This window comes from Malania oleifera, chromosome 6 (assembly GCF_029873635.1).
Source record: "Malania oleifera isolate guangnan ecotype guangnan chromosome 6, ASM2987363v1, whole genome shotgun sequence".
Taxonomy (NCBI): domain Eukaryota; kingdom Viridiplantae; phylum Streptophyta; class Magnoliopsida; order Santalales; family Ximeniaceae; genus Malania; species Malania oleifera.
In genome coordinates this window covers 111,418,937-111,491,025 of record NC_080422.1, presented here as the reverse complement: position 1 = coordinate 111,491,025, position 72,089 = coordinate 111,418,937, and the positions used below count along the sequence as shown (strand labels likewise).

General features: G+C 36.5%; 3 protein-coding genes across 4 annotated transcripts; 1 reads left to right on the top strand and 2 right to left on the bottom strand.

The window, feature by feature from the left end:
* Nucleotides 1-697: 697 nt before the first annotated feature.
* LOC131158886 (probable WRKY transcription factor 32) lies at nt 698-16,109 on the bottom strand. Of its 2 annotated transcripts, XM_058113816.1 has the most exons (6): nt 15,662-16,042; nt 15,525-15,574; nt 5,442-5,925; nt 5,231-5,351; nt 4,952-5,110; nt 698-1,311 (listed from the first exon to the last, which is right to left on the bottom strand). In XM_058113816.1, the coding sequence occupies exons 1-6, from the start codon at nt 15,951-15,953 to the stop codon at nt 954-956; spliced, it is 1,464 nt and encodes a 487-aa protein (XP_057969799.1). In that variant the 5' UTR covers nt 15,954-16,042; the 3' UTR covers nt 698-953. The 2 variants fall into 2 exon arrangements, with proteins under 2 accessions (XP_057969799.1, XP_057969798.1); XM_058113815.1 differs by having other exon boundaries at nt 5,231-5,925; nt 15,662-16,109.
* A 17,300-nt stretch (nt 16,110-33,409) lies between these two features.
* Nucleotides 33,410-44,857, top strand: LOC131158885 (eukaryotic translation initiation factor 5A-like). The gene is made up of 5 exons (XM_058113814.1): nt 33,410-33,706; nt 42,747-42,869; nt 43,019-43,075; nt 44,336-44,410; nt 44,553-44,857. Exons 1-5 carry the CDS (start codon nt 33,584-33,586, stop codon nt 44,655-44,657), a joined length of 483 nt encoding a protein of 160 aa, XP_057969797.1. The 5' UTR covers nt 33,410-33,583; the 3' UTR covers nt 44,658-44,857.
* A 5,131-nt stretch (nt 44,858-49,988) lies between these two features.
* LOC131158884 (probable purine permease 5) lies at nt 49,989-53,934 on the bottom strand. Its single transcript, XM_058113813.1, has 3 exons — nt 53,647-53,934; nt 50,684-51,756; nt 49,989-50,458 (listed from the first exon to the last, which is right to left on the bottom strand). The coding sequence occupies exons 1-2, from the start codon at nt 53,666-53,668 to the stop codon at nt 50,708-50,710; spliced, it is 1,071 nt and encodes a 356-aa protein (XP_057969796.1). The 5' UTR covers nt 53,669-53,934; the 3' UTR covers nt 49,989-50,458; nt 50,684-50,707.
* Nucleotides 53,935-72,089: the final 18,155 nt, after the last annotated feature.

Below are 72,089 nucleotides of genomic sequence, written 5' to 3'. Positions count from 1 at the left end.
CAGATCCATGCTTCCTTCTTCAATCCCGGGAAACACAAACATTGTTCAGCCTTAAGCTTTACAAGCTGGGCCCATGTTTTGGATGTGGCCTGCAGTTTGTAAGCCCATGGAGGCTAATGGTTAAGTTTTTGTTATAATTTAAAATTTTAAAAATCAAAATTTAATCGAGCTGTACTGAAAAATCGAAGGTTTGGTTTTCTATTAACCGATGGTTTATGATTTCATATTGATTTGTGAAATTTTAAAACCAAAATTTTCGGTTCAATACTCAGTTTTGTTAATAATCAAACCAAATAAAATCGATTACAGCCCTAGTTGGCAACATTAAAATAATCATTGTTGCCCAAGATAACCACATCAATCTTTGGTCATTCTTGCAATGAAGATCGATGGACAGAACAAGCAATAAACCAGTGTAGTTCCTCTTTGTGGGATGCATGAATGCATACATGCACGTGTATGGAGCAGCTGCTTTTCCCTTCTTGTGGGAATATTTCTTTTCCTTCAAAAGACACTTTCCTGTTACATGCGCATCAAATGGAAACCAGAATGATGCGGTTGAATAGACCGTCTTCCCTCAACCAAAATGTTGATTTTATGGTAACTGCACCGACAAGCTTGAACCAAAAACCCGTTGCAGTTGCTTCTCTCTATATGTTTCACCGGATACCATCATACTCTAATGGGATGCAACAAATTCATTCTAAGCATGCCGCTACTACTAAACAGTTTGTAACAAGTGCACCACGCCAATTATATATACAAACTGCTCACTGAAAAACCAAGGCAAAGAAAAGAAAATTAAAGGCAAACAATGAATAATTTCATAAAACCTATAAAATTTAATAACTTATGTGGAGGCAGCTCTGTGATTTTAGCGTTTTAGCTGAAGAAGAAGATTCTCCACAATCAGGAAAGGCCTAATAATCTTTCCTTTGGTGAGCCATACTTTCTCAGCAGGGCTTGATTTCAAATCCAATGCTCAATAGAGTTCGAGCTGATTCGATCGCCTTCTCACCCCCAAGGTCCAAGGCTTCACCAGTCAGTTCACCTTCTGTGTCCACAGACCATTGGGTTGAAGTCATATCGTTTTGGAGTGCCTCTGTTTTCTTAAATTGTAAATTGTTCATGGATGCAGGAGCAGCTGCAGCAACAAGCGGAGCACTTGGCGGGCCATGTCGCTTCTTTGGTACGGGCATGTCATGGTCATGTATTCCCTTGTATGTAATTATGACAGCATTCGTGTTGTCTACAGCATTCTCGATGTGCTTACGGACAGGGCATCCAGCAGATGTGCATCTGTAGTAGTTCCTGCAATGTATTCAAGCAGAGGATAAAAAATAAACGAAAGAGGAAGCTCACATTTTGAATCAATAATGCCAACTGTCTAATGAGATCAAAGAACAGATTCATAATCGTAATATATTGCAAAGCTGCTTCCTCAGATCGGTAAGACTCAGACTCCAGCAGGTCCAACATGGCTTTTCCTCTATAGAGCTCATGTAGGGAGCGGGGGAGCCAGCAATATTTGTCAAACAATTGCTCAAATTTCTTGCGAAAGAAATAGGCGAACCTCCTTTCTTGGTTGCCCCCTTTTCTCTTTTCTTTGTTTCTTCTGAGAATCAAACAAACCAAAGGGGACAAAAAAAGCAGAGGAGAAAAATGGGAGTGTATGGGTATCAGTATTAGATTGGTACCGTATCTTATGCAATTTCAGCAATTCAGTTTTGATGCAACTGAATTTTGAAAAGAAGAGGGAGAATGGATCAAGATAGATTCACGAGGATTTATTCAGTATTTATTTATTTATTTTTCATGATTCCACTTAAAAATAAAATTTCACCCCTATAATAGTGGGAAGATCTATGTCCAAGTTGGTTAACCTTGGGGGCAACAAGCCGACAAGAAAAATCATCTAAGAGCTGAAAGCGTGAAACTAGAAAATGTTTCCTTCAATCTTCATAATGTCCACAGATATACAGGACCACTATTACCATCTCTGAGCCAATCCATAGAACTTGCCATCCACCCTACAAATGGTCCCAACCACAAACCTGGGACTATACTTTAAGGGCCATCCATAGCTAAAAGCAGCCTAATCATGAGTCATCCTAATTTCAACCATGGTTAAAAACCTAGACTCGACTATCTCCTCCCAAGTTATTTTAGATTTACCCCTACCCCTTCTACTGCCCCCCCACAATAACTAAGTCACTCTTCCTCACAGGTGTACTATAAGGCCTACGTTGCAAGTGTCCATACCATCTGAGTCGTCTCTCCCTTATCTTATCTTCTATAGGAGTTACACCTAACTTACCACGAATATGTTCATTTCTTAATTTATCTTTCAATGTTATACCACTCATCCACCTAGGCATCCTCATCTCAGCAAATTTTACTTTTTGGATATTATGTTTCTTTATCGCCCAACATTCCGATCCATATAGCATAGCTGGTCTTATAACTGTCCTATAAAACTTCCCTTTCATTTTAAGAGTATTCTACGATCACATAGTACACTTGAAGCACTTCTCCATTTTACCCAACCCGCTTTAACTCTATGCATTACATCATTTTCAATTTCTCCTTCAGTTTGCATAATAGATCCAAGATATCGAAATCTACAAGTGCTATTTATTTCTTCATCATCAAGTTTATCTTTGTTTCCAATATTCCTCCTATTATTACTAAAATTACATTTCATATATTCAGTTTTATTTCTACTTATCCTAAAGTCTCTAGATTCCAAAACTTCTCTCCATAATTCTAACTCAGCCTCTACTCCATCTCTAGTTTCGTCAATTAATACAATATCATCTGCAAACAATATATACCATGGAACCTCCTTTTGAATACTCTTAGTCAATTGGTCCATCACTAAAGCAAAAAGATAAGGACTCAAAGCAGATCCTTGATGTACACCTATGGTAATTAGAAATTCTCTAGTTTCTCCATCTATAGTCCTTACACTATTCATTACTCCATCGTACATATCCTTAATGACATCGGTATACCTACAACATATACCCTTTTTTGCTAAAACCTACCATAGAACTTCCCTAGGTATCCTATCATATGCTTTCTCAAGGTCAATAAATATCATATGCAAGTCCCTCTTCTTTTCCCTAAACTTTTCCATTAATCTTCTTAAAAGATAAATAGCTTTTGTGGTAGATCTCCCAGACATAAAACCAAATTGATTTTTTGAGATCTTCGTTTCTAACCTTAATCTTTGTTCAACTAATCTTTCCCATAGTAGAAGGGAAGAATTTACAAGAAAAAGAATCACTACGATCAATAGCTACAATAAATGAAGAAAAAGGTTGAAGAGTACGAAAATAAGTGTCATTACAATGTCAAAGACAAGAGAAAGTATCAAAACATTAGTCATAGCTCCCAAAATTCGAATTCCATGCAAAATGGCTAATAGAATCTGCACTTACAGCAAGCAAAATAGCATGTGGAGAATCAGCAAGCCAATAATGGCAATAGAATCTGAAAGGAGTTCTGCATTTTGACTATAACTCAAACCAAGGAATACCCAGTAATGGATATGGCCTGACAATAAGGCAGCAAAAAAGTTCATGAGATTATCTAGAAGGCCACTAACAAAAGCTTATGTTCAGATTCAGAGGAATGGATCTGGATTTGAGTCCCTAAATTCAAATCCATAGTTTGGGTTGGGTTTTTGTTTTGTTTTGTTCTGCTTTTCTATCATATATATATATATATATTTGTATGTATACACGTATGTATGTATGTTGGTGGGGATGGGAGGCAGGCCTTTTATAAATAAAGGTATGGATTCCAAGTCAGTCTTGGGAATAACATTTAAACCCCACTCAGTAGGAATAAAATGAAGTACAGGTGAAGTCTAGTCAGAAAATCACATCCCCTGGCATTCAAATCCCAAACCCTAACCCAGAATACAACACAAAGCTAGGGTCTCAAGGAAATCCCGATTGCCATTTTATCAGTTAGAAACTGTCCAAACCATCGCATTACAATGCCAACTCTGTAATTGATTTGGTCTCATAGACATTTTTAGAAAGGCTATTAGAATAGGGAAATTTCAGATAAAAACCAATTCTATTGAAACTGCCAGACAAATCAAAAAATAATTCAGGGTTCTAAGACACTGCATAACTTGAAAAAATGTGGCATAAGGCGGCAAAATCTTGCAGTGCACTGAAAGAAAATGCATTATAGGAGTCTATGAACCATGGCATATCAGCAAATTCAACTACATCTTGACAAATTGAGAAGCTATAGCCTCAATATGGCATTAAAATAAGAATGATAAGTACGGGTTCATTTGGAACTTGATGCCATAGCCTCAAAATGTTAACAAAGTAAAAAGGGTAATTGAGGGTGCATTTAGAAATACCACACGTTTTCTGTTTCATAAATATAAGCAACTTGTTTTTGTTGTCTCTATTTAAATAAAGCATGAAACAGAATCGCATCATTGGTTCCAAAAATAGTTGCAAGCAACATTTTCGTGTTTTCAATATCAGCCCATTTAACAGCATGTTTGTTCCAAAAAAAACTAAAATAATATAGTTTTAACATAAATGTTTTCACAAAAAAACTGAAATTGATGGCAAAAAAAAAATTACAAAAAAATGGAAACAAAAAACTTTCCCCATGCATCTCAGGACACTTAAATACCAAGCCATCACATTTTACAGTAGTGCTACAAACCATAGGATATTAAGTCCCACGTAGCAGCAAGGGGAATTAAGTCCCACGTAGCATTTTAGAATACAGACTTGTGGTGCGAGGCCTACAGATATTCAGACAATAGATCAAAGGTACTAAATATATTAAATACAACAACAGCAGCAGCAGCAGCAACAATAACAAGCCTTTAAGTCGCACTAATGGGGTCAGCAAATAAGGTACTAAATTGATTAACTAAATACTGAAAAAAAAAAAAAAAGGCATGCACCTGGGGTGCGGATTTCCCTTCACCATTTTTTGCCCATACTTGCGCCATCTGTAGCCATCTCCCGAGATCCCCACATCACCAGCTGCATGCACAACAAATTTAGGTTTCTTGCCAGGTTTAAGCGGAGAACCTGAATATTCCAAGCTGCTTTTCTTTGCCCTGGTTATTAGACAAATAAGTAACCAAGAGGGGACCACATTATGACCAAATTCCATTTCCCTAATAATAAAAAAAGTAACATTACACAAGGAACAAAAGGAAACCAAATTCACAGCCAACCTTCGTTTTGGCTCTGGTTCATTGACATGCTCCTCCTCAACCTTAATGTCAACACTGCCATCAGAGCCATTTGAGTTCTCTCGTTTTCTTTCACGTAATGGGGGAGTTTCCTGCGTAGATTCTTTTGAAGATGTAGATGGATCAGAATCATTAACTGAATTAACTGCAGTACTATTCTCTACAATAACCCTAGCATACGACACGAGCCTACTTTCTCTCACACTGTTTATCATCCGAGGTGGTTCATGATTATGCTGGCCTCTATAAATCACCTCTATTACACCACCAGAGTCATCACAACATTCAATCTTTTTAACAGAACAGTCTGAATATGTGCACTTGTAATAGCTTCGAGAACCTTTAGGGCTTTTCACTTGCTTTTGACCATACTTTCTCCAGTTGTAACCATCAGCTGAAGGCATCTTCACATGAGTAGTTGATATTGTTTTCTCCAAAGAATTTTGCCGGTCCATTTCTGGGGTACATCCACCATTAATGTGGAGTGCCAATGACAGTTGTTGTTCTGGTACTGTTGGACTTTGAGCAGGTGAAATAGGCTCTGTAACTGAAGCAGGTGAAAATTCTGATTGAGTCGTTGGACACCCAGATTGCTGAAGTTGATTTTGTGTCTGGGCCTGAACAGTTAAGGCAGTTTCACTTGCCAGAACTTCCTGATGGGACACTCCAACTTGCTCCTAATGGAAAAAGAACCCCAAAAAATAGGTGAAAAACAAAAAAAAATTATTACAAACTATCCTATACATAAGAGAAACCAAATATCAGCTTGTGAACATTTCGACACAACACTTAACACTCATAAATAGTTGCACAATATTGTGTCAAATGTATCTAGGTAAGTATTTAGAAAGGCATGCAAGGGGCTGGTCCACATATAGTTGAATGTGGGCTATAGGGCCGCACTCAAATAACCAAAAAGTCCTCTGTGTGTGTGTGTGTGTGAGAGAGAGAGAGAGAGAGAGATTTTTTCTAGCATTGCACGCACTCAAGTTATTTGATGGGGTCTAAATCTAACTTTATTTTTATTTTTTTTTTTTAAAAAAAACCTATTTTGGTTAATTGGTATTAAGACAAATAAAGGAATTTATCTAAAGAGCATCAGCACTAATAGGAAAAGATGCAGATCAAGCCCTACAAACTTGCAGGTGATGACCCCACCCTCCAATGGCTTTGCCTAACTAAATTATGCATTACACATTAGAGGCCCCACTAACATGAGGTCCTCCCTCCACCACTGCATACAAGGGTTGCTGCACTTTCCACAAATTGAGTCTCATGCCTTGAAGATGGAGGTCAAAATCTCATGACAAAGATCAAATTTACATAAGAAGCACAAGCCTCATACACTCGGTTAAAACCGGATCTTTTCATTTTTCCACTTCCAGTTTTCCCCTTACATTTAAAAGCTTCAAAATTTAACACATGCATTTTAAACTTTCAGAATAATATTCAAAACTCTGTTTCACCTGCAAATTGCCTGACAAAATTTAAATATTTTCTTAACAAATGTAGGTGAAATGGAATTATACTATACTTCCAGCATTCCTTGTCTCCCTTTTAAGTGTGGGTTGAAAAGTTGAATTGTGTGCACCACTTGTTTACACTACTTTCAGCACCACATTTTCCTCACTTATGTTCTACAAGTGCAACTCCTAACTCAGTGCAGATACATTCCTTCCTTTATTTATATTTTAGAACTCCTAACTTAGCATGCATGTGTCCATTCCTCTTCATATTTTAGAACTCCTAATTAAGTACAGGTGTATTCACTCCTTATTTATATTTTAGATTTATACCAATCATCCATCTTAACATTCTCATTTCAGCTACTCTGTGTGTGTACTGTGTAGCCTAAGTAAAATGCTCTGCTAACTCCAAAATCACATGCCATCGATCCAGCAAACCACACATAGCACAAGGGAAATGCTGATTACCCCAAATAAATTCTCAAATTCACATGCCAATTCACATCCTGCAAACATGGCCCAATCAAGGGAAGAATTGTTAAAAATTCAAAGGTGGTGTTTGGTGATCCGAGGGAGATCCCTGCGTGATCACCAGGGATCCTCACTGTGGGGGTGATCTGATCCTAGTAATTTAAGATCACCACACTTGGTGTGCTACAGTCTAATCATGGAAAATTTTCAAATATCCACGATTAATCTATTTGGTGTATCATGGGAATACATGTGTGTAATACCAAAATTGCACCAAAGATTTTGCAATAGATTAGGTGATGTAGTTAGATTATTTCATTTATAATTGATAATATACTATCATACTATTGGTTATAATAATATATATTAATATTGATATAAATTTATAATATATATTATTTAAATTATAAATTTTGTATCATATGCACAAGTAAGTCTATAAAAGTATGTTGTAATATGTGGCTCATATCGAGTGGAACACGTGTACAAAGAAAGTAGGATGGGGAAAACAAGGAAGTTGGTCTGAAGAATAACCGTCGACGGTTTGCAGAGTACATCGACGGTTTCTTCTAGAAGCAAATTAGGAAGAAAACCGTCGACGGTTTGATGTAGATACATCAACGGTTTCTTTCAGTGAAGGAAAACTGTCGACAGTTTTTTTTGGCGTTGTTTTTGAAATTTAAACTGGGAAAATCTATAGGTTGGGGATACGGAGGCAAATCCTCCACGGATTGATACAGGGGTATTTGAGGGATCCTCTAATACCTCTGTACATCTAGGGGTTAGTATAAATACAACATTGTAACCCTGGTTTTGATTAATAGTGAATTTCAGCCGCTGCTTGCTCCCGTGGACATAGGCATTCTGCCGAACCACATTAAATCCTTGTGTTGATCATTGCTTTCATTATCTGTGTGTTTGTGTTTCCACATTGTTCATTGTAATTGCTGCACCAATCATTCCGCACGTGTCCGCATTGCACAAGAAATTGGTATCAAAGTCATAGGTTACAACGCTAGGATTTCTTCTGCAAAGTTCGACATGGTCAAGTTCAACGGAACTGGAAATTTTGGATTGTGGCATAGGAGGGTCAAGGATTTGTCAGTGCAGTAGGGCATGATGAAGGCGTTATATGGAAGGCAGCCGGAAGGTATAGACGACATGAGTTGAAGGAACTGGAAGTAAAGGCTGTGGCAACTATCAGACTTTGTCTAGTTGATGACGTGATGTATCACGTCACGGATGAGGAATCGTCGGCAGTAGTTTGGCTGAAACTGCAAAATCGATATATGTCCAAGTCATTGAAGAACAAGTTTTATCTTAAGCAAAAACGGTATGGTCTTAAGATGTCAGAGGGTTTGGAACCAGCACATCAATGTGTTCAATCAAATCATCAGTGATTTGAAGCGAATCGATGTGAAGTTTGAAGACAAAAACAAGGCGTTGATGTTATTGAATTCCCTACCTACCTCTCCTACATATGAAAATTTGGTTACAACTCTAATGTGGGGAAAAGAAACTCTCAAATTGGAGGAGATCACAAGTGCTCTTTTAGGTTTTCATCGGAGGAAGAAAGTCAGCGATGAGAATTTACAAGCTGAAGGGTAACCAAAAATGCAGGAGAAGCAGGTTCCAGAGCGAACCGAGTAACAATAAATCTCGGTCCAATCCTAGGAAGAGAAAGGACATACGGTGTTTTAAGTGCAGGTAAAAAGGACACATAAAAAAAGATTGTTAAGAGAAAAATAAAAGGAATGCATAAAATAAAGAGGGTCCATCAAAATCGGTGAATGTAGTGGAAGAAGTAGACTCAGAGAGTGGTGACGGGGATATGCTTTCTATTTCATTCAGGTTAGATCATTTCGCAGATTCTTGGATTCTAGATTCGACATGCTCCTATCACATGACACCCGATAAAAGTTTGGTTTAATACTAACATGTTAGTAAATTTTGATTCTGTTTTGATAGGTAATGATGCAACATGCAAAATTGTTGGAATAGGGTATATCAGAATTAAAATGTTTGATGGTGTTGTTAGAACGTTGTGTGATGTTAGGCATATACCGGATTTAAGGAAGAATCTGATTTCATTGGACACTTTAGATTGTAATGGGTTTAATTACAAGTTTGCAAGTGGAGTAATGAAAGTGAGTAAAGGTGTCTTCATAGTGAGGAAAGGGTAGAAATTAGCAGGAAATATCTATACACTGCTAAGTACCACAGTTGTAAGTGGAGCTGCGGCTGCAGAGTCTAAGTCAGATAGTACAGTCTTGTGGCATATGCGGTTAGGGCATATGAGTGATCGAGGGATCAGCAAGCTGAATTTCTGCAGGTATTGTGTTCTTAGAAAACAGAATAGGGTGTAGTTCAAGACAACCACACACAAGACAAAGGGAATTTTTGACTATGTTTATACAGATGTTTGGGGGCCAGTAAGGGTAGCATCACGAGAAGGACATATATACTTCGTGAGTTTTATCAATGAATACTCATGAAAGGTCTAGGTGTACTTCATGCAGCACAAGTAAAAAACGTTTGCCAAGTTCAAGTTGTGGAAAGCTGAAGTGGAAAACCCAATAGGGAAGAAAATCAAATGTCTCAGGTCCAACAATGATACTGAGTACACAGATTTAAAGTTCACAGAGTTGTGTGAGAAGCATGGCATTAGGAGACACTTCATAGTACGCAAGACATCACAACAGAATGATGTGACGGAAAGGATGAACAGAGCAGTAGTTGAAAGAGCTCGGTGTCTTAGATTAAATGTTGGGCTTGGAAAGAACTCCTAGGCAGAAGTAGTGAGTATGACATATTTCTTGATTAACAGGACACCAAGGGCATCACTAGATGAGAAAGTAGCAAAGGAGGTGTGGAAAGGCAGCGCGGTAGACTACTTTGGTTTGAGTGTTTGGATGTCTAGCTTACGTGCATGTTTCTAGTGAAGAGGTATCGAAACTTAATGCGAAGTCTAGACAATGTATCTTTTTGGGGTATCAGAAAGGGGTGAAAGGTTTAAAGCTTTGGGATTCGAAGACAAACAAGGTGGTGATCAGTAGAGATGTGGCCTTTGATGAGAAAGTCATGTTGCAATGTACTCAGGAATAAGAGAAACAGGTGCCAGAAAACTGTAGCAGAAATGAGCATGTGGTGCAAGCGGAGCTAAAGACTCAAGATAGAGATGACAGTATTCGGAATGCAGGGAGTTCTAACTCAGGAGATTAGCAGCATCACAGTATAGCTATAGACAAGCCCAAACACACTATCAGGCCACCCCCAGGTATGGTTTTGATGATCTGATTTCTTATGCACTCATTACTAGTAACGGGGATCCTACTACTTTTTAAGAGGCAATGCACAACGAAGAGAAGAATAGATGGATAGGTGTTATGGTAGAGGAGATAGAGTATTTGCATAAGAACCAAACATGAGAGTTGGTAGAGCTTCCATAGGGGAAGAGAGCGATAAGATGCAAATGGTACTATAAGAAGAAAGAAGCGGTGTCAGAAAAAAAAAAAAAAAGGAGAAAAATTCAAGGCTCGTCTAGTAGCAAAGGGTTACTCACAGAGGAAAGGGGTTGATTATGATGAGATCTTCTCTCCTGTGGTCAGACACACTTCCATCAAGGCAGTGTTGAGTTTGGTAGCATATTTTGATATACATTTGGAGCAGATAGATGTAAAGACAACTTTTTTCCATGGTGATTTGGAGGAGCTGATTTACATGGTACAACCAGATGGGTTTAGTCAGTCGGGACAAAAACACTTGGTCTGTAAATTGAGTAAATCACTTATTAGGCTGAAGTAGTCTCCAAGGCAGTGGTACAAGCAATTTGACTCCTACATGATCTGGATTGACTATAGGAAATGTGAGTATGATAGTTGTGTTTATGTGAAGAGCCTTGATGATGATTCATTTATTTTTCTATCGCTTTATGAGGATGACATGTTGATTGCTGTGAAGAGTATGACTGAGGTTAACAAGTTGAAAACCTTGTTGAGCAAAGAATTTGACATGAAGGATTTGAATGCAGCCAAGAAGATTCTGGGGAGAGAGATTCGCAGGGACAGAGCTTTGAGGAGATTGTGGCTATCTCGATGTAGTTATGTTGAGAGGGTGTTGGAGAGGTTCAGCATGAATAATGCAAAATTGGTGAGTAAACATTTGGCGAATCATTTTAAATTGTCTACTGCCCAGTGCCTAAAGGCAGATGATGAAGTTCATGACATGTTAAAGGTCTCATATGCCAGTGCAGTTGGGTACTTGATGTATGTTATGGCTTGTACAAGACCGGATTTGACACAAGCTATCAGTGTGGTAAGCAAGTTTCTATCAAATCTGCAACGGCAACATTGGGATGCAATCAAGTGGATTTTCAGATACTTGAGGGGTACTACAGACTATAGTATCATGTTTGGCAGACAACAGGGTAATCCTTCAGTTGTGGGATATGTGGATGCAAACTATGCAGGGGACTTAGATGATAGGAAGTATACCACGGGGTATGTATTCACACTCGTTTGGGGGGGGGGGGGGGGGCGCTATTGGAGGTCCATGGTTCAGTCTCTAGTTGCACTATCTATTATTAAGTTAGAATATATGACAGTGGCTAAGCCTGCCAAAGAAGCTTAGTGGCTTATAGGATTGGTCAAAAAGCTGGGTATTCAGAAAGGTGGAGTTCAGCTACATTGTGATAGTCAGTGTCATTTATTTGGCAAAGAACCATGTGTATCATGTGAGGACCAAACACATAGATGTGAGGTTTCATAGGATCAAGGAATTGGTTTCTTTTGGTGAACTATTGCTTGAGAAAGTTTACACTTCTAAGAATGCAACATACATGTTGACAAAGTTTGTTACCACAGACAAGTTCAAGCACTGCTTGGACTTGATTAACATCTCCAGATGCTAGATGTGAGTCGTCCCAACCTATTGTCCCAAGTGGAGTTGCGGGTTATGTTTTCATTTTCTTATAAGTGGTGAATATTTGGCAAGGTGGAGATTTTTGTAGTATGTGACTCATATTGAGTGGAACACATGTAGAGAGAAAGCAGGCTGGGGAAAACAAGGAAGCTGATCTAAAGAAAAATTGTCGACGGTTTGCAGAGTTCATCAACGGTTACATCAACGGTTTCTTCCAAAAGCAAATTAGGAAGAAAACCGTCGACGGTTTGATGTAGGTGCATCGATAGTTTATTCCAATGAAGGAAAACTGTCGACAGATTGATGAAACCGTCAACAGTTTTGTTCGACGTTATTTTTGAAATTTAAACTGGGATATCTATAGGTTGGGATACGAAGGCAAATCCTCCGCGGATTAATACAGTGGTATTTGAGGGATTCTCTAATAGCTTTGTACGTCTAGGGGTTAATATAAATACAATATTGTAACTCTAGTTTTGATTGATAGTGAATTTCAGCTACCGCTTGCTCTTGTGGACGTAGGCATTCTACCGAACTACATTAAATCCTTGTATTGATTATTGCTTTTATTATCTGTGTGATTGTGTTTCCATATTGTTCATCGTAATTGTTGCACCGATCATTCCGCACGTTTCTGCATTGCACAATGAAGTAGGTATAATTGACCTATATGCATTGACAGCATTTTTATCCATAAGGTGTTTGAGCAAGGATAAATCAGTTTCATGGCCTTGAGGTGATCTCGGATCACTCTCATCAAGGACGGGATGAAGAAAACCAAGTTGGCAGTGATCACATCAACAATAGTAACAAATCATCAGACACTAGGTAAAATTACCAGGAAGCAACCAAATGCAATGATCCTATCACTCTCACAAATATTAACCTCCATCTAGGGGTCATCACACTATACCAAATCCCTCTAAACACCTTTAAAATACTAGTTTTCAACAATAACTTGGGGAAAAGGCTAAATATTTTAGGCTCCTAATATAACTTTTGACTGGATAAAAAAAATTTAAGGACTTTAACTTATTATCCCATCACCAAAAACTCCACGGTTGATGCAGCAACAATGTCCAAGCACAAACTAGCCATTTTATTTTTCTTTAAAAAAGTCACTTTTTATGTTTGCACGAAAGAGCAATACATTCAAGCCTCTAAGTTGTAAATTCTATAGTGTTCCTTATTACCCACGATCCCTTCTCCCCTCAATACCCTCACTCACTTTCATAAACTTCAACAAAAAGCTTTCAAGGTGATCATATATGTATACGCCTTGAAATGGTGAAATATCTTATATTTGATCATCACCATCATTGCCACCATTGACAACACACAATCTGCATGTTCTAAGGGATGCAGGGTTGTGCTGACAAGGGCAGGAAAATGAATTTACCTGCATTAGAAGAATACATATAGATTGAAAAATTCCCTAATTATTTCTGGGCTTCCTTCAATGAAGTTGTCAAAAAGGCAAAACGTAATCTCATAAAAAAAATAAAAAATAAAAAAGGCAACCTGGTGTACAAAGCTCCCGCGTATGCGAGGTCCAGGGAAGGGGCGGACCACAATGGGTCTAGTACGCAACCTTACCTTACATTTTTGCAAGAGGCTATTTCCATGCCTCGAAACTTAATCTCATGAGTTTTGAAAATAAATAAGCATCCAATAGCCATATAGATGTGACTAAGCATGTATGATGGATTGATAAATAGGGTGGTAAAAATATGGCAAATGGACAAATTTCTCACCTATAATAATAGCACACATCAAGGGTTGCTCTTAAGGCTTCATCTCTTTGCAATAGTTAAGAACAAATCATCAAGCATATTCACAAAGAAGGTTGCTTGCATGTGAGACGGTAGTAGTAGACAAGATTTGAGTATAGATGGACTCTTAAAGAAAAATTATGGAGAGACACTCTGCAGTTTAAAGATTCTAAGACATGTACAGCTAAATCAGAGTATATGAAATGTATATATTCCGTACCAGAAGTGGAGGATAAATGAACTAATCAAAGTTCATGGTCAAAATGTACTAAAAAAGGACATCATTTGCACTTAAATTATCTATTAGAATTGAAATATTTTGGTGAAATTACACCAAGGAAATGGGTCTTTAAGAAAATTTGGTCAAAAATAGAATGCGACAGAAAGAAGATATTATGATAGTTGGATAGTGATATTACAAAAGACAGAAAAAACTCTTAAGAAATAATTGCATATCTGAGATTAGGAATAATAAGAAATGATCCTATACAGAAGGGTTAGGATAGCAACAACAGAAGATAAGCTAAAATTGGTTAAATTGATTCAGACCTCTACAAAGGAATACTAATGCATGCATTAGTACAGAAGACTGATTTGATAAAGATGAAAAAAAAAAAAAAAAAGGCTACTTTGACAAGTGTTGTTTGTGGTGTGGCTCTTATACTTTGGATTTCATAAACAAAGAAGAAAGAAAAACATGAAGGGGCAACACAACAGGGGCTCGTCAACAAGTACCCTGTGATCGTTGACGAGGAGACAGCAAAGACTCGTTGACGAGTATCCTATGCTCGTCGACGAGAAGATCCCAAGAGGCCCAAAAGTTCAAGGTTTCTAAGATACCGAGAACAGAAAAATAGGATCGTTGACGAGTGGAATGATTCGTCGACAAGTGTTCTTCTTGGTCTCGTCAACGAATCCCCTGTTCTTGTTGAGGAGAAGTTTTGGACTACGAGCAGTTTTTTGAATTTTGAATTTGATTGTTGGGGTGGTTGGGAGGGAAACCTCCGAGAGAGTGTTATATATGTCATTCTGGGCATGTATTGAGAAGGTGTGTAATCATTTGATAAGTGTATTGTGTATTTTGTAATTTTCATAGTGAAATTTGTGTGTCATTGCTTCCGTGGATGTAGGGTTTGTCGAATCACGTAAATCTTGTTATTGTTCTTGTTCTGGTTGTGTTGCAAGTACTTGTTATTTTTATTCCGCTTTGCATCTTAAGCATTCGATCCATATCTCAACAACAAGGGAAAAAGAAGAATAGGTTCTCAAGGAGAGCTGTCCCACAGCAACCCCCCCCCACCCCCAACCCCACCCCCACCCCACTCCAAGAAGACTAAATAAAATCTATATTCTAATTTAACAAATGAGACAGCCGAGAATCAAGCAAGGTCTAGGACAAGGACATACAGCCAATACGGAAGAGTTGAGATAAAGGTTTCTTTCTTATTGTGGATGTACATAAAAACACAGAACAATAGGTTCAGTATCTGAAGCCGACGGATCAAAAATATAGACAACCACCAACACGGCAGCACACAGAAGCAAGGATTTTACGGAACAGCAGCAAACATACGAATCATCAAATTAAATCACGCGAATGAAAAACTCAAAATGAATTATGACTGATTTGATGAGAGAGCTCCTAACCTTGAATTGAGCAGACTCGGTCGATTCCGCAGCACAATTCACCGGCAACTCTGTAAGGTTAAGAGCACACAGTCACCTTCACGTCAAATTAACCAAAAAAAAAGTAACTGTAGAAAGAGAGGCACGCACAAGCGTACCTGACAATAGCTGCGAGGAAGACACGAGACCGGATTGAACATCGTTCGCCGACTGCGGGGGCGAGGAAGGCTCCGCTAAGGATTGTAATTGAGAGTCTCTGAACTCCCCTTCCACTCTCTGCACCTCATGGACTTGCCTCTGTTCGTCCTCAGATTCTGCTCCATCCTCCTCTTCCTCTTCTTCATCATCGTCGCCTTCTTCTTCTTCTTCTCCTTCTTCTTCTTGTTCTTCTTCTTCGTTTGGCTTTAGCTTCTCCACCCGTAGAGCTTCGAAGCTCTGGCTCTCAGCCATGACCGATTCGCGCAGGGAGAGAGAGAGAGAGAGAGAGAGAGAGTAAAGGTTTGGAACGGTGAGGTTCCGATTTGAAGTGTCCGAATCCGAAACTTTTCGGTTCTTTGTTCGGGAACCGGTTTCGGATCTTACTCAAAACGGACAAAGCTAAAGAGTAGGTTGGTGTGGTGCTGTGTGGTTGACTTATTTTGACCAGTTATTCTCAAGGGCTAACCACCACCGTTGATTTCTGCGTTCCTTCAGGTGCGGAGATCACCGTTCTTTTTGTTGACCTCTTCGCCTTCGCCATCCCCGTTTGTTAGTTGTGACTCGGAATTCCTGTGTTTGTATTTTAATTAATTAATTATAATTTTTTATTTAAAAATTATATACATGATAAAATGATATTGATTTGGTATACCAATCAATATTTTAGGTAGTACATTTATTTTATATTTAGAAACGAATTTAAATTTAAATTTATATTAATTTAAACAAAATATAATATAAAATTATATTAAATTTTGTCTAAAACCATCCAAAATCAAATCCAAAATTTAAAATTCTACTCTCAAACGCGTTCTAAGTGTACTTACTTATTCTCGAACCCTCTTAAAACTTTGAACTTATCAACTATAATATTATATTAATATTTAGACTCACTAAAATAATGTCCGATCTATATTATTAGAGCCCCACTGAATTACATCGCTGATTTATATGCATACAAATTTTAACATGGCATCTTACAATTGGTGAATTACAAATCTTATGTGAAGAGACAGTCTATTACAAGTATTTCTCAAAAAATAATAATAATAATAATGTGTGTGCTTGTCCAATAGAAAGATCCTGTATAAGTTTATCGAGGATTCTAACGCTTGCATGACATTGCTTTTTTGGATCTCGGAGCATGAAAGTATTTCTCCAATTGACATAGACCCTTGGGTTTTTGTTTGTTTTTATTTATTTTTCTTATTAAAGAGAAAATTATGATTTTGAAAAAGAACGTTTAGTATCATAAATTGCTATTAAAATAATACTAAATATTTATAAACATGTTTAATAGTATCATAAATTGAGATTAAAGTAGTACTAAGTATTTATGAATCATGTTTAAAGTAATTGTTTCTTTACTCATATGCATTAGTCAGACAAGCATTGTAGATTTTGATATTGTGACTTTTTAATTGCTATTGTTCATTGTTATATTTGTTTTATTGTAATTAATAATTACAGTTTGACCATAATATAAGCATATGTTAGAAAATTGTTGTTTTCTACGAATGTCTATTGTGTCTTTTTTGTGAATTTACTTTTTGACCATTCTTCTAAGTTACATGTCAAATTTGGTGAACTAGTAGGAGTTTAAATGTGAATGAAATGCTTGTGTAAGTTTTTGTGTGAACTTGATTTCAACTTTAATTTGAAGGTTGGTTTTGAAATTATACTAATTTTAATTGGGTAAATTGTACTATTAGTCCTCAAATCATGGTCTTTATTTTATATTGAAATTCAAATGTTTAATTCGTCTCGTGTTAGTACCAAAACTTTTAAAATGATTTCATTTTTGTCTTCTTGTTAATTTTAATTAGAAAATTTTGTCAAACCCACTATAGCTTCCAACAAAATAAATAGAAAATCTTGGAGAGCCAATAGTTTGGTTCTACAGTTGTTCCGTTGTTCAACGCAAGGATTTAGTATTATAAATTTAGAGAATAATGAGATAATCCCCTATTCAATTATATATTCTCAACTAATTCCTCATTTTATTCTTTCCACCTGGCTAATAATTCATGGAAAATTAATGTACCTTTAAGGTAGGTATTTACAAACATTATGATGACATGCCTTAACTTATATAAGGCAGATGTAAATATATACATGGACCACGTGGTTTAATTCATATAGGGTATGTACACATAATTGTATCTTACTAGCATCCCCCTTCAAACTTAAGGAGGTAAAAAGACCAGCTTGAGTTAGGAAACTAAATGCTAAAAACGACTGAGATAGGGTGCTTTGGTGAATATATCATTTAGTTAGTCAAAAGATAGATGAAATGTTAACTAAACAATATCAAAATGAGTTTGCTATTGAATGAAATGATGATTTGTCTCGATATTCTTGCTGCTTTCATAGAAGACTTCATTTGTGTGTTTTTAATTGCACTATGATTATTAGGATGCATAATAGTAATAGTGGAGAACGGAATACCTATGTTAGTAAGTAACCAATGCAGTCGCAGTAATTTAGAAGTTGTATTTGCCAGAGCATGACATTCAGCCTCAATACTCAATGGCATAGATCGCACACTCAAATCCTACTTCTTGCTTCACCATGATATTAGGGAGTTTCCAAGAAAGAAGCAGAAACTAGTGGTGGAACAAATATCAATCAGATTCCTGGCCCTATTAGTATCAGAATAAGTGTGAAGATTAGGAGAGGAATTATGAGAAACACATTTTTCTTCACATAATGAAAAATTTGATGGCAGTTATAAGATGTACCAACTTGGGAGCAATCATGAATTGACTCAATAAGTGTATTGCATATGCAATATATGGATGAGTAACTAGGAGATAGATTAAGTTGACAAGAAGTGTAAGATTAGAAAGTGGCGAACCATTCATCATATTGAGCTTGGCATTGGGTTCTAGAGGACTTGAAACAATTTTGTGATCTATAAGCCTAGAAAAAAGAGGAGATTAGTTGAATATTTGGCTTGAGTGAAATGATGACCATCATCAAAAAGAAGAAACTTCAAGTCTTAAAAAGTAGTGAAGCAGACCAAAACCCTTCATATCAAATTTAAAATGAAGAAAGCTTTATAATGCAAGGATATCCTTAATATTGTTTTATATAATGATCACGCCATCAACATATAGGAGGAGAATGGCGATGCCTTTTGTAACGACCTGCTTAATTTTCATATAATTTTAATTAATTTTTTTATAATATAATAAAAACCACAATAACCATTTCAGCAGAGCATGATCAACCTAAACCCGTGGAGTACTAGGGATATAATAGACACACAAAACGGAAGCCTAAGCAGCCAGAAACATAAAATCATAATATCATAAATACAAAACCATTCATCTCAACACAAGAGTTACTATATCCATTGTATTTAGGTACATACATCCCAAAAAGAAAGTTTTAGGGACATTTCCCACAAAAATCCATCTGTCCCCACCAAAACTTACCCTTTCAAGAGGGCAGATCAACAGTACTATCTCAGCGGAGCTTTATCCGCTCTCCTATCAAGGGCTCCTAAAATGTTCATATAATTTGGGGTGAGACTCCTCTCAGTAAGGGAAATAAACTAATACTAGTGTGTGGCAACATGAGTATTTGTGTGTTATACATATAATCACATACATAAACATATCTAGTAAAACTGTATTTATCATATTTGAGAAAACATATATATGCTCATTTCAAAGCAGAACGTAATGGATTTCTACAAGCATAATTCATCTCATATCATAATAATAATATGAAAACAACCTTGGTAGGTTAGCTGGCTGTTGTTATGTATTACACCCACATGGCTGGGTTATGTGACCCGAAGCCGGGACCTGACAATGGTTGGTCGACCACTGCCAAGTCAAAAGTACAGTCTGTAAGTCTGATGGGTCTGCCAGACCTGGTCCATATACTAGGGGCGCTCACACTTCTTAAAACCACATCGACTATTCGTCCTTATGCTACTTCGTACAGCAACGTTAACACAGTATCGTGATGATCACGAACACATAGCAACGGTACCGTGCAAGTGCTGGCCTAAACCAAGCCAACCAGGTTCTGATAACATATAACACATAATGAAACTGTGATACATGGATATTTCAAACCATTAATTTCCAAATCAATATCATCAAATCATTTTGCATATATACGTATATCATGAAAATCATCGGCCCGTACGCCAGTATTTCACATTTTACCATAGCTCGGCCTGTACGCCGGCAAAACATATCCATAGTAGGCCTGTACGCCAGCAAATCATACACATAGCACGGCCTGTACGCCGAAAAATCATATCTATAGTACGGCCTATACGCCGGCAAATCATATCCATAGCACGGCTCATACGCCGGCAAATCATATCCATAGCACGACCCATACGCCAGCAATACATGTAAAAATTCTCGGCTCGTATGCCGATTTTATTATAAAAATTTACATCATTATCATATTCCCAAAAAAATAGTATTTCATTATAAATTCTACTCATGTCACACGAAATAGGTTTTATACATATTTAAACATATCATCTTTTGCAACGGTATTTCCCAAACATAAAGCATATTTAAATATATTTATTTCCCTAAAATCAGATGTTGTAATAACATAGATACATTTTCATAAAATAACTAACTTAGTTTATCCCCTTACCTGATTCCTAAGAAGCCCCTAAAATAAGCAGTCCCGCACCTGCAGGGTTCCCCGTTCAATACCCTGAAAACGACATTTCCCATAACTAAACTTTAGTATTTCTACGCGTACTACACTTTCTACAATTGTCAGGAACTCAAATATTGAGTAAAAAGCCTTACCCTGAATTTTAGATGGATTTCGAACTAGTCCCACCAACGATCCACTCCAATATATTTGAAGAGAACTCTCCTAAGAGTGTCGTGGTGGCTTCAAATCGTCGAACCGGTGGAAATCCGACCCAGAAATTGAGAGAGAAGAGAGGGAAACCGAAGGGAGGAGAGAGAGAAAGATTTTGCACTAGAAATTCTGCTGAAAATGGAGTTTAACACTATTTATACATTGACCTTCGTTGATGAGCCACATCACCTCATCGACGAGGTTATGAAGGAAGTTCGTTGACGAACTCTATTTCTCGTCGACGAAATTCAGAGATGAGAGAATTATCCTTCGGTATTTTCTTGACGACGAAACGTACCCTTGTCGACGAGCCCAAGCGTTCGTCGACGAGGCCTGCTGCCTCTTTCCTTTCCTTTCCATTAATATTTAAAATATTATAATTATTCGGGTCACTACACCTTTATCATAGTCTTGAAAAAAAAGTTGTTGGAAATGTAGCTCATATTTGAGTGGAACGCATACACTGGGAAAGCACGGTGAAGCAAAGAACAAGAGAGGAGGTCGCAGGAAGAAAACCGTCGACGGTTCGGTCGATGGTTGTATCGACGATTTCCTCTAAGTATTAAACCATTGACAATTCCCCTGAAATCGTCGACGGTTTCAGTCATATTCAGTCTTTAGTTTTGGCCTCAATATTAAACCATCGACGATTTGCCTGGTGTCAACAATACTGTTTGGCGCAAGTCATAGATCTTGAATCGGGAGATAAGTAGATTAGGAGATTTTAAAGGATTTTCCTCCAGCGATTGTTGCATGAGTGCTTTAGTTATAGTCTAAGTCTTATGTACGCATAGGATTAGATATATAAACTATATTTTGTAACCCTTAATGTAAGCTTGTGAGCTTGACAAGCTTCACATAAAGTAGTGAAAATCAACCGCTTGCTCCTGTGGACGTAGGCAAATCGCCTAACCACGTAGTTTCTTGTGTTGTGTGTTTTTATTTGTTTCCATTATCATTGTGGTTGATTGTTAATTTTTGCATATTCATCATTGAGTGCTTGCATTACTTATTCCAAATTCGAGTTGTGTGTGTTTCCGTTGTGCATTCGAATCAACAATTGGTTGCAATGGCTGGGATTTATTCTACAAAGTTCGATGGAATAAGAAATTTCAAGCTTTGGCAAAGGAGGGTTAAGGATGTGTCGGTGCTGTAAGGTATGATGAAGGCACTATACGGAAAGAAGTCGTATAAAATAAATGAAGTTGTATAGACTTATTATGAAATTTCAATCTTTGTTTACTAGCTTATAAACAAAACTAAGGACATAGTTGTTTCATTTTGTAGCATTAGATTTAAGGATATATGAAAATAAAACTTACCAAAACTAAGGTTTCTAAAGCCTTCGTTATCTTGCATCACCTCACTAAAGATTTTGGAACTCTCGGATATGGAAACATAACTGTACGACAAAGAAACTTTCCTACATACAGTGACACTGGATCATTATCCAATAACTTTAATTCTTCATTACAATCCCTCAAAACTAATGCATGCGAGCCTTCATAAACTTATGCTTGGAAGATAAGGAAACTAAATTAAGCAAACCAATTGAACAAAAATATCAATTTCCTAAATAACCTAAAATCTTACTTTCTAAGCAATAGTATCCTAGAATTCCGAAGATTTGCCCCCAATGAAATCACCATAAATAAATAACTGAATATACTGTTGACATTAGGAAGTTAATTTTAATTTCTTGGTAACAAACTGCATTATGTTCTTCCATTATCAGAAAGAGTTCAACCTCAAACTTTAAAACGCAAAAGATGAATAACAAAGACTACAATTATTTTTCTTCTTCAACTAACTCAACATGTTGTGGGTTGAACCCCAAATGCAGTGGTGCAACAATTTCAGTAACAACTTCCTCAACCACCTTTTCTCACTGATTGACCTCTTTTTAAATGAACCCAAAAGGAAGGCTTCTCTTCTAATTAACACTGCTCCAACACAAAGAACGATACCCATTTAGAACCACCAAAATTTCCACATTAGCTCCCACTGTTCACCAAATCTGAACAACCAGATATGACCTCCTTCCATCCTCGGGATGACCGTTTGCAAATTGAACCACAACTACACTTGTCTTCTCCAAACCCACAATCGCCAACAACTCTTGCAAGAACCTTTGCTACTCATTTGTAAACCCAACTCTATAAGCTTTGTAACGACCCTAACCCGCCACGTGGGCCCGGAGTGTTACTTTAGTGACGTTAGTGTACCTGATACCTTATTAATCAAATATAAAACACATATACGCAGCGGAAATAAAATATAAAATCCTCAAATTACATTACCAGAGTTCTAACTATCTTTATACACAAATATATCCATTTTCACATAATTACATCTCATAAAACTAAACAAAAATAAAATCTCTATCTATACACCACCTACATAAATTTACACCTCTAACCCGTCCCCTCTAGCCCGCTAGACCCGATTTCTAGGATTTCCTGAAAAGATAGTTTGTAAAGTAGGGGTGAGGCACAACTCAGTAAGGGAAAGACTAAATTAATATCAGTGTGTGCCCAGCATGCATTTAGTGTACAAAAAAAATAACCAGTTCATTAAGCAGATAAACACATTTATAAAAACATTCTTATTTTACACTCATACACACAATTAGCCGATGATAGGGAAGATTACCCACCCATACAAGTAGCTTCCCTCTGCTCTAGTACCATTACTGCTACCAGGGCACTCACCTTTCTTAGTATGCCCTCGAAGTTATCTTATTACTTAACCGTATTCATATAAATTAACAGATATGCATATAAGACACTCCCTGTGACAAGCACGCCATTTACATCCCCACGGCACGGGTTGTGCGGCCCGAAAGCTGGACTAATGTCCTGGGGGATCCACCCAGACAGTAGCCATCTATACTCTCCGCTAACATACTCCGCGAGTACACGCAGCTCCAACTGCTGGTCCGATTGCCCTCACCCATGGGTGCATTCTCCTCACGTAGGCAAATCGGACAAGGCCACCCTACACCTCTCCGCACAGGTGTGGGCGCACACGACCACATAACAAATCTCTAGCAACGGTACCGTGCTCACACTACACTGGTCCCTAGGGTTCCTAAAGCATATCATCCAATTTAAATAATAGAAAATATCATTTAAAACATTATTTCACATATATTTCTTGTTATTCCAAAAATCCGACCCCCGGCCAAAAATACAATTCGGTATATAGCCATCAAATAAAACTCGGCTCTCGGCCATCAAATAATAATCCTGACCCTTGTCCAATCAAACAATACCCAGTCACTGACCGTTAGTTCAAACCCCTGGATTTCATAAACAGTTCCAATATTTTCACAAGCATTTCCATTATTTCTCAACAATTCCAGTATTTAAAAATCCCAAATCCAGATATACAATAATCCATACAAATTAACTCATCTGCCACACGATTTTCCACATTTTAACAAACCCATATAAACAAACAAGCTTTCCACCGTTCATTTTATTCAAAAATACCATACCATATATCCTAAGTTTGTAAAATCCATTTTGAACGGTTGGTTTCCAAAATAGCTTTTAAATTCCCAAATAAATAAATAAATAAATAAATTTATAGAAACATAACAATTTAATTGATTCAATTTTCATAAAATTACTTACTTAACTTAATCCCCTTACCTGATTCCTGAAAAACCCAATAACACCTCGGCCTATGCCCCAGGCGTTCAAAAACCCCTGAAATCTTGAAATTCAAATTTCACTATATTATTCGTCACAATTTTTAGAGCAACTTTTCCTAAAATTTCCCTAAATTTTGAATATCCTAAATAGCCTAATAAAAACATAAATTATCAAACTTCCTCCCGATTCAGGATTAGTACCCGGGAGCTCAAATTCGAAAACCCACTCCGACTAGATTGTAGAGGATCTCCCTACGAGTCTCCTAACAATTTTTCGTTCGTTAATGGGGCTTTTAGTTTAAGAGAAATTGAGGTAAGTTTAAGATTTGGCCTTACCCTACGAGATATGCCTACGCCGCTCCCACGATAGATCCGCTCTAGTAGAAATGTCGGTGGCGAAGAGCAGAGTCGAACGATATTTTCGGATTTTTGATCAACCAAATATCGAAGACGTGGTAGAGGAGAGTGGGAGATAGAAGACGAGGAGACCAGAGATACTGTGAGAGACTGAGAGAGAGCCGAGAACATTGGGTGCAGGAATCCAATTCAAATTGGATTTGACTGAAATTGAAGGAAAGCTTCTTAGAGAAGCTTGCACTATTATATATATATATATATATATATATATATATATATATATATATATATATATATATATATCTTGTTTCAATATATATTTTTTTCCTTATCATACTATTCATTTTACTTGTTAATTTAATTAATTTATTTTATTATTATTATTATTATTAATTAATATTTTTTTTTAATTTTTTTTTCCCGATTACTACAAGCTTACCATTCTAATTTTCTTTTGTTCTCATCCAATTCTTTATCTTGCTAACTTTTTGTAATGAGCACTTTTCTTCAATTTTTAAAAGCGAAGGCAAACATTCCCAAATCCATCTAACCACCAAATAAGGGAATCTAACCCCCCATTAGCTGTAAATCTAAGTTTTCTCCTCCAAGCAAAAAAAACATCCTATCCAAATTTTCCTACTTGCAAATTAAATGGTTCTCTTTCAATCTGACACTATTCTGTGAAAGTTTTGCTTCCATACTATATATGTGCGCTTGTTTATTTAAATTCTAATTCCATACATTAAAGAACTTTGATGGTTTCCAACTAAATTTTTCCTTAACTCATCGATACTAGATTATCTTACTTAACAGATGCAAGAATTGTAACTTCCAAATCTGAGATGATTGGCCCAACTAATCATGGGACAAGTCTTAAGATACCTTATGCATCGCAGTCTCTTTTACATGTTGATATTCCCTTGGGTGTTGCCTACATTTCTATGTGCTAGTAATATGATTTCTTATTATAAGATCTTCTCACACTCACCCGAATTAATTATTTCCATATCCTTCTGTGTGTGGCCCCATTTAATTTAAATTTATCCCATTATTTTTTTTATTTTATTTTTCCCTTTGTTTTCTTTAACAAATTAAAAAGATCCCCGCTCTTTAAAAACTCTAAATTCATTGGATGCTTGACTCATGAGCTATAAAAGAATATTTTCTATTCCTATTTTGTTCGAACAAAAACTACATTTACTTTCGTGACATTTTTATGGCATCTTGGAATTGAATTTGACTCTCTACTCTCCTTAGAAGGTGATCTAAGGTCCCATGACCGACTTATGGAAAGTTTGAATATTTTCTTTAAGCATAAGAAATACGAGAAAGAATAACATACATGAAAGAACTATAACTTTTCATAAAACCTTGGGATAACTAGTATCCCCAAGAACTTCACCATTAAAGAATCCTTGAAATTTCTAAGCATCTAAATCCGAAAGTAACCACTAACATTCTTTCAGTTGTTCTTAGATCCATGCACACTAAATCATGAGGAAATCATAGAGAATTAGGAGTATACTCTAATGTGCAAAGGTGCGCACATTCCAAAAATGTACAAAATTCTATTTCAAATATTCTAGTATTTCAAATGGTAACTCATTCCTTAGAGTGACTATTTACACAAGACAAAATCATAGTGCAGCATTTTAGAAGAAAAATGTCAATGGTTTGCCGTGACTTTTCTGAAATTGCCAGCTATTTCAGAAAAAGTCATAGAAAACCCTTGATGAATTTTTGCTTTCGGTTGCCAGTCAAAACTCCAAAATTTCAATTTGCTTGTTGTAATTTGCTTCGCTATGCATCCTATATTCGATCGCTCTTACAACACCCAGCCTACCCATTCTTATCCTAACCCTACTTCATGTTTATACTTTGGTAATAATCATCCCTAGACTCCACAAAACCTATTCCCTAGGCTCTGATACCAACTGTAGCAACCGGGAAAATTTAGTTTAAATTTCTCTCATACTACCTGTAATGACCTGAATATTTCATAATATAATAATAATTGATAAAGACAGCGGAAGTCCTCAAATGCAAATTACCAGAATACTAAACTATCCCAATATAACAATATCAATCCCATTATCACAATAAATATATGAACTCATAAAAAAATATAAATAAAATAATACAATTCTACACATGACCTTCTATCTCACCCATGCTTCACTGTGCTACTCTGATCACTGTTATACTCCACATGACATCTGAAAAATATTGGATAATCATAGGGTGAGACATCTCTCAGTAAAACGGAATAAATTATTATGAATGTGTGACAACATGAGTTTTAGTGTAGTAAAAATACATCCAATAATTAACTTAACTTTAATTGAGAAATCCTATAAAACTGTACTCACACCTATATATTTAAAAATACTTACTTTCTTCTCAAAACATGTTCTGGTTTAATAAATTTCCCTATATACGTAAATTCATATATATGCATAAAAGAACCTCCCTAAATGGATAATCATATAACATCATGTAATCACCCCACATGATAAAAACAATAGCATGATCTCATTTTCACAACTCGGTACAAAACCATCATTTCTCACAATTTCACAGTATTCTCAATATTTCCATTGATCAGTATAAAATCACATTCTTTGTATACAATCATAACTCATTATAAAATCCATACTCAGTATAAAATCACATTTATGTATAAAATCACAATTTCACTGTATAATATCATAAAAGGGATTCCAACCGATTTAATTCTGCAATTATAAAACATTGTTTTCATGCCACACAATTTAAATGCTTATACCATAATATAATAAATCGTATAGGGAAAATATATTTTTGCAAGAAACAAAGGTCTGATCATCTCCATAATTTTATTTAACTCACAATATACATTTTTCAGGAAAACGTGAGATGATTACCCTTCTCACTTGTTTCCATATGCCTGAATAATTCAGAAAACCCGATATAATCAAAATATTCCAAAAAATATGATATAATCAAATCCCGACAATTTAATTTAACTCAGACATATTTTAATTAACATAAAGCTACTTAAATTCACGTACTTAAATTTAATCGAAAGTATTTTAAAATAAACTAACATAATCTACTTCTTTTACCTTATCTCAGGAGAGGTGCCTATGACACCCAAACCACAAAATCTCCCCGATTAAAACATTGGTGGCAGAAATTGGAACCCATGGATATTTTCCGTTATTCAATAGGCGCAGGTTTCGTTGAGAAAATTGAGGAGAGAGAGAGAGAGTTTGAGGAGAGCAATACGACCACATTGGGGGGGGGGGGGAAATTGAAATCCAATTTGAATTGATTCTCAGAGGCTTTAGGATACATATATGTATTTATTTATTCCAATAATTTTTTTTAATTTAATATAATATTAACTTTTTAACACTTTCATGCATTTTATTTTTGGGGTCGTTGCACACACTCTCTCTCTCTCTCTCTCTCTCTCTCTTAAATAAAGTATTATCCAAAAATAAAATAAAATAAAACAATGGATGTTTTTGCAAGTTTACAATGAAAGAGGTAAGCCAATTAATAGATGAAGAATATATCAAAGACAAACAATATTATGTTACAAAATTGTACATATTTTTTTCTAAATTTATTTAAATTTAAATTATGGTCATGATTCGTGCTCTTAAACTCATTTGAAATGAATTTTTAAATTTACTAATTGGTAGTGTTTATACACATAGATTTCAAATTTTGGATTTGAATTTGTGTGGACTTAAAGTAAATTTAATACAATTTTATATTATATTTTGTTCAAACTTATACAAAAATCTAAATCAAAGTCTCAAAATTCAGTGGGCTCATGAAGTCTAAGCTTGAAGAATTTAATGAATCTATTTTATGTATTTTGCAAATAGGACCAATGTAAGTACACTCTCATTGATTATGTGAAAAAGCTCATAGGTGACCTTAGTTGGACCCTAGACACTCTATATTCCATTGAAAATCATTTTTAAGATGAGCAAAAAATTGTTTCAAAGTGTTGGAAACCATTTTACAAATGTGCAAAAATTATTTCAAAGTGTTAAAATCATTTTTGGAATGAAAATCTCAAAATAAGTTTTTCAAAATTCCCTTCATGTTTCTAGCACTGCATTTATGAGTAATTTTCTCGATCAATCAGTTCTCATCTTAAAAAATGTTCTACATGAAAGTTGTGAGGTTTTCTCCTAACTTTCTTTTGATACTAAGAATGACCCATTTGAAGTTTTCTAGAAAACCCTATGCTTGAAATACTGAAGGGTATCAGAAGCAAAAAATTCAGAATCCAACTAGACCTCTTGGGAAAAGCGGTGTAACGACCGAAAACAACTAGTTTTCAAAATAAATAATTATTTTCAACCCCCAACGATCATAAAGCGACTAGTAGGCCATTTTGACTATAAATACAATGTTTCTAACTCGTTTTAATAAGAAGAAAAAGAGAGATACTCATCCATCATAAAAATACAAGTTTTTGATCTCTTGTTGAAATTTTTTCTCAAGCACTTTGCAAATTCCTTATTTACCTTTCAAGTACTCACCTTCTTGTTTCTCCTTTGTGCTTCATTCACATTCATTGGGAGTGTATTAAAGTTGTATTTCAGGTATACTCATTAGCTTTATTGAGGAACATCTATTGTACAACATTTGTTTCTTCATTATACTTTTGCGGTTCAAGTTTGAATCGTGCCAAGTAAGGGAATATTGTTTGGAGAGGTATCTTCACCTACAAGGAGGGATTGTACGAGTGTCTTCGTCTGAGTGAATGATGGATTGTAGAGGCAGCTCTGCCTTGTTGAAAGGAGCAGATAGTGGAAATCCTCAAGTGATTTTCTTGAGGCAAGGACGTAGGTAGCTGAACCTTGTAAAATCCGGGTTTTATTCTCTCTTCCCTAATCTCTTTAATTTGAATTTTTTTTATATTTGTTGTGAATATTGATTGCATTTGCGTATTTAAAATACTTACTCAAATTGTGATTAAAATTGTTAAGTATTTGCATTAATTTTTTAAATACTCAATTTACCCCCCTTTTGAGACTACATGGCAATTTATGAGCCCATTATCTCAATAAATCGAAAGGGTTAAATTGCTTATACTTCAAGTTATAAATCCAAATAAGGTTAATATTATGCTTTTGGTGTAACGCCCCGAACCCTTAAATCCGGGTCCGGTGCATTATACCTGATCATATCCTGATAAATCATATTCCATAACATACACAGCGGAAAACATAATCATAATCTCCATATAACAATATACCAGAGTTTACTAATTCTAAATATAATCCATAATAAATCATCCAATATCCGCATTTCCATAAATCTACATATATCTTCAAAACATTTCAGTATGTTCACAAACTTTCTTTTCTTCACAGACTTAAAATATAAGGACGTAAAACTTAAATATTTACATTCTCTAAAATTAACATAAAAATATACCATTTTCTTTTTTCTATTTCCTAGTAATGTTATAAAAAACTCAAGCTCTCAAAGCTCGATCTCGAGAAAATCCTGAAAAAAAAAAAATTTCATATTCGGGTGAGACACATCTCAGTAAGGGAAGAAACCATATATTAAAACAGTGTGTGGCCAACATGAGTTTATATATAACATAATATTTAACATTTGAAAATCCTTAACATAATTTCTGAAATCATTCCCTGATCCTAATCAAACACATGCAAATGTTTAACTTGCGAGATTACCCGATGATAGAGGTGATTACCTGCCCATACAAGTAGCACCCCCCTGCTTTGATATATTTGACAACCCAAATGTCACAACTAAAGTATATCAGGGCACTCACCTTACTCAGTAAGCACTCAAGTGATAAATTGATCTCGTACTCACACAGTTCATACAAAAGTTTACGGGCAAAGGCCCTAAGGATAGGGAAATCTACCCGCCCATACAAATAGGTTCCCTCTGCCCTAGTACGTTATGCGGCTACTGCCACATTTGTAACTACTAGTGCACTCACCTTACTCAGCAAGCCCTCAGGCGAAAGATATGCTTCGCCCAATCGTAACATGTTCTACATACATACATACTTCTAATATCATAATATATCATTTTTTTCTTTCATTATACATTCATGCACATTCATTCCTGTTCATAACTTAACTTTGCATTTCGTTTCACTTTAAGTGACTCTTTCCTATTTGTATCATTCACATTTCACATTTCATTTTATTGCATTGTCATTCCTTGTCATTTCATTTCATAATATTTTCATTTCATTCCTTGTACTACAGCCGCTCTTTAACCATCATTTGTTAGTTCACATAGAAATGCGCTAGAATCTGCTAACACAGCTCCTTTTAACTGTCATCAGTTAGTCCACATAGAAATGAGTTAAATCTACTAACCCGACTTTCAGCTGTTGTACCTTTACATGGTTGCATTTAACATATACAAGCAACATTGTCCATATCATATTTTATTCTCATTGTTTTACTTACTTAACCTGCATCTCATACATTTAACATATATTTACACACAACATTCTATTTACTCATGCCACACAATTTAGTAATAAAATTCATACACGGCTTGTAAAATAAGCCAACCAACATTTAATATTTATATACTAAAAATACTTTTCATGTCTTACATAATTATCTTAAAAATATTTCTCACTTTCATCAGTGCATTTTCGCATATACATATCCAATAAACAATCCTAAACTCGAAAAAAAATAATAATTTAAATAGTTGGCATTTTACCCATACCTAAAAATTACACGTACATATAACACAATTTATTTTTCATTTAATTCATAAAAATTCTGGTTTAATATATATTTTTCCTTATACCTGGTTTCTTGAATTATGCCAACACGGACTCCGAAAAATACCTGCGGCGCTCACCCGGAACCTGAAATTAAATTCTTAATTCTAATAAATTATTCTTGAATAAAATATTATTTAAATATTTCTTATGGTCATAATTCCTAAATAAATAATAATACCCTTAAATTTAGTCAAATTGCCAAATTTTCCAAATCTCACTCTCGCTTTGGAGTAGGGTCTAGAAAGCTCTAATTGAAAAATTACCTACGCCAAAATGACGACGATGACGACGACGACTAGGACCCTGTGGTGGTATCTGCTCATAGATTTAACCACATATTAACAGCGAAATTGAGAAAATGGGGAAAAATTACCTTTCCCCAGGAGCAGTGCTTAAGCCGTTCCCATGAAAAATCTGCTCTAGAAGAAATGTCGGTGGCAGAACCAGGATTCCAACGGTACCTTCCGTTTCCCGATTCGTCGCAAACTCACCGAGTAATTGAGAGAGAGAGAGAGAGGGACGGAGAGGCACACATGAGTGTGCAGGAGATTGCAAAGGCGTCTGCCCTTCTGTTCTTCTTCTTTCTTCTCTTCTTCTTTCTTTCTTCCTTCTTATTTCTTCAGATTACTTTATATATATATATATATATATTACTTTAACTTATATGTATATATATTCTTTAATTTCAATTAGTTTTTTTTAATCCAATGTAAAAATGTTTAATTTAATAATTAATTATTTAATTATTTAATTCATCTTAATTTAATTTAATTTCTTTATTTTTAATTTTTTTCCCACACCATTCATTTTATTTATTTATCTGTTATTTTATTTATATTTTTTTTCTAATTATTTTAATCCTTTTAAATTTCCGGGTCTTTACATTTGGGCAGACTCAATACCATAGTCTTTTATGATTGTCTCCTTTCTTTTCTTAAAACATAATGATTTTATCAAAACAAATACATACTATAAAATGCTAAGACTATAAAGTCCATATAAACCGAGATCGGGTGATATAACATTATTTTCACTTGATCTAAAATAATACTATTACTTCTAATTATTTTTATTTTTCACCCATGTAATTTCTTTGGTTTAATGTTTTGAATTGTTGTTGGAAAATACTCATATTTTTAATAAAAAATTTATAATGCAAATACTAGTCTTGATGGAATGACACTTGGGGTTCACTTTATAGGATTATATATGACCTCACCATTTTACAAATTAGGTGCAAGACATTTGACTTTTTTTGTTTGGTCATGTAACTATTGTTGGCATGTTATAAAAAGTAACATGTAAAATAAGAGAGTCAACATTAAAAATAGTAAAAATTGTTGACCTTTATATCCATCGAGCTTGTAAAAAAATTAAATTCCTTCTGTTAACTCATTGTCAAGAAAACAAAAAATGACTTTTCTTAAAATTTGACTATAAAAAAAACACTTGAGATTTCTCTTGACGTTTTAAAATTTTCGCAAATTTCCCTATATACTAGATTTTAAGAAATACTTATATCTTTCCTAGTAGTTCATAATCGAATAGCAGAACAATCCATAATATATCCACAATAGGTTAGTTCTAGTTAACTTTTTAAAGTAATATTCAAAGTACGAATCAAATAAGATATTTTTTTGAGTCATGACTAAATGAAAAGTCCCATCAATTAACGGCGAATGCAAAGTTTACGTTTTGCAGGAGTGAAGTATATAGTGCATACAAAATTTTTGCAAAAATATTAAGTGAAACATAAATTTGGAGGAAGGGTTAGGACATCTATAATTTTATAAGAAAGAATAGTTATTAAAGATTCACGTGATAAGAGTTAAATTACCAGTCCCACTTGTTTCTTTTACTCATCACTTGAAGTGTGTGTTATTTAACTAACAGGTATGTTAATGTTGAGTCTTTTCTAACTAATTTTTATATATATTCTTCTGTCATTTAATTATTTAATGATAGATTAAGAATGAATAAACAATTAAGCATTGACAGATGAACAACAAATATATAGATTTTTCCAATATTATTATTTATGGGACATATATGTTAACTGGAGTTAAATTTGAAACCACTGTGTGTTGAGCGTGGAGTTTGTGACTTTGCGCAGAAGAGAATCTGTTCTTTTTGCAAATTGCAGCCCATAAAGAGCAGCTCTCTTCTCATTTGCCCCGAGAGAACCGCGAGAGAGAGAGAGAGAGAGAGAGAGAGATGTCGGACGAGGAGCATCACTTCGACTCGAAGGCTGACGCGGGAGCCTCAAAGACCTTCCCCCAGCAGGCCGGAGCCATCCGCAAGAACGGCTACATCGTCATCAAGGCCAGAGCGTGCAAGGTTAATCGCCTTTCTCATTCTCTGCAATTTCATTGTTTCTTATGGTGTTTTCCGGCTAAATTTTATCTGGGTTTTGCTAATTTTCTTCTGATCTTCGTGGGTCTTACGGTTTTCATGTTCATTGATGTTAATCCGCTGTTGGGAGTCTTTCCTTTTTTTACTTTTTTTTTTTTTTTCCGATTGTATCTTGGTGGGTACTGGTTGCGTTCGAGTAATTGATTTGATTGACTGTTTGGTTTTATGTAAGACGGTTCGTAGATTGATTTATTGAGATTTGAGTGTCTGGTAGGTTGGGGGAATTGCGGCGATTCTATTTTCTAACATGTATTTTGCATACGGTTTCTCTTTCAGAAATTAAATTTCCTGTTTGGGGCTTTGCGTATCTACTCAGAGTTATTAGAAATAAATTTGATGCTCGAGTGTCAGGGAGAAGCTCGATTAAAAACCTAGCTCAAGTATGTAATTTTAAATTTTAGGACTGTGATGCCTCTTGAAGCACGAGGAGTGAGGATATGATGCGCATGTGCTTTTACTGGAGTCTTGCAAGGTTTTATTGAAGAATGGGATTTCAGAAGTCACCTTGCAGCCCAATGCAGCCTTATTTGAACTGCTAGGCCGTTAAATGAGATGATTAAGTTGGAATGACTCACTTAAGTGTCTTTATGAGTTTGAATCCCTTGTGTCAATCACACCACAGAAGTTATACTAGTGGTTGTTTGTTGGGTATTCTGGCAGCATTAGCAGAATTTGTTAAACCTCACTCCCCCCCTTCCCTCTCTCTCTCTCACTCTCTCATAATTATTGTCATCATCTTTACCAGCTGTAATGAATGCTAAAGTGGCCTTCATTGTTTTATGGGTCTGCTATATCTCGTTGAAGTCATATTATCTTATCCTTCCATCTGATTTTTTAAATTACTAACCATAGCAAAGTTCTGTTTTTGAGCTTAAGCTAGCAATTTTATAGATTAACAGAAGGAGTTGAACTGCAGTTACTGAAAGGTATTCCTCGAGATGCCATTTGGTTAAGGAGTTATGGAAGTTGGTGAAAATAGACCTACCGTTTTATGCTGTAGCTTTCTATGGTCCCAAATAGTTAAATTTGGATAGTTCGTGGAAAGTATTATTTTCATGTATATTTTTAGTACTAATGCCAATTTGATTGTTTAACTGTTCCAAGCCCCAAAACCCTTCTAGTGGCTTTGTACAAAACCAAGATTAACTAAACATAGAGTATATTGTAAGGTGATTAGGCGGAAAATATTCTCTCTCTCTGTTTCTCTCTCTCTCTCTCTCTCTCTCTCTCACACACACACACACACACACATGTATGCATGCAGTTACTCCCATATGAGGGGGAACGACCACAGAGAGGAAGTCTTTTGATTTTTTGCTCAAGGGAGAGAAGGAAGACCTGCTACGCATATTGTAGGAAGAAAAAGGCCTCCATTTTTTTTTTCCCCGTGTTTTTTGGGATATTAAGGAGTTGCAGTGGTTCATCAATATATGGATGGCTTTTTGGAATGAGAAAGGGCCTATCTCTTGGTTCACAAAGCTGAGGAACATGATCAAATATTACATTTTTTTTGCGTCAAGGACAACACTCATGTTAGGTTTTTGGTGCTAACAGAAATCAATGGTGGTGAAATGAGATTGATTGTCTTTTGGTCTTTCCTGAAGGTTTTAGTGCAAAAGGTTAACTGAAAATTTCCCAGGCCACTAGGTGCTGAGAAAGAGAATTGTACTGCTTTTCAAATTAAAAATCAGATTTGAAGAAGGATCCAAGGGATGTTTCCCAGATTTTGGAATTGTGCAGTTAGGGCTGTCTTTATTGGGTCTCCTCTATCATTGTTGGTTGAACCGAAATGCTTTTGTGATCTTTGCCCTAGTCTATGTGGCAAAAGGATGAAACCCTATCTGGTTCAGCAGGACCCGGGGGGGGGGGGGGGGGGGGAGGGAGGGAGCAAAGCATTGTAGAGAAGACGTGAGGGAATGTGTGCTTATACTTGCATGTCGTTGGTTTGCAGAATGGTCTATGCAGATTAGCGTTGTTCATGGTTCAGATATTTGAACCGAACGTGTATTTACCTAGCCGAACTAGCCCACCATCACCAATCCCATTAGTATGGAGATTTTCTAAGCTAGAACCGAACTTAATGCTTCGGTTAACCGATAGCATAGGTAACTAATGGGTCGATTCGGATATCTGATCTGATCTGAACCGAATCGAATGTAGTAACGAATTTGGTGATTGGTGACAACTCGACATGCAAATTTGGAAATGTTTACGAATGGATGTGATGACGATTTGATGGATGTGGTTAATGGAGGACATCTATGTGAGATGGTTGGTGGAGAATGGAGGGTCGCAACTAGTGTGACGTTCGGCGGAGAACAAAGAGTGGTGACTGGCAAGTTTGGTGAATGGTGCGACGGTGAATAGCTTGGTCAAAGGAGAATGAAGGGTGGTGAGTCTGGCAATTGGTTTGATGATCGGAGAACAGAGGGTGGTGATTGGCAAGTTGCAACGGCTAGAGGACAAGAAGTAGCAAGGCGGTTGTGGTTTTTGGGGACGGATGGAGCTTTTGAGAGAATGAGAAGTTGAGATGTGAGATTTGCCCTAGCTAGGGTTTGTTTATTTTTTTTTTTTTGAGTTTTGATTTGGTGTGGTTAGCTACACAGTATGTTTAATAAGGACCTAAAATACCAATAAAATATACCCATGTGTCTTTATTTTTAATTTTTAAAACATTATATACTCATATTAATGATATGATATAGTTAAATATTTTTATAATATTATAAATAAATATGCATGTGTATTGGTTTGGTTCGGGTAACTGTTAGTTTGGGACCAAGACAAACCAAAAATGAACTAAAACCAAAAATAGGGAAAAATCTGATCTGAAATCGTATCAAACAAATCGGTTAACTAAATTTTTGGTTTGGTTTTAAAATATTTTTGAACAGCCCTAATGCAGATGGACACCACAAATTTAAAAAATTTTCAGAAAGAAAAAAAAAAGAAGAACTGCTCCCTTGTTCATTCAAGGTCCAAAAAATTTAGGAACTTTAAAATTGTGGGCTGGGCTTCAAATGGGGCTCTAATGGCTTAGTCATTTAATTTTAATGCAGCAACTAATTTGAAGGTTCTCAAGGAGCATGGTCCACGATACTTACTGTGGCGCCTCGAACTCAGTGGGGCGCGGAGTGCTATTTCTACATGCATAATTCCCTACAATAGTCTCTGGTACCATAAATTACACAACCCGCCCCCAGAAGGGGATCCCAGGTGTTCTTGTCTATAACTGAAAACAAGACATGTAACGGAAGGCATACAACCTCAAAACACTTTACTAGAGTTCTAACCATCCTAGTTATACATATGGATCTCCATATTATATATTACATGCCAAAGTAAATCTAACATAATAAGCTAGTATCCCACTGGCACTTACAATATCTACCACAAAGTCTAATCTTAGCCCCGTAGCACGCTAGGCCCGATTCCCTGTAGGACCTGAAATATGAGATGGATTTTGAGATGAGACACTTCTCAGTAAGGCAGATTAGATTATCATCAGTGTGTGACTAACATGAGTTTTAGTATGAACATAATATTTCCATTTATTTAACTGAATAGAAAATGACATTTGAAAACTGTACTTGCCTGTATAACTGAAAATACATGTACTTTCCTTCATAACATAATTCGGCTCAATATAACCCATTTCTTGTAAATTCACAAATATATGCATAGAAGAAGCAACCATATTGGGCTAACTGGGCTAACGACATGCTTCCCCTTATGACGGGTTGTGCGGTCCGAAGATTGGACTTAACATATGGCCGGCCGACCAATGCTTAGTCAAAATTGGTACGTCTGTAAGTACGATTTGCCTACCCTGTCTCGGAATGTCCTTTGGTAGGGCCTCCTGGAATGTCCTTCAGGAGTAGTACTATACCTAGGCCAAATCAACTATCCCACATCACATTATCATACTAGTGTGATTGCACTCCCTGCCTGACAATAGCTACGGTACCGTGCTTTCAATTCATCTAATCCCTCAAGGTTTTTAAACCATATATTGCAATTTATGTAATAAAAACTGTAACATGATTTCATTTCCATAAAACTGTATAAAACCTGACATGTTCATAATTCTGTATAAAATATGTCATTTCTTGTTTCGGTATAAAATTGGCATATCATGTCTCGGCATAAAATCCTCATATTCTGTCTCGGTATAAAATCAGCATATCATAACTCGGCGTATAGGTGCCATATCATTATATCATAACCGACATATAGCCACCATATCATAATATCATAACCGGCATGTAGCCGCCATATCATTATATCATAACCGGCATATAGCCGCCATATCATTATACTGATAAAATCATTTGATAAAACCATCATGTTTAATTATGCCATAATACTCGTTCTCATGCCACACAGTTCTGACTAATAAATTATAATATAATAAACTGCCCGAGGAGCATATAATTTGCTGAAAACAAGGGTATGATCATCTTTGGGGTTTAATTTAACTCAAATTATATGTTTTACTAGAAAAAGGAGATGATCAACCCATCCACTTTAGTATTCCCCAATACGTATAATAATCAAAACTATCATTTTCATATGTCTGATTCGTTCAGAAAAATATATATACTGTTCCTGTAATCATATACTTTAATTTAATCGCTTCATATTTCAAAAATAACTGACATAATCTAATCCCCTTACATGTTCCTGAAAAATCTGCCTAAAACCTCTGGAGAATCGAAACCTTAGCTTCTAAATCAGCCGAGGAACATGGACCTGCAAGCCGGGAGGAGGGAGAGAGGATTAGAGAGCGAGAGGGTGACCTGGGGGAGCTTATGAGAGAGAGAGACATGTGAGGGTGGAGAGAGGAAACCCTAGGAGAGAGAGAGTGAGAGTTGAAATGAAATATTATAACAAAAACCTAACTTATAAGCCCCTGCCCTGCAAAAAACCCTCGATAGTTTTCCTGAAACCATCGACGGTTTGTCACTTACCAAACCCAATTCTCCCGTGTACTGTACATATGAGCTCTTGGTAGTTGAAACCGTCGACGGTTTCCCTAAGCTCACTGAAACTGTCGACGGTTTGTTCTTGTGCCAAACCGATTTCCTTCTTTTCTTTGGTTTTCTCTTTTCTTTTCTTTTCCTTGGTTCGGGTTCCTACACTGACACACTCGGCCCATCCTTCTTATAATTGTAGTGGGGATAATGCACCAAGTCCAGGTGACTTCACAATGAGTTTTTGGAATGAGCGGGAGCATGGTAAAAAAGGATGTGATGATGAGTTTTTTAAGGATTCATTCAGTGAGGGATTTTGTGGACAAGCTTAATGCAATGTCAATATTGAAGATTTCCAGTCTATTAGCCTTGTTGGGAGCGTCTAAAAGCTCATATACGAAGTGCTAGCTTCCATACTGAAGCAGGTGTTTGAGCAAGTAGTTTGACAGCACCAAAATGCGTTTATTGAGGGGTGGCAGATTACAGATGCTTCTGTAATTGCAAATGAGTTGGTTGATACTTGCATCAAAGGGGAGATTGTGGGTGATATGTAAACTAAACATGGAAAAGGCTTTTTGACCGTGTTTGTTGGGACTTACTTGTGTATGTAATGTAAGAGACTAAATGGAGTTCAGTTAGTTCGGTTATACATTGTGCAGATGGATTAAGAAGTGTATTTCTTCCCTGAGCTTAATCATTTATGGCAATAATGTACGATTCTTCACATCCTCTAGAGGCCTATGGCTGGGTGATTCTCTTTACTCTTCTGTTGATCCTGGGATGGAGGTCCTTGGTAGAATGATGCCATGATGGTCTGTGCTGTTAATGTTGGTCTTATTGAGAGATTTACCATTGGAGGAAGAGGCATTGCGGTGAAGAGTACTTATTGACATTTTGCAGATGACACCATAATTTTTTGTGGAGCATCTATTGAGCAAATTCTTAATCTAATGCACGTCTTGTTTTGCTTGAAAGCAGCCTCTAGCAGTCTGGCCTAAGGTCAACTTAAGCAAATGTGAGTTGATTCCTTTGGGTTGTGTTAAGCTTGATATACATGTTGACCCACAATCTAATAACTTAAGCTTTTAGGGAAAGTGGTAATCTAACATGGTATCAGAGCTAGTTACTAGGAGGTCTTAGGTTTTGTTCATGTTGCTTGCATTTATTGTGTGGTGTTTTAAAAAAAATTATTATATTCCCTGTAATTCTCTCTCCACATGCTGTCAGGCTGCACATGTGGGGGAGTGTTAAAGCTTGATATACATTCTTGGCCCATAACCTAATAGCTTAAGCTTTTAAGAAAATTCGTAATCTAATAGGTTTTTTTTTTTGGGGGGGGGGGGGGGGGTGGGAGGTTCCTTGAAGACACATTGGGGTGCAAATTGGGATTATTTTGTTTGGTGTACTTAAGGTTGCCTCTTGGGGCAAATGTGTGGGAACCTGCTGTTGAGAAGTTCTAGGGAAAAAATACTTTTTGGGAGGAATAGCAACCTTCTTCTAAGTTCATTAAAGCTCTGCCAAAAAAAAGTTCATTAAACTACAATGGTTGACCTGCTTGATTATTTTATATTCTTTTTTCCTATTTCCAGCATTGTGGTGATTTTGGTGATGACATTTTAAGAGATTCTTGAGGAGTAAGATGGGGATGAGTTCAAGTATCATTTGGTTCGGTAGGGGGTGGTACCTAAGAATTTAGGGGGTTTGGACATTAATCTCTTGGTTGCTTCAATAAAGGCCTCCGTGGAAAGTGGATTAGCCACTTCTCGGTTGGAAGGGGGAGTTTAAGGAATAATACTGTTGCTTCTAGTTCTAGGTATGGCTTTTGATTAGTGTGAGGATCATGAAGGATGTTTAGGAGGTGTATGGTGCAAGAGTTTGTAGATGGATTGGGAGAGGTTGGGATGAACTTTGGCATCATATGGCTCTTGAGATTGGGAAAGGAGATTTGGTCCTCTTTTAGCATGACAATTGGTGTGGGGACCAGCCTCTCAAAATCCAATTTCCTTAGCTCTTCCAGTTGGCAGTCGGCAAAGGAGAGGAATGCTTTGTTTTCAAATTTATTACTTGGGTGAAAGACGTAGCAGCTTGGAACAACAGTTCTTGAAGACAACCACAAGGTTGGGAATTAGATCAATTTTATGAATTCTTCAATCATTTGTATGAGAAAAGAATGAAAATTGTAGGTAGAACAGGGCAAAATGAACACTTTCAAGGTGATGAAGATCAGTGTGAAATACTTCTATAAAGATGTTATAAAGCAGACCAGTTTTGTTGTGATTGCCTCCTTGGAAACCTGTCTAGAAAGTGGAAGACCAGCAAAGTAGCTTTACTTGGAACTTGGGAGGCAATCTTACTGGGTATCCTCACTAAGAGGAAAGGTGCTGGGTTACAATTACTTTCTGTGCAGAGAAGATGATGAATCTTTCTTACACTTCCTCCATTATTATTGGGCTAAGAAACTTTTGTCAGTATATGTAAGAGCTTGCAAAGGAGAGGGAACCTCTACTTAGTGACTAACAGCCAAAAGGATGAACTTTTGGGTCTACTGGCGACTGAAAACTGAAATGGATGTTCATGCTATTTTAGGTATTTTTGTTTTTTTGAATTTTAAGTGATTTGTTCTTAGATTGGCACCCATCCAGTGCCCATATAATAAACTGCCATAGCGCCATGTTTTACTGATATATGTGTGTCTGTGTGCGTGTGTATCTTACTACCATCTCATTGGAATAAGGGTCTCTATTTTTCCTTGGAAGGCTGTGTGGTGTGCTAAGGCTTCCCAAAAAGTAGTAGCATGAGTTGTTGTTGGTTTTTTCGGTGTGTGTGTTGTCTCTTGGGAGGCTATTCTTATGGTGGATAATGTTAGAAGTGCTGTGGTTTTGTTAAATGGTGCTACATGCTTAAAAATGTTGTGATGAAGTACTAACCACCTCTTGCTTTACTGCCCTTTTGCCTGCTTTGCCACGTTATTTGGCAATCATTTTGTCATTTTATGTACCCTGGGTAATGCCAAACATCATATCTTCTTTGTTTCCTTTTTGGAAAGGAAGGAGCTGTGATTAGAACTCAAGAAAGGTTTGGATTAGTTTACTCAGTTGTGTGGTTTGGATCATTCAGAAGGAAAGGAACAGGAGGACTCTTGAGGGAAAATAATGTCTGTACTAAGTTAAAGAATACTCTTTTGCAAACTGTGTTTTTTGGAGTTCCTAAAATTTTACATCATACCTTGAATTTTGGACTTGATTTGGCTCTGAATTTGTACATGGGGTGGCAAACTGTTGGTGCCCTTTTATTACAAAGGATATTTGCAATGTTTCTTTGAGGATGAAACATACGTCCTCTATTCTTGTTATCACACCTCAGATTTATAGTTTGTTTTTTGATTTCAAACTTAAAGGCTTTTAAGAAATCATGAGTTGTTTGATCCTTGTTTCAAAACAACTGAGCAAATAGTCCTTTGTTTCAATACAAGTAAGCAAGTAGTAAGTTCCTTATATTTTGATTTCTCAAATATGATGGTTTTGCATTACTAAGGGCAAGAAAGCATGGCGTAGGGCTGAATTAAGGTGAAGGAAAATGTTGAATTTGCACTAGAGTAGTTTTCTACCACTATTTACATAGAGTTGAAATGGGAGAGCATGAATGCAAGTAAACCAGCCCCAACATGGTTCGTGCTTTACCGGCTACTGTGCTAACAGTGTATGGCTTTCTTAGAGAGAGCACTCTTTTATATCCACTCTTTTTCATTAATGATGTGAAAAATATGGAAATACTTGTTCTTAACTTCTTATGCATTGAATTGACCTGAACACACTGAGCTATTCCTTTCTGCACAGGTAATATTTTTCTTTTTCCCTCTTAAGGACTTGGTACAAAAGATACCTTTCCTGCATTTAATTATATGTTCTGGTGCTGCGTGCTTGAAAATAGTTGAACTTTCATCTATAAGACTTCATAATCTACTTTTTTCTGGGGTTATGTTATCCACACAGGTGGTAGAGGTTTCTACATCCAAAACTGGCAAGCATGGCCATGCAAAGTGCCACTTTGTGGGAATCGATATATTTAATGGGAAAAAGCTTGAAGATATTGTTCCTTCATCCCACAACTGTGATGTAATGCTACTTTTTTGTTATTTCTTGTTGGCTTCTTGTATTAATTTTATATCTTGCAATGCAATTTTGGAACTCCTTTTCAGTTTGTTAGCAGCTTTGTAGAAGTTATTTGGCTTTTGATCACCTTTTGATAAATTATGGTTTGGCAGGTTCCCCATGTTAATCGTACTGATTATCAGCTGATCGATATCTCTGAGGACGGCTTTGTAAGTTAATACCATTTAATACCAGTTAATGCCTTAATGGCTTCATGACTATGTTCCCTTTAACTGACAAACAAGGTGGTTGACTGGTTGTGTTGTTCTGATGATTGTTATTATGATGGCTAAGTACAATAGGTTATTTGCACAGAATAATATTGGAACCCTGTGTATTAATCCTGTCATTGGATGGGAATCATTATAAAAATATATATATATATATTTCAATTTTTAGAGAAAATTTTGGTGATAATGGTAATTAAATTTTAAATTAAAAACTTATCATACATCCAGTAAACAAGAAGATATGTTGCTATAAATATAGGTGATGAATAAAGAAACTGGGAATAATATATAGCCAAAAATGCTCGAGTTTCAAAAAAATGAGAGCAAACCAGGTAAGAACATCTCATTGATTGAGAAATAAAAATGTAAATATTAAGAATAATACATTATGAGGCAGAATATTCCACTCGGGCAATAAAAAAACAAATACGCCATTGGACTGGTTGTGTCTATTTTTAATTCATGTATTTAAATTAATTAATACTTCACTTTATTTATTTTCAATTTTTTCAATAGTTTAATTGGAACCCTTTTTTATGTCAGTTATATTTTAAAATGTTGAACAGTGGACACCAAAGAAAGAGTTAAAAGTAGTATGTATTAATTATGAAATAGTTTGGATATTTATGTGTCAGATATTAGTAAAAAATTAGTTGTGGGATTATTAGGATACATGGTATTTTCCTATTCTATTTTTATACTACTTATTCAGAGTGCATGGATATTCTAGTAAAATGAAAGTGGGGGAATCCCCTATGTGTGTGTACTTAAATGTGATTGTGAATCGTCGATTACATTTGATGGGAACGGACCAAGTGTCCGCCTGTGTCACTTTCTTGTTCTGTGAGTTTTCAATACTTCTCATGTGTTTGAATTTACAAAAACAACAACAACAATAACAAGCCTGAAGTCCCACTAACTGGGATAGGCTATATGAATCCTTTTCCACCACTTCATATGATCAAGGGCATTTTTGTGTGTTTGAATTTGAATAGTAAAAAATTGTTGAGCATTGCCTGCGAATGTGCTGGACCAAATGGGTCAAATTCATTTTATTGATATAGGAAACCTAGGAACTTAACAAAAATGGTTCCTTTCAATGTAATTTTCATACTAAGGATGCCTTTCGATTGACAGTTACCTTGCTGTCAGTCAAGTTGGACTCTTGATCTCAGCCAACTGAAATTGGATTTCGTGTAGGTGAGTCTTCTAACTGAAACTGGAAACACCAAGGATGATTTGAGGCTTCCCACCGATGAAAATCTGCTCAGTCAGGTATTCCATAATGGAACTGTGTGCTCCTGAATTGGTTTTGAATTATTGAGTTTTCTTGATTCTTAGCGCATTACACATATATTTTTCATAAAACAGATCATGATTGTTTTTTTGTATTTGCTATTTTCTGTCCTGTATGTAGATTAAAGATGGGTTTGCTGAAGGAAAGGACCTTGTCGTGACTGTCATGTCTGCAATGGGAGAAGAGCAGATATGTGCTCTCAAGGATATCGGCCCTAAAAACTAAATCTGGTTATAGCTGAAAACAGAACTCCATTTGTGTTTCTAAGGGAGTTTTATTCACTACTGTGCGACAAACTTCTGTTAAAAGATGGCTTTTTAGATGTGTAACCAAAACTTGTTAAAAGAAGGAAACAAGGCAGGGACTGCTGATGGTCCTGATGGATAGATCATATTTCTGCTTGATAATATAATATTATTCCTATATAGTAATAGTTTTAAATGTTTGCTCTACTTCGGCAACAAAATAAAAAAAAAAAAAAAACTTTGCTTCTACTTTGCTTTCCACTTCAATAACTTGTTTGACTAGGGTTTGTAGGGCTAGTAATTACCTTGATTAATGTTTGATTGAGCAGAAATGTTACATATGATGTTTGATTGTTGCAAGATGATGAGCTATTCACAGGTCCTGCTCTTTATGAAAGTAGACCCTCTTCAACATGGTTGTGAAATTATTATTTTCAAATAATGTGTTTATTTGTTTTGCACAGAATGTAGAATTTTTAAACCATGTTCTGCATTTTTTTGGCATATGTTTTTATCATGTGATGAGATATGCATGCATTGTTAAACAGTGTTCTGCTTTTTTACTTATTTTTGTTCATGCATGCTGTTTATGGATACACTTGCATTTGTTTTGTGTGCATACAAATTGCATTTTATGCAGGGGACCTGAATAAATGTTTTATCATTCGAGACTATAAGTCGGTATTGGTTTCCCACGTTTTAGTTTGTATTAAAGACAAAAATGGAGGATAGCTAAGCCTAAAATTTCATGTTTGACAACCAACAATGACAAACAACAACTCAAGCCTGAAGCACAATTAGGTGGGTTGGCTTTCTGTCTATTTATACGATCATGGAGGAAATTTTCTCCCACATTTAAGGACTATTAAATCTTCTCTATATCATTGCTAGTTAATCTTAGGTCTACCTTACCTTTTGTTACTGCCAAAGACTCATTGTTGCACTATTTGATCTGCATTGTAAATATTCAAACTAGTTGAGTGAGGTCTACTTTTACTTTTGTTACTATCAAAAACTCATTGTTGCACTATTTGATCTACATTGTAAATATTCAAACTAGTTGAGTCGTTCCTCTTAATTTTTATTTTTTAAAAATGTGACATTTAACTTGCAAATATTCTCATTACTTAATTTATCTTTTAATTTTATGTTACTTATTCACCTTGCCATAAAAATTTTTACTTTCAGAACATGTTTCTTAGTTTCATGTCTGACGACCAAAATGTTAATTTTGCTATGCTGTACTTTACGCATCATATATATGGTGTAGGCAACTGTATTAGTTTGGGCATTCCTTTGGATTGTGTGAATTGAGCTTCACTATTCTCTTGAACTGTTATATGCTTTACTTCTTGCAACTCCCTGTATATATATATATTCTCATATTTATTAGTTCCTGTATCCCTTCCCATCAGGGGCTGACAATAGGGTTTGATCTTGTGACATTGCAAATTTGCAATCAAAATTCATGTTGAATGAACGTGTAGCTTTGAAGCCAAACAAGCAGAAGGTGGTGGGTATCTGCGATCATTGCCTTATTTGCCATAGGGATTTCTCCATGTCACAATCAAATTTCATGTGAAATGAACATGGATAAGCGATGATGTTGCAGTGTTGGCAATGCGATCGATGTGGGCAATGTGATTGATGGGTTATTTGTTCTAAGAATTTCATTTATTGGGCAAAGACAGGCAATGTAAGAAAGGAATGGTTCATGGAATCATGGCAAAGCTAAGTGAATAGCACCCTAATTACACATAATTGAAAAGAGAAGGAAACTATTATTGGGCTAATAGCGAAAAAAATACCTTGATAAGGTAAATGATGAAAGCTGCTGAAATTAACAGCCGAGCACATAAAAATTTGCCCATGTCCGTGTGGCAATATGCTTGACATAGGTACACAAGGTAATTGTCGAATGGACTTTTACCTTAGGGGAACAAGCCCTCATAGGACAATAAGTTAGGTGACTGTCTTACTCTTTGTTTTTATGCAGGATGGGCCAACCGTTGTTGTCAAAGCCTTCTTGTAAACTATGTATCAAGGATGAGCCTGGTGAGAAGCTAATGGGGATGTAAGACCCTAAAGTCTGGCAACCAATGGGTGTCACCACTATAAGAAAGGAGGAATCTATAAGGCTCTTTAGGTAAGTAGATGAACATTATCCTAACTCAAAAGTGATTGAATAAGAGAAGGAAATTGGTGAGGATGTAGTGGATGAAAAATTAGTATGTTTAATAAAATAGGAAAGTACTTCAACGAGGAGAAAAATGAAAGTTGTTAAAGTGAATGCTCGAGTAGAAAAGCACCAGCTTATTAAAGTGGGAAGAAGTCCACTCAAAGTCTCCCCTAATGGGCGTGAAGAGTAATGATAATGTGTACATTGAGACCAAGAAGTTCAGTAAAGTAATTAGGACAGTTCTAGAACTTTGGTGACCAAATGAAGTCAAGTAATAGGTTTAGCTACCATTGCAATAGTTAGCCCCCCACCATGCTATACTTGAAATGAATATCTATGACTCGAAAGTTCAAAATAATACGACAATAAAACACTTCCGAGATTGCGGTTCCTCACTTCGCCTTCCTTGTAGGAGAAAAGTCGATCATTTTTGTTTGTTTGGCTCCATGGGAACATTGCACAAAGCAATTTGTACCCAAAAATAGATAGACCTTATGCTGCATTTGATAGTGAGAAATTGGCATCGAATTTAAGTTCGTTTTTGTTATTTCTAATTCGACAAATTAAAATTTCATGAAAATAGGCTTATACTAATCATGTTTAGATCATTTGTGGCAATCATATTGTATGGATTGAATCTTTAATAATTTAACTAGTTTGATGAAATTTGGCCTTTTTAAAAGTTAACCTAGTTATTAAATTGTTTAACTCAATCACTACCCCCTCCCCTTCTATAAAAAAAAAAAAAAATTAACTCAATTATTTATTTATAAATAGCATAATATTTTAGGGAAAATATTTTTAAGCAGTTATGAAAGGTATCACTATACTTTCCTATGATTTCATAAAATATTTCAGCATAAATTTCAAGACTTAAATTTAAACTTATATAAAGTTAATGTGACTGTTTCTTTTCTAGAGATTTCAAAATTTACCTCCTTAATGTATTCCAGAGATGTTTCTAAGGTTTCCCTTTCAATGTCTTCTTAATTTTCCACAAAACATTTCAAGAACAATGAGCCGTCCATTGGATATGTGCCACATTGGGGCATTCAGCATAACAGCATAACAGTCTAGTTGAAGAGCACCATAGGACAGGCCGAAGTAGTTCGCCCAGTGGAAGGTTGAGGTCAAAGGCATAAATAATGAATATATTTTCTTTTTCCAAACATTCTTTCAAAAACTCAAAGGATGATCTCCTTTTGTTCTTGTTATTTGTTAAAATATCTTCTAAAATATACGATTTTATGGGGTTTTTTAAAGTCTTCCTCTGATGAATTTTCTTAAGCATTTAATGTTATGTGAGTTTGTCCCACATTGGAAAAAGTGGAAAAGAAAAGGTCATTAATAAATGACAAGGTGGAATAATATCTTAAAATTGATTAAGAGAAAGTGTTAGTGTGTACTCTAGTGCTCCCTAAGACGGTGCAACTCACCATCTGCACATTTGCACACGCACACAACCATCGACTGAACTTGAAATCTCGAAAATCTCGACTAGAGGCGCGACTAGGTCAAATCTGCTTCACGATTTGAATAGATGCTAGTTGGATCATTGATCATAATGATCATATAAAGGCATCCACTATGACATCATAATTTGTGGAGATGCAGAATGACTTAGGAATTTGCTATTAGAGATTCTAATTTGGCTAAAGCCTATGCCACCTATATCTTTGCATTGTGACATTGACGTAAGACATAGTTATGTGAGACAGTTAATTATTGATGAAGTAATTACCATAGTTTTTGTGAGATCAAGCCAAAATTTGGCTAACCCATTAACAAAAGGACTTGCAAGAGATATGGTCTGGAAAACATCAAAGGGGATGAAACTTAAATTTATAATCCATAGTCACCAATGATGGAAACTCGACTCAACACTTGAAATTTTCAAGCTCTTGAGTTCAATGAGCAAAGCATATCATATGTAGTGACTGAAAGCACTAAAATGTATGTGTTTCACATAATCCATCCCAAGAGAAATAGTGTTTTGTACCTGTAATGTAAAAAGGTGAAGGTTGAACTCTTAATAGGTTTATAATAGGTTCTATGAGATACTTTAATTACAAGGGTACCTTTGATAAACCTACCTATGTGAGTGTCAGAAGTAATGTCGCTTCCTATGAGAAATGAATTTATCTCTAGAGCACTCATCAAACTAGGATATAGACACAAGGCCAATCCACGCGTCGGCTTTTGGTAACACCCAAAGATCTGATAATTTGCGTGTGATATGTATTCGATTAATTAAAAGAGGATTGCTAGTTCAAAGTTTGTCTACTATGTAATCCTGATTAACTTTGATATGTATTCACTAAGTGAAGGTTCAAGTTCTAAAAATACATTCATTTATGCATAAATTATCTCTTATCTGAATAAATTGTTTTTCATCAATATTTTAAAAATGGTGGAGGAATGTTGAAATATTTTTTAAAATATACGATTTTATGGGGTTTTTCAAAGTCTTCCTTTGATGAATTTTCTAAAGCATTTAATATTATGTGGGTTTGTCTCACATTAGAAAAAGTGAAAAAGGAAATGTCATTAATAAATGACAAGGCCGAATAATCTCTTAAAATTGGTGCTAGTGTGTACTATAGTGCACCCTAAGACGGTGCGAAGCATCGTCCGCACACGCACACGCGGCGTGGGCTGTAGGACACTAGTGGCGCATTTAATTGGCATACAAGCACTTAGCATCGTTGTAAGACCGTTGATTATAATCGGATGGTTAAAAATTAATCTTATATTTTTTAAGATTAAGTGGTGCGACCTGATTGATGATAACATCGACTGAACCTGAAATCTCAAGTCTCTACTAGGGGTGTGACTAGGTCAATGCCTGGTGCGACCAGGTCGACGCCAAGTGTGACCAAGTCGAATATGCTTCATGATTTGAATAGATGTAACCTTTCGGAGTTTCACGATTTGAACAGATGCGACCTTTCGAAAAAGACATAATTTTGTTTATAAATAGACAGGATTAACTCCAAGAAATACATAAGAAAATTCATCATTCTCTCCTATTTCTTACATAAACCTTCCACCAATTATATCTTTTTCAAATTTGAATTCTAATTCCTCCAGAGATAGAATTCCAAAAAATTTATTCAAATTACTCAAAGAGTGTTTGTGATCAATTTTCGTTTGTGTATAATGTAAATTGATATCAGATCATATTCTAAGCTTCATCGTATCATGGAAATGTATTTGTTGACCCAATACATACCAATCTGGTGCGGACAAATAATGTTTTGAGGAAAACGACATTGTAACGTGCCTTGAAGTAAATTTCTGTTCTGCAGCGTTTCCTCATCTTATTCCTACATTATTTTCAACTAACATTCTGCAATACCTGCAAGAAAAGGTTCTTGATTATATCTGCATATGCAGGGCATCGACCAACACACTAATTTGCAGAAGCTCCAAGCCCTTCTCAGTCTCTCCTTCGACAGCTTTCTTAAGTACTAATCCCAGGATACAAGGCACCTTGCTTTGTGAGGATAGGAGAGGATCTTCACAATGTACATAGCCTTATCTTTGCTTTTATTCAGAGAGGCTGTATTCTTGGACTGACCAAATGGTCACAAAGGAGTAACCTAAGAAAATGAAGAACAAATTAGTTTCAAAGGAAAAGCTGCTATATTTTTTTTTCATTCAAAGAAACATGTACAAACCAGTGGTTTTAATATCCCACTCTATATTCCCACTTCACAACTCAATAATGTTAACACATGGGTTACTTGTCTTTGCAGGCTTGTACAGTGGGTTGCACACAAGCTATGACTATATGTATATATATATAACATGAATCAGAAACTTACAAGTATATCAGCTAGGAAATTTACTCAAGAGGGATTGCCATAGATGTAGGAACCAAATCCCCAAAAGGTAATGATGACAGAGAGGATTTTGAAACCACTCATGGGATCATTTAACAATATAACAGCCGCAATGCTTGTGAGTGGTACCCTTACTGCATTTAGAACTCCAGCAACCACGGTGGAAGACAAATAAAGCACAGCAGTGCCACCTAAAACCCCCAGCTGAAAGGTGATGGCACCCCAGACCAGAACCAGGTAATATGAACCTTTCGCACCCTTGAAATTTCTAGCCTCAGACTTCATTCCCCCAAAATCATTATTTGCAATGACTCCAATTGAGGTAAACACAAAGGCAAATAAGGACACCATGACTTGCTGCTCCAGCACAACATGGAAGGACCTTCTACCCAGCAACGTCACAAAAATTAGCTCTGAAAGAGCAAAGATGAGTCCATGAAGAGCAGATCCAATAATATCCCATATGAAACCCATGATGTACTGGGCGTTACTGAAATTTCCATAACGGTCTGAATTTGAATCCAAGGCAATGATTGCCATAGCAGCTGATATTATCACAATGGCATTTATACCCGAGGCATTTAGTTTGTTCTTCACAAGAACATGTCCAAACAGTGCAGAAAACACAAGGGATGATGCTGCCAAAAGAGAAGCAGTTGAAGCTGGGAGGTAGGCATAGGCATATGCATACATGAGGTTGTCCGCAGCACTTAAGAAACCCAACACAACGTAAGAAATACCAAGTTTGAAATTTAGAGGAGTAGGACGTGCATTACAAAAGAAGTATGTAGGAAGTAAGATCAAGAGAGTCAGAGGCCATCCTGCAACTGCCACCCATGAAATGATCCACTTGCTCTTGCCCCCGTTGGCATAATAGACACGAGATAAGAGGCTGGAAGCAGGGAATGCTACAAGCATTGCTCCACTGCTTAATACTAGAAGAATCCAATATGATATTGGTTTGCTTTTGTATGTTTCAAATGCTATGGTCCTATAGGTCGAAATGTGGTCCCATAATGTATCAGTTGGTTTTGGCAATGCCGGCTCCATTCTTTCTAGTAGTGTGGAACAATGTTTGTGAGAAAAACCAATTGAGACTAAGAAAAACCCAGAAATATGGATCGGGGGAAAAAAAAAAACATATAAGCTTCCAAATTGCTATACATGATGCATCATACACAATTACAGAGTGTTTGGATGTCTGTATACAAGGTTGAGATGTTTTTAAGAGCATTGAAAATGAAATTGATCCTTCGCCACATTCCCCTCCTATTAAGCAAGAAAACTGGACAATTAAAGCAACAATATTGTGAAGAAGGATAAATGTTCCATGAAGTTTTCTGATTGTGGAAACCTTTAAGCTAGTAGCCCAATATACACCCTAAGATAGCGGACTATTATGCTTATAGAATTTGGAAAAAAAAAGAGGGCAAATATATCTCAAAACTCCCTCAAAATTTTGAACCTCTTAAAATCATAGATATATTAATCACAAGATAAAAAACATCAAGCAGTTGAAAAAACCATTTTACCCCATACTTGTTATTAATTGAAATCAAAGCCAAAGGTATTTTGATCTATCGACCTTTTGAGAATTCCATAGATACAAAATCATAGCAAATAATGTTACATTAAAGCTCAAAGCATTGAATGATAATTACCCAAAGATAGAGATTAAAGATGTCCAGGATGGGCAATGAACATATTGGCCAAGACATTTTTATGTTGCTTTTTGTTAAAGATTATTAGTTCAAAGGTTCTCTTGGGCACCTTTGGTTCCAAGGGAATTTTAGAGATTGACTTCAAAAATAAAAACCTCTCTCCAGAACATGAATCTTTGTCCCCTATTCCTTTTCTTGCGTCATCTCAGCAAAATGGATTTGAAGAACCAAAATAACAAATTGAACTACAAAGATTGGGAATACACCCCTCTAGTCATTCCTTGGGGACAATGACACGTACCAGTTATCATGCAGCATGCTATAACTGTTATAATGAAACACATTTACATAAAAAAATTGAATGTGCTAAGCAAGCTGAACACATGAGAGAGAGAGAGAGAGAGAGATGTAGCAAAACATCTTTTTATTCCACATTCAGATTCATAGCGCTTTGACAAACAAAAAGTGTTCTGCATTATTACCCTAGTACTAACTCATGAATTATATCTATGTGTCTGTGTGTATATATATATACATGGAGAACACCCATAAAAAAAATATGTTTCAAGCCCAACTGGGTTTGCTCAAGTGGTAAGGACAAGGTGCCTTGGTGATTCTAAAATCTCCTGTATCTCCTGTTTGATTTCCCAATTAGGGTATACCTAATGAATTGCCAAGATAAATAAATGGGCATATAGCAATGTTTTCATCCCTGATTTGGTGCGCCTGAATGAATTTGAAGGGTATGCTTAGGAAGAAGTTCCGGGTCATTAAAAAAACAAAAAAGCTTCAATAGATATTTACTACGGGCAATTCCATTTCCGAGTTGTGCTTTTGGAATCTTTGTGAACAAGTGGGAACAACTGAATTATTTGATATAAAATCTGCCCATTTTGGTTTTTTTTTTTTAAAATTTTTTTTTTTTTCCCTGAAAATCAAAACCAAACCGCCCATTCAACAAACACAAAGGAGCAACAACGTTTTCAATTTAAACCTAAGATTTCCAACTTCCAATGCACTTTACACAAATTCAATCACAGAAATATATTAATACATTAGGGCTTGTATTACTTCAAAAACGCAGTTTTCATATAGCACTCATTCATCAAATTCCTCTACATGTCAGCCAACCAAGAACAAAGCAAAACTACCCAACAATTGAAACCAGCAATCACACTCAAAATCACATGAGAACAGAAGTACCCAAAATAATGAGTGTAAAATTAACAAATTTGCCTTGAATATTGAAAAGGGTAGGTGATGAAACGATGAAAAATTAACAACCTGGCTCATGCATTTCTGGCATTGAATTAAATTCCCAAACAGAAAAGAGCAGAGGCTGCCTTGCTGTTTCAGAGACTAGAAAACTGCGAGCAGAAGAGACCCAGACAAATAGTCCAAGCTAAAATCCTGCAGGGCTGCCGGTATTGTTCAACGTGCATATCGGTTTCTTGAAATAATATATTTGGTTGAACCGCCGAAGAGGGGTTGTTGGGCATAGTTGTAACCAGCAGGTTCCAGCACTGCATTGCTTGATGCGCGCTTGTTTCCATAGTCAAGAGTAAGTATTTTTTATTAACAAGAAAGGTCTATGTTATGAAAAATAGGTTCTAGGGGAACGTGGATGTCACCCATCGACCACCATCCCATCTTCCACTTTAGATTTTCACCATAATAAATACATAACTATCTATATTACCCTATAAAATACATCCTTCTCTTCTTATTTGAGAAAAACATTTAATAAGTAAGGATAAATAAAGAGGAGAGATAAAGTGAAGAAAAGTGATATTTTGTACAAAATTAGTTTTAAATTATCTTATAATTTCGTCTGTGATAGTAAAGTTTTGATCTCATCTGCTCGTGAAGTAGGTATAACCGAATCACGTAAATTTCGGTCTCGTCTTCATATATTTTTCTGCTCATCTTTATTTATTTTATTGTTAATTTCTGCATTATTTTATAACATGTTATCAGCATGAGACTCTGACATATTTTTTTAAATTCTTATTTAATTTACAAGACTTTAACTAACTGACATATTTCTATATATTTATACTGCCTTAATGACCGGTTTTATTTCTATACCGCATATATATATAAAATTTTCCCATAAATAGTCTTACGGAAGAGACTATATATCTAATCTTCAGAAGAGATGATATATATTTAAATTTTTCGTCTATATATTTAATCTCTAGAAGAAATATTAAATATTTACCTCCTAAAGGGGTATATTTTTAACCTTCCGAAAAAATGTTCAAATCGACCTCCTGAAGAGGTGAAACATTTATTTTCTATATGAAATAGTATATTTAACCTTCAGAAGAGGTGGTAAATTACTACCCAATTTAATATTATAAATTAGGATCATACTCTTGAAGAGTACAAATTAAGAAAAATAAAATAATGTTCTTGAAGAAACATATTTAAGTACCCCTAGAAAGGTGAAAATAATATTATTATCACAGTTTTATTTCAACTTTTACATTTTGGTTTTACAAATTGCCTTATTGTTAATTTATTTACATGTCAAACATAAGTAAAATTAAATTTGTTCTACTTAACATCAAAAGACAATAATTGTATATCGTATATTCTTGATGTCAAAATCCATCTAAAAGTAATGAATTTGAAAAATACTACTTTAGATGGAAATATCGCATTCCTACAGGATCGCGTAAAAGTCATGATATTTCTCACGCATGTATGTATGATGGTGTGTGGAAGGTGCATGGAGTGGGCGGCTTATTAAAAAAATATTATATATTATTATATATATAATCATGCATGACCTCAAATGTATTTGCCTATTTTATATTATATTCAGCTCCCCATCTAACTAATAATTCTTCTCTCTCATATTAAAGATTGAATACCTCACTGTTAAAGACTCACTTATCCTACAGAAAAATTTAAAGGATATATTTGACCATCAGATTTTATCAAAAGTTTGATATATGGTTGCACCTGAAGTTGTAAGATTTTAAAATAATCAATAAATATGATTCAACTCTATATAAAATTAGCTCAAAGTTAAAACTATGTGGTGAAAATATTACTGATGAAGACATGCTTGAAAAGACTTTTACTACGTTCCATCCCATTAATATGCTCCTGCAACAGCAATATAGGGTTAGCAAATTTAGTAAATTTTCTTAATTCATATCATGTCTTGTTGCAGAACAAAATAACGAGTTTTTGATAAAATAATACCAAACTCGTTTAACTGGTTTAACTCTATTCCCTGAAGTGAATATGAACACGTTCATGGTCGAGGACGAGGTCGCATGTATGGTCGTGGGCATAGTTGTGATCGTAATTGAAATTATCATTGGCATTGAGACGTGAGGTTACGATCCCCCAGAAGAGAGATAACCCCAAGAAGAGGGATGACCCCCAGAAGCAGGATAATCAACGATACGCATCATGAAAATGAATGCTACAAATGTGGAATAAAAGGCCATTGGTCGTGTACCTATTGTATGCCCAAGCACTTGGTAGATTTATACCAAGCATCTATAAATGAAAAGGAAAATAGTAAAGAAGTAGAAATAAATTTTACTGATTTTCTCGCAAATCAAATAATGATGCAAAGGAAGCAATATTATGTTTGGATTTATCATTGTTTTGATTGATTCTAAAATGTCTATGAAAAATTTTGTTTAGCTAATAGTGCTATAATACACATTATTCAAGATAGGAAATATTTCCATTACTTGAATATATTTTCAATAAATGTCAATACAATATCTGTTTCTACAAATTTGATTGAAGGTTTCGGAAGAGCTAATATAAAGTTACCCAATGGTACTTTATAACAAATCAATGAAGCTTTATATTCCAGCACATTAAGAAGAAATTTGTTAAACTTTAAAAATTTAAGACTCAATGGATATCGCATTGAAACTACAAATGAAGGTAGTAAAGAATTCCTTTATATTACTTCTATTGATTCTAGAAGAAACAAATTTTAGAAAAATTGTCAACTTTATCTTCTTGATTGTATTATACAAAGATTAAAACAGTTGAATCATATAATGTCTTGCACTAAAAGTGCAATGACCCAAAATTATTTACTCTTTGGCATATTCGTATTGGGCATCCTGAAGATATAATGATACGTAGAATCATTGAAAATTCACATGATCATCCACTAAAGAACCAGAAGATTCTTTTATCAACTAATTTCACGTGCACTACTTGTTCCCAAGGGAAATTAATTGTCATTTTAATGAAGCAGTATTCCCTACATTAGGGGGAGAAAAATCAGTGCCTGAAGAACAACATGAAATAACTTGGAATGTCACATATTTATCTTATTTAGATTCTCGCACAAATCAAAGTTAACTTGAAGTTCAGAAGATTACATATTTGCAAAGGAATGCAAATCAATTACCAGATTCTTTCGCAGATATCAAGGTCATATTAAAATCTCATATACCTACTGCAAATATTCTAGCACGTATTGATGTCCTTGAAAGACAACAGCCGACTAATGAACTTAAACCACAAGTTAAGCGTGGAAGGCCTGTTGATGCAAAAAGATAAAACTCTTAGAAGGAGAAAATTGAAATTTGTAAACACTCCAGAAGAGGTTATAGAGGTGGATAATCCATTCGACATTCACACCCATTTCTCCCGAAAATGAAATCCCTATTATAGAATCTCTTGAAGAGAAATATCATCCTGAAGAGGAACCTCTTGAAGAGGAATCTCCTAAAGAGAGAACTCCTGAAGAGACATCCCTTGAAAAGGGACAGTTACCTAAAATAATAATGAAATCTCAATTCATTACATAGGAGAAATGTGGGATAGAAATAAAATTATTGTCAACAACACAATTGCATATGCAGTAGCTATTGACATTACTAGAAGTAATGAGAATCTTGAACCTAAATTTGTTAATGAATGTCGATATAGAAGTGATTGATCAAAATGGAAAGAGACTATCACATCAGAATTAAACTCTCTATCAAAAAAGAAGTTTTTGGACCTGTAGTTCGGACACCAGAATATGTCCAACCCGTTGGATACAAATGTGTATTTGTGCACAAATAAAATGAAAATAATAAAATTACTCGATATAAAGCAAGACTTGTGGCACAAGGTTTCTCGCAGAAACCCAAAATTGATTATGAGGAGTTTTCTTGTAATGAATGGAATCACTTTCAAATTCCTAATTGGGCTAGCAGTTGCTGAACGATTGAGCATGCGTCATATGGATGTAGTAATAGAATGGATCGTAAGATAGTGAAATTTATATGAAAAATCCCTGAAGGATTTGAATTACCTGAAGCAAAATCTATAAATTTATGCTCAGTTAAAATCTAACGTTCCTTATGGGGATTAAAGTAATCTGGACGCATATGGTACAATCGATTGAGTATCTTGTGAAAAAATGATTCATAAAAGATCCAATTTGTCCATGCATTTTTATTAGAATCCAGATTTTCTATAATTGCTATTTATGTTGATAATTTGAAATTAGTTGGGACTCCTGAAGAGCTCACTAAAATTGCTAAAGGCGGAATTTGAGATGAAAGATTTGGAAAAGACAAAATATTGCCTTGGCCTACAGATTGAACATATAAATGGCGGAATTCTTGTTCATCATTCTTAATATACCGAAAAGGTATTAAGACAAATTTGTAGAGACCCAAACCCATAAAATAAGGAAAATAAGTCAGAAAAGGGTAAAAAGGTAATTTTGGCAGGCTTCATCGTTGAAGCCAAGGTTCTCGTCGATGAAGGCCCTTTTGTGCTTCATCGTCGAAATTCAGAGCCTCGACAATGAAGAGATTCCGACTGACAGGAAAAATATTGGACAAGGGTTCATCGATGAAGGAAGAGGTTCGTCGACGAAGAGCCTTCTGTGGCTCGTCGACGAAGGCACCATTCGTCGACGAGTTTGATCGGGTCAAGGGATCTATAAATATCATTTTTAGTTGCTTAATGGTTAAGAAACCACAAAAGCTCTCTCTCTCTCTCTCTCTCTCTCTCTCTCTTCGATCCTTCGCTGTTCATCACCTGAATCCACGATCCGATGTTACTACGTGGATCAGGGGGAAAACCTCTACGATTATAGCGGATCAGATCTTCATTTTGAAGATTTTTGGGTTTCATCCCGAAATCGAGGTAAGGGTCTAAGTTTGTTTTTGGTTTGGTAGATCTGTAGTAAATAGGATTATATTAAAGTATTGTTCTTTGGTTTTTAGGTTTTGAGAACTTGGTTCGCTGTTTTGAAGCCATATAGTTCGTATTTCGATGTTCGGGTAAAGGTAAGGGGATTTATTTACACCAGTCTTTTTAGAAAACTAAATCGTTAGAAAGTTAGCTTATGTTTATATGCACATATTGACTGCTTATTTGCGAAGTTTCACCGGGTAAAAAATACCAGTTTTACAATTTTGGTAAAAATGAGGGTTTTGGCGTATGATCTCCAAACTTTTCAAAACTTCGTTATTTGCAATAAACTTAATGTAGGAGATGCTTGAACCCCTTGTTTTCCGTTTAAATGTTACTTTTCAAGTTATGTACTATATATAGCAAATTTTTTATCAAATAAGTGTGGCATATGATATGAAATGGAATATATTGAACTGTTATACACGTATATGAACTATGGGAACTGGAGTTCCATTTTGCTATCTGAAAATGTGGAAAATAGGTGCCGATTATATACCGACCTTTATATATGAAAAGGGTTAAACCGAGAGTTTGTGTGCCGGTTTATACCACAGTATAAATGAATGAGTTTGTGAAAATGCTAGAACTATACAGGTGATTCGTGAATTTGAAACAAGTTAATTTGTTTTATTATAAATTGTATACGTAATATTTGAAACCGCAGCTTGTTACTATGAGAGCCCTAACAAATTCAATGTTATATGAGAGTCTTAAAAAGCTTAATGTTATATGAAAGCCTTAAAAAGTTTAAGCACGGTTCCGTTGCTATACTCTGGATGTAGTGCAACCACACATCTAATTTTTAGTGTGGGTATCGAGATAGTTGACTGAGTAGGTGTGTGCCACTAGTGGAGTAATGGACCAGGTGAATTCAGTCGGACTATAGTAAATTGCACAACCCACGCCACGAGGTAGTGTTGGCATTTGTTATGAAGTTTCTAAGCTAGATGGTGTTCTAAATAAGCATATTTATGATTTAAAAAATTAAATGGGCAAAGTCACAGGTTTGAGTACCTGGTGGAGGGATTGTATAGTGTATGAGCCTATACCCTACCCTAACCTCGGGAACTCTCTCTTGTAATGATGCTAAATTATCTATTGCAGAATTATATATCTATCTCCTATATTACAGTATTGAGAATATGCTTTATATGTAACTGCTTTCAACTGAAATAAACACATGTGGTCACATACTGAAGTAATATCTTCCACTTTACTGAGAAGTGTCTCACCCTAACATACAACCTTTGTTTCAAGTCCTGTGGGAGTTGTTAGAGAGATGTCAAAGCTTAGTACTGTTTTTAGCTTACGTAAGTATTTTGTGTATGTATTGGACTTAGTTCAGAATGGCTTTTTGGGAATGTAATACAGATTATGTCTTAATGATGGACGTATGTATGTAAGAAGTTAGATAGAAAGTCTGGTATGTCTTTTAGATTTTTTGTATGGATGTTTATGTTTTCCACTGTGCATGAGATTACAGTTCAGTATGAAAAACCCACATGTCCCTATTTAGGGCGGGTTGTATATGTATATTTATCAGAGACAGACATATTATACAAGTGTATTAGCACTCACGGGCCGGGGCGTTATAGTTGGTATTAGAGCCTTAACTAGCCGGAAGTGTGATATGGTTCACACTGCCTGGTTATGGAAATGCTCGGAACTTAGGTTGTTAGGTTCTGTAGACTATACTATACTAGAGTTTAGGATGGGAATAAGACATTTGATTTTTGCTTAGTATACCTAGACACAGAAATCCATTGACAGACTTATGTGTTTTTCTAGATCAATCGAAAGGTTTAGAAATCACGGAAATCCATCAACGATTTTGTTTCTGAGTGGAGGGTAAGAACTTGAGTTAGAATGAGAATGTTAAATCATTGGAGTACGTCAATATTAGGAATGTGAATTTAGGGAAATGAGTCTATAGTATTATAGTACTAGCTGATACTTAGGTTATCAAGCTTCTAATCGATTTTCTTAAATTGCTTCTTCAGGATGGAGTCCAGGGATAATATTGCCAACGTGGGAGGCACTTGTAGCAAGGGAGCTGACCATGAGGCTGGCAGTGACTCCACGAGTATATTGCGGGATTTCGCATAGCAGCTTATGGCTGAGGTGGTGCAAACGAATAGGGGGTAAGACCGTCCCACAGCTGAGATGGGATGCTCCATTGATCAGTTCACTAGACTGAAGCCTTCGGTTTTCATAGGAAATGCAGATCTGATTCGAGCTGAGAATTGGATCCAAGAGATCGATAAGATTTTGGATGTTTTGAACTGCACAGAGAAGCAGAAAGTAACCTTTGCAACATTCAAGTTGTTAGGGGAGGTAGAGAGATGGCAAGTGTCAGTAAAGATAATGGAGGAGCACCGAACGATACCAGTAGCGATGACATGGGCCTATTTTAGAGAGTTATTATTTGAACGGTACTTTTCAGCCACAGTTAGAAATGCGAAGATGGAGGAATTTATGAGTCTAACACAGGGGCAGTTGACAGTTTAGCAGTATGCCGCCAAATTTTAGGAGCTATCCCAATTTGATCCATTCATGATACCGGATGAGGAAATGAAGGTCTGGAAGTTTCATAGGAGTCTGAAGAAAGAGGTCCAGAGGCAGACAACAATCTTGCAGTTGCAGGACTTTGCTACACTGGTAGACAAAGCCATTGTAGCAGAGGAGAGTTTGTTGGAGGACGCAGAGGTCTAGGTTTCGATGAAGAGCCAGCGCCTCTCAGTTCTTATTCTAATGCGAAGCAGGGCACATGGAAGAAGGGTAGCAGTGTTACATCTTAGAGTACCTCATCCACTCCTGTTTGTATTACTTGTGGTATTAGGCACTCCGAAGAGTGTAGGTGGATTATAGGGGCTTGCTTTTAGTGTGGTAAGCAGGGATATCAGATAAGAGATTGTTGCATGTAGGAGAACAATGGAGCCCCACAACAGCCATACAAAAGAGGTACGCAGGTGCAACATGGTGGTCAACAGGGGGTACAACCTAGGCAAGGGTGTATTCCTTGACTCCAGGCAACGCAAAGAACATTGGTGACGTAGTCACAGGTATCATTTACATGCTGTCTCATAAAGATGTTATATTATTCAATTTAGGGGCAACACATTCCTTTATCTCGCGAGGATTCGTTAAACTGTGTGGATCATAGGTTCAATAGCTAGATCATGAACTGGTAGTGGCTACGCCATCTAGGTCTGTAGTCGTATGTAGTAAAGTAGTCCGTGACTTTCCAGTAGAAATTCAGGAGAGGGTACTACCAGTCCGTCTTATTATGTTTGACATGCATGGCTTCGATATCATCCTAGGGATGGACTAGTTATCTACCAGTTATGCCAGTATCGATTGCCACAGGAGAGAGCTGGTGTTTAGACCATCAGGGGAGTAGGAATTCAAGTTCTTAGGGTCGTGTGTGTGGTCAGCACTACGGATCCTTTTAGCTATGTAGGTTAGGAGATTATTCCTAGAGGGATGCCAAGGGTATCTGAGATTTTTGAAAGACAAGCTGAAAGAAGAACGTAAACTAGAGGGGATTCTTGTAGTATGTGAGTTCCCATACGTGTTTCTAGAGGACTTGTCGGGATTACCTCCAGATCGTGAGATGGAGTTTTTTATAGAGTTGGTTCCAGGTACGACACTAATATCAAAAGCTCCATATCATATGGCTCCAGCAGAATTAAGAGAGTTAAAGGAGCAACTTCAGGAGCTACTAGATAAGGGGTTCATTCGACCAAGTGTTTTGCCCTAAAGAGCACCGATGCTATTTGTAAAGAAGAAGGATGGGTCGATGAGGATGTGCATCTACTATAGAGAGCTTAACAAGGTAACGATAAAGAGCAGATACCTGCTACCCAGGATTGATGATCTGTTTGACCAGCTACAGGGCACACAGATTTTCTCTAAGATCAATCTACGATCTGGGTATCACCAGCTGAAGGTGAAAGCAAAGGACGTTTCAAAGACATCTTTTCGAACTTGGTATGGCCATTACGAATTTATGGTTATGCCTTTCGATTTTGACGAATGCACCTGCAACATTTATGGATCTGATGAACAGGGTCTTTCACGAATACTTAGACCGTTCGTCATGGTATTCATAGATGATATCCTAGTGTATTCTAGGAGTGCTGCAGAACATGAAGTTCATTTGAGATTGGTACTGAAAATGCTCAGGGAAAAGAGGTTATATGCTAAATTGAAAAAATGCGAGTTCTAGCTAGAGTAGATTGCTTTTCTAAGGCATGTAGTGTCCAAAGAAGAGGTATCAGTGGATCTGAGTAAAATAGAAGCGGTAGTGGACTGGGCAAGATCGAGGAATTTTCAAGAGGTCAGAAGTTTTCTAGGTCTTGCAGGATACTACTAATGGTTCGTAGAAGGGTTCTCCAGTTTATCAAGTCCATTGACGCGACTCACGAGGAAGAACATAAAGTATGATTGGAATGATGAGTGCGAGCTGAGTTTTTAGGAGCTGAAGCAGCGACTGGTTACTACTCTCATATTGACCATTCCATCTGGGGATGGTGGATTTTTTGTCTACTGTGATGCCTCTAAGAAAGGTCTCGGGTGTGTTCTAATGAAGTAGGGAAGGGTAATTGCTTATGCTTCTCATCAACTCAAGGAGTATGAGAAGAACTACCCGACACATGATGTGGAATTAGCAGCGGTAGTGTTTGCATGAAAATCTAGAGGCACTACCTGTATGGTGAAAGGTGTGAGATTTTTACCGACCATAAAAGTCTTAAGTACATTTTCACCTAGAAAGAATTGAATATAAGGTAGCGTAGATGACTTGAGTTGATAAAGGATTACGACTGTACCATTAGCTATTACCCAGGAAAAATAAATGTGGTAGCTGATGCTCTGAGTCAGAAGTCTGTTGATGTGTCAGTCTCAACAGTGGAAGTTTAGCATCAGATCTGTATGGACCTGGAAAGGTTGGGCTTGGAAGTTGTGGAAGGAAATTACCAGGCTCTTCTTGCTAGCTTGGTGGTACAACCAACCTTATAGGAGAGGATCAGAACAGCTCAGATGATAGACAAAGAGCTGGTAGAGGTTATGGAAGGGGTACATAGTGGTTCAAAGCCGGATTTCAATATCTTTGATGATGGGGTATTAAGATTCCATAGTAGGGTTTGTGTACTAAATGATGCTGATTAAACGGGTCATTCTGGAGAGGGCACACCGTTTGCTCTACACCGTATATCCTGGAAGTACGAAGATATACTGAAACTTAAGAAATCTTTTAGGTGGCCAAACATGAAAAGAAAGATTGCCTGTTTTGTAGAGCAATGCCTGACATGTCAGAAGGTCAGGGCAGAGCATCAGAGGCCTGCAAGACCCCTTTAGTGTAACGACCTACTTACCTTACTAAATAATTAAACATAATCAATAATAAAGTCAACCTGAACCCATGGGTAATGAGGACACATCTGACAATCACAGCGGAAACCTAACTAGCAGTAAATATAAATCATATTCTCATAACCATAAAATACATAATACTAGAGTCAACTACCTTCCAAAACACTGTATTTATATACAATCTCCAAAAATTACATAAATATATACATATCTAGGAACCCCAACATTCATCTCCTGTTCCTAACTCAAAACTTAACCTCCTAGTAAGGTAGTATCAACTTATCTCAATAGCGGCCTCGATCCGCCGGTTTTTCTAGGTTTCCTGAAAATTAATTAACTATGGGGGGTGAGACACTTATCAGTAAGGGAAAATAAACTAAATATAGCTATGTGGCAACATGAATATTTAGTGCTATAATACATATATTGTAACGTCCTCAAAATTTACATCATCATTTTAAAAAAAAATATATATATATATATATATATATCCATACCTAAACAGCGGAAACATAAATAATACAACCATATATACAATACAATACCAGAATCCAGAACATACAGACCATAGCCATATAAAATAATTTCCCTCCAATATCATCTACCCCAAAAATACAAAACTTGGTCAAAAACTCACCTTACAACCAGGGTAATCTAATAAACTCCCTATCCACTACCTTGATCTGCTCGCCTAGTTGGCTCACCTGAAAAATGATAAAGTAATGGGGTGAGACGACGCTTAGTAAGTGGAAATATGCTATTACTAGTGTGTGACGATCGGTCGTAAAACTATAACATTAATATATAAAACTACATGATTTGGCAAATTTGTAAAACACATGTATAGTAGCTTAAAAAATTTGTATCATCTGAACTTTCTATCATTCATACTGCTATATCATACTATAAACGATAAAAGCTGTAAAATTGTATACATATACATAACTGTGTTTTTTCCCTAAGACTCTGTATGTCATGATTTGATCCCTCATGACAGGGTTATGCGGCTCGTAGGCGAGACTTAATCTGGTCGGCCCTCCAGGTAAGTCATCATACTCTACTTTACCTCAGTTCGGCCAAACTGCATCCACTCCTAAGCTCGGGACTGGCTGCTACCTCGTCAAACTGGCTCCCTCAACCTAGTGAGATGGGGAGCTGCATCCTCTTTGAGCACAGTTTGATGGTACCCACACACTATTTGAGATATGTGGTTGCACTCTATCTGTACTAGCAACGGTACCGTACTCTATATTTTGTATCTGTCTGTAGTCTTTTCACGGGGATCTGATATCATATATATATATATACACTATACACTTTATACTGTTTTCATTATGTTTCCAAAATAACCATAACACCATAACTCTGTACTGTAAATTCTGTAATATCTGTAGCATCTTGATGCTATAACTGTATACTCTGTCTGTACTTTCTATCTATATAAGTTGTCCGTACTTTCTATTTGTATAATCTATCTATACTTTCTATCTGTATAATCTGTTTGTACTCTCTGAGTGTTATGGCATTTCGGAAAACATAACTTTCTATATACACTGTATATACTGTTCTATCTGTATACTATTAAATATCTGTCTGTATAATCATCTGAGTAAAACTGTATATGTATACATATTCTATCTATATAAAAATCTATAAATATCTAACTATATTTGTATAGCTTGCTATACTGAAAACTATACAAAACTTCATATCAGGTAATCTCTACTCTGGCCACACATACTTTAAACATTTATATTCTCTAACATAACTGGTATACATGCATATATATAAATGTATAAAATTTTTGATAACATAAATGAATCTCCTAGCATAGCATATTTCCATTACCTTGAATCTGAAAAACCTTTCACTGAACTCTAGCCCTACACCCGCAGGGTTCTCCACTCAACACCCTGAAAACGACATCCCTCAGAACAAAACATTAGTATTTTTCTACATCCATCATTTTTTATAATTGCAGGAAAAGCATATCCTAAGAAAAACACCTTACCCTGAGTTTGGGATGAATTCCAAACTAACTCCACCAACGATCAGCTCTAGCAGACTTATAGAGAACTTTATCAAGAGCGTCGTGGTGGCCTCAGATCTCCAATCAGGTGAGCAACGGACTTGGAATCGAGGAGAGAAGGAGTGGGAGACGTTTTAGAGAGAGAGAGAGGGATATTTTTGCGCTAGTTTTCTATTTAAAAATTCAGGTTTTCACTATTTATAGCCCCGGATTCGTCGATGAGACATGTTATCTTGTCGATGGGTTCTTAAGTAATTTTGTCGATGAAACCTACCTCCTCGTCGACGAAATTCAGACTGCCCAAAAATCCCTCTTGATATCTTCTTGTAGATGAGGTGTGGCTTCGTCGACGAGGTCCCCTTATGCGCTTGTCAACGAACTCCCTGTGTTCATCGACGAGGCCCTGTGTAAAACTTCTAGGTTATTACATCCAAAGTGCAACATCGTCGATGAACGCGAAGCTTCTCCTTCTGTTCCTATTTCCATTTCTCTCCCTCTTTATTATTTAAATACCATTATTCTTCAGGTCATTACATTCTCCCCTCCTTATAAAATTTCATCCTTGAAATTTACTATTCATATAACTTATCATTATTTAAAGGCAAAACGGTCTACTTATTTTATTATCTGCCCTCACTTATGGCGGAGGAATACCGTGGTTACATTTTATGTTCTAGGAGATTACACGAATAAAAATAAAACTACTTACTAACTAATAGTACATGTACCTGCAAAAGAAACATTACCTAACTATTTACATTACCTGATTACTCTTAGAACAAATGTGGGTATTTCTTTTTAATTTCATCCTCGAGTTCCCATGAGGCTTCTTCCATAACATGGTTCCTCCACAAAATCTTCACTAGTTGAATTTCTTTAGTATGCAGTTCTTGTGTCTTTCTATCTAAAATCTGTACTGGCGTTTTTTCATAAGCTAGTGAATCCTTGAGTTCTATTTTTGCATAGCTGATTATATGGGACGGGTCTGGGACATATTTCCTTAACATAGCAACATGAAACACATCATGAATTCGAGCCAAAGCTAGCGGTAAAGCAAGCCTATATGCAACTGACCCTATTCTCTCTAGTATCTCAAAAGGGCCAATATACCTAGGGCTTAACTTGCCCTTCTTTCCAAACCTCATAACTCCTTTCAGAGGAGCTATCTTAAAAAATACTCGATCTCCCACATCAAATTCTAATTCTTGGCAGTGAGTGTCTTCATAACTTTTCTTCTGACTCTGTGCTGTACTGATTCTTTCTCTAATTAATCAGACCTTGTCGGACGCCTGTTGTATTATCTTTGGACCCAAAACTCGCCTTTCGCCTACTTCATCCCAAAAAAGAGGAGAACAACATCTCTTGCCGTACAATGCCTCGTAGGGTGCCATGCCGATGCTAGCCTGATAGTTGTTATTATAAGCAAACTCAACTAATGGCATAAACTAAATCCAACTGCCTCCAAAATCAAGCACACAAGCACGAAGCATATCCGCTAGTGTCTGAATTGTCCTCTTGGTTTGACCATCTGTCTGGGGATGGAAGGCTGTGCTAAATGCTAACTGCATACCCCAAAGCCTCCTGAAAAATTTTCCAAAATCGCGAAGTAAATCAAGGATCTCAATCCGAGACTATGGATACTGGTACTCCATGAACACGAACTATCTCCTGAACATATATCTCTACCAGTCTACCCATGGAGTAGCTGACTTTAATAGGGATAAAATGAGCGGTTTTCGTCAAACGATCCACAACGACCCAAACTGCATTCAACCCTTGTCGCACTGGTGGTAACCCCGTAACAAAATCCATAGAAATGTGGTCCCACTTCCACTCTGGAATAAACAATGGCTGCAACTGCCCTGCTGGTCTCTGGTGCTCAGCCTTAACCTGCTAACACATCAAACACTGCTGTACAAATTCGGCTATCTCCCTCTTCATTCCACTCCACCAGAAGTACTCTCGCAGATCCCTGTACATTTTAGTGTTACCTAGATGTACAGTGTATAGGGATCTGTGAGTCTCCTCCAGCATAGTTCTTCTGATCTTGTTATCTATTGGAACGCAGAGCCTAGTACGGAACCACATGGCTCCATCATCTGATATGCTGAATTCTTAACCCTGTCCATCTCGCACCTAAGCCATTACCTCTGTTAACTCTACATCATCACTCTAAACTGCTTTAATCCTCTCGTATAACGTAGGCTAACCACTAGAGTGGTAGTGACTGCCTAAGGACTTTCCTCTATTAATTCTATGCTGAGCCTCTCCAAATCTATTAAAATTGAATGCGGAATCTCCATGGCTGCCAGTACTGGTCCCATTGATTTAATACTCAAAGCATCAACTACCACATCTGCTTTCTCTGGGTGGTAACTAATGGTACAATCATAGTCTTTAATAAGCTCTAGCCACCTTCTTTGCCTCATATTTAGCTCTTTCTGGGTGAAGAAATATTTCAGGCTCTTGTGATCCATAAAAATATCACACTTTCCACCATATAAATAATGCCTCCAAATCTTGAGAGCATACACCACTGCAGCAAGCTCTATATCATGGACATGATAATTCTTCTCATATTCTTTAAGTTGTCTAGACGCATAAGCAATGACCCTATTGTGCTGCATCAACACACATCCAAGATCCTTCAAAGAGGCATCACTGTATATCACAAATCCGTCCTCCCTTAATGGAATAGCTAATATCGGAGCTGAAACTAATCGCCGCTTTAACTCCTGAAAATTCTGCTCGCAGTCATTAGTCCATTTAAATTTTACATTTTTCCTTGTGAGTCGCGTCAACGGACCTGATAAACTAGAGAATCCATCTACAAAGCGCCGGTAGTAGCCTGAAAATCCCAGAAAACTCCTGACTTCCTGAATGCTGCCCGGCCTTTCCTAACTTACCACTACTTCTATTTTACCTGGATCAACAGATATACTTGCTCTAGAAAATACATGGCCTAGAAAAGTAACTTGCCTTAGCCAGAACTCACATTTCTTGAATTTTGCATACAATTTTATTTCTCTCAATATTTGTAGCACTAGCCTCAAATGATGCTCGTACTCCTTAAATCTCCTCGAATAGACCAGTATATCATCAATAAATACAACCACAAACTGGTCCAAATACTGATGGAACACCCGATTCATCAAATCCATGAATACTACTGGTGCATTAGTCAACCCAAACGACATCACTAAGAATTCGTAATGCCCATATCTGGTACGAAATGCGGTCTTTGAAATATCCTCTACTCTAACTTTCACCTGATAACCCGACCGTAGGTCAATTTTAGAGTAAACCCGGGTCCCTTGAATCTGATTAAATAAGTCATCGATCCTAGGGAGAGGATATTTATTCTTGATCGTCAGTTTATTGATCTCCCTATAATCGATACACAGTCTCATGGTCCCATCCTTCTTTTGCACGAACAGAACTGGCGCTCCCCAGGGCGATACACTGGGCCTGATGAAACCCTTGTCCATCAATTCCTATAGCTGCTCTTTCAATTCTTTCAACTCAACTGGAGCCATATGGTACGGTGCTTTATATACTGGTGTAGACCCCAGCAACAGATCTATAGTAAATTCAATCTTACGGTCAGGCGGCAAACCAGACAATTCTTCTGGAAAGACATCTGGGAACTTCCTTACTACTGGTATGTCAGTTTGTCTCAATTCTTCTTTTGAAAAATCTTTTATGTATACGACATACCCTCGACAACCACCCTACAACAGTCTCTTCACCTGAATGGCCGATACCAGCCCTGGTGTGGCATGTACACTTGAACCCACGAACCTGTATTCTTACTCGCCCTGGGGTCTGAAAATCACTTCTTTCTAATGGCACTTTATGCTAGCGTAATGAGTAGCTAGCCAGTCCATGCCCAATATCACATCAAACCCCTGCATATCAAGGACCACAAGATCGGCTGACAGCACTCTCTCCTGAATACTTAGTGGAAAATTCCAAAACACTTTCCTGCATTTTACCATAGATCCTATCAGCGTACCCACAAATAATTCTATGTCTATTGACTATGTCTCCATTCCAGTTATTCTCACATAGCCCGCCGATATAAAAGAGTGGGTGGCACCTGTATCAAATAAAATAATAATTTTATATGGTAAAGCAGTAAGGGTACCTGTGACCACATCTCCAGCTATCTTGGTGTCTCTCGATGTCAACGCATAAACCCTCGTCAGCACCGTATTTCTCTGCTGACCTCCGCGGGGTACCTGGAATCCTCCCCAAAATGGCCTAGGAGCCAGTACATGAGTTGGTAGCATCTGACAGGATCGAGCCATATGACCGAGCCTCCCATAGAGATAACAGACAGTCTCCTCTAACCGGCACTCACCATGGTGTCTTCGTCCATATCTAGGACATATGGTATGAAATTGTCCACTCTGAAATCCCATGTGCTCTACCATCTATCTCTGACCTCCTCTCTAAGGGCCTCGACTGGGACCTGCCTGAAAACTCAAGGACGCAGTCCTCTTCCTCTAACTATGTGTCTTAGTCTCCCTAGGAAGACTCTCCTCTGCTATAATAGCTCTGTCAACCAACTCTGCAAAATCTTGGATCCTCAGTACTGCCACCTGCCTATAAATATCATGCCTCAGGTTCCTCTCAAACATTTTCGCCTTCTTTACTTCATTGGGGACGATATAGGGACAGAAACACAAGAGCTCGATAAATCTCGCAGCGTACTGCTGGACTGTCATCAACCCCTTGGACAGACCCAAAAACTCATGTACTCGAGCCTCTCTGACTGAGGCAGGATAGTACCTATTGAAGAATACGTCCCTAAATCTAGCCTAGGTTATCGGTACTAGAATCGCCCTTTGCTCCTCCAACAGTCTGGTCGCTGACCACCATCTCTCGACCTCCCTTACCAGTTTATATGTAGCATATAAGACTCTCTGCTCGCCGGTGCAGTGAAGTACTAATAGAATCTTCTCTACCTCCTGCACCCAGTTCTCGGCAACTGCAGGGCCAGTCACCCCAGAAAAAGCTAGCGGATTCATCTTCATGAATTTCTCTATGGTACATCCCTAAGCTGGAGGTGGACCTCCCTATTCCCTAGGCTCCGAGCAATCTCAGCCATAACTTGCTGAGCCACACTACGTAGCACAACATCTGAATCTCCACCTCCTGTGCTAGAAGAACTCGCTCCATCATCACCACTAGTATGAGCGCTATTGCCTCCTGGGTCCATCCCGCAAACATATAAAACACCGTTTTAGAATCCTATTTCCCTATATACCCAACTTATTCAACTAAAACTCTAAATTATCGATTAACCATCTTTCCTGATCCTAACCCCAAATCTAATCCTGCAAACCAAACATACGACTCGTCGATAGTTTGCTATGACTTTCCTGAAATCGTCCCCCCAGGAAAAACACAGAAACCATCATGAAATTCCGTATCCTAATCATGGAACAAAACCTTAAATATTTTCCCTATATTTTGGTATTATTTCCTACTGTACTCTAAAGTCTGCAGAACCTAGCAACATAGGCTCTGATACCAAAATGTAACGTCCTTAAAATTTACATCATCATTTTTTTAAAAATATATATATATCCATACCTAAGCTGCGGAAACATAAATCATACAACCATATATATTATACAATACCAGAATCCAGAACATACAGACCATATCCACACAAAATAATTTCCCTCCAGTATCATCTACCCCAAAAATACAAAACTCTATCAAAAACTCACCCTACAACCAGGGTAATCTAATAAACTCCCTATCCGCGAGTTTGATCTACTCGCCTAGTTGGCTCACCTGAAAAATGATAAAGTAATGGGGCAAGATGACGTTCAATAAATGGAAATATGCTATTACTAATGTGTGGCGACCGAGTCCTAAAACTATAACATTAATATATAAAACTGCATGATTTGGAAAATCTGTAAAACACACGTATAGTAGCTTAAAACATTTGTATCATCTGAGCTTTCTATCATTCATACTGCTATATCATACTATAAACGACAAAAGCTGTAAAACTGTATATATATACATAACTGTGCTCTTTCCTTGGGACTCTGTATGTCATAATTTGACCCCTCATGACAGGGTTGTGCGGCCCGTAGGCAGGACTTAACCTGGT

What these genes read in the sequence shown, in the direction of transcription:
- LOC131158886 (XM_058113815.1), bottom strand. Translation starts at nt 15,953, where the DNA reads ATGGCTGAGAGCCAGAGCTTCGAAGCTCTACGGGTGGAGAAGCTAAAG. An exon ending in TTCCTCGCAGCTATTGTCAG is followed by an intron (nt 15,575 to 15,661) that starts GTACGCTTGTGC and finishes TTAACCTTACAG; the next exon opens with AGTTGCCGGTGAATTGTGCT. An exon ending in GAACCAGAGCCAAAACGAAG is followed by an intron (nt 5,111 to 5,230) that starts GTTGGCTGTGAA and finishes TCTAATAACCAG; the next exon opens with GGCAAAGAAAAGCAGCTTGG.
- LOC131158885 (XM_058113814.1), top strand. Translation starts at nt 33,584, where the DNA reads ATGTCGGACGAGGAGCATCACTTCGACTCGAAGGCTGACGCGGGAGCC. An exon ending in CTTCATCCCACAACTGTGAT is followed by an intron (nt 42,870 to 43,018) that starts GTAATGCTACTT and finishes ATGGTTTGGCAG; the next exon opens with GTTCCCCATGTTAATCGTAC. An exon ending in ATGAAAATCTGCTCAGTCAG is followed by an intron (nt 44,411 to 44,552) that starts GTATTCCATAAT and finishes TCCTGTATGTAG; the next exon opens with ATTAAAGATGGGTTTGCTGA.
- LOC131158884 (XM_058113813.1), bottom strand. Translation starts at nt 53,668, where the DNA reads ATGCCAGAAATGCATGAGCCAG. An exon ending in GCCAGAAATGCATGAGCCAG is followed by an intron (nt 51,757 to 53,646) that starts GTTGTTAATTTT and finishes CCACACTACTAG; the next exon opens with AAAGAATGGAGCCGGCATTG.